The sequence below is a fragment of the Procambarus clarkii genome, chromosome 1 (assembly GCF_040958095.1).
Source record: "Procambarus clarkii isolate CNS0578487 chromosome 1, FALCON_Pclarkii_2.0, whole genome shotgun sequence".
NCBI lineage: Eukaryota > Metazoa > Arthropoda > Malacostraca > Decapoda > Cambaridae > Procambarus > Procambarus clarkii.
In genome coordinates, this window is record NC_091150.1 from 20,235,646 (window position 1) to 20,307,734 (window position 72,089).

Below are 72,089 nucleotides of genomic sequence, written 5' to 3' on the forward strand. Positions count from 1 at the left end.
AGGGACACCATCCAAGTGGCCGGCTCCAACAGAAGCCGGACCTGGGACAGAGTAGTCATCCGAAAGGAGGGGCAAGAAACCCAGGGGTTCAGATGGGACACGTCCAGAATGAACCGCAGGTCCGCACAGTCCTGTTTCGGGACTGGGAACAGGCGGGAAACCCACCTGAGAGATATTGCACGAGAAGTGGCCTGCCCCGTCAGCCCCAAACCCCCTCGGAAGAGGAGGGGCCACCCAATGCAACCGCAGGCCATCGGAAACGACCCGAGCCCACAAATTGTGAGACCAGGTGTGAGCGAACAGAGCAAGTCACCCCCCCCCCCCATCACCTCACCTCGTCAATGGGACGAACCACAAAGGGCCGACGCCCCTTACGAGAACCCAGCCTGCACACAGGGCGATCACTGCGCTGACCAGATGCAGACAGTTCCAAAGGCAGCGCCGGCTCCGAAACTGGCACCTATGACCTACCACGGCACAGGGAACCCCGAGCCCTGGCACGACCCTTCCGGGAGGAACCCGACCAGGACCCCGGAAGGACCAACAAGTCCGACATCGTACAACTAGCCAAGGGGGCCTGCAGAAACTGCCCAATTGCAGACTCTGCAAACAGCAAAGGACAAAAAGGTGAAGAAACTCTAAGAGCCAGGACCCAAGCAGATTCCAACGAGGAAGTGAGCACAATCTACTGACATGTGAGTCATGTCGGCAGGGATGTCATGGGATGGATGGCATGTCATGGGATGCGGTTTCACGAAAAACCGCAACACCGCATCCCGCAGGATAAGTGCAAACAGCCTCAGCAGCGCAGATGATGCACGTGCCGCCCAGACCCAGGAACGGCCCCAAACACCTCTACATCCTACGTATGCCAGTCCGAAGACAGCTCCAGGAGGGAAAAGAAACGCAAGACCAAAGCCAGCAAGCTACGAGCGCACAAATCCTCAGATACAAGCGCAGCAGACAGGGAGGAAACCTGCACGTGAAGCTGAATCATGCCAACATCCCGCAGAAGGGCATGGCAAACAAACACGCATTGAGGTGCTCGAAGTCGCCCCCCAGGTAAACCTGGACCACCGCCAATGCCTCGCACCACTCAAGCGTGCGGGTACAACAGAAAGTATTCCAAGCATCCAACGACGACAACAACAGCCAGTTTGCAAGCCAGGACGACTCCACAATCTCATAACGAACCCAGTATGGAGACGAAGACCCAAACATGAAGGATAACGGATTCATTAGAGGCAAAATCCGGGTCGCGCAGGAGGGAAGCCGCAATGGCCTCCCACATCTAAGTAGGCGAGACACGGGAAGCTGAAAACCTCCGGAAGGATGGAACCGAAGGATTTGAAGTGATACGGAACCGAACCCGGGGAGTTCGGTTCTGTATCCCAAATCCAACTCGTACATAGAGGGGGGGGAGGAAAACCCCACTCCTTGTAGAAAGGCCCTATCTGAAGGTTGGAAAACCCAGGCAGGGTCCAACGGGGCCCAAGGCCCCTAAGTCAGCCCCTCCCCACCCCTGGGAACCTCCATATCAGGCCCCGGGAATGAGTCATCCTCCAAAGCCCCAGCCTCACCAGAAAAAAAGCCGAGGCCGCCGAAAAGGCAGAAAGGAAAGGAGCCCACTGGTCAGACCCCATCGCCTCGGCTGAAGGAACCGACTCGAATGCCCCCCGTCGCCACCCGGAAGGGGCAACCCCCGAAATTGCCCAAGTCTCAGAATCCTCTTAACCCCGCCCCCGACCCCGAAGCCCACAGACGCTTCAGAGCCGGAAACAAGGGGATGGGGGAGGGGACCAGAATGAACCACAGCAGGGGAAGAACGAGGGGGTGCAAACTGAACCAAGGCCGAAGCGACCAACACCTCCCCAAGTCCGGGTCCCTATAAGCAAAGCAGGGCAGCCGCGGGGCTCTTGGGGAAGCAACCAGCCTAGCACGTTGCAGCAACCTAAACCTAGCATGCAACGCCTGAGCCGCCTGCACCCGAATAATGTCATCAGTTGATTGGGTGAATTGAGTTACAAACAAGCAACAATGCTCGCAGGACTCTGGGTCGAAACTGTCACCGACCCAACAGGCAGCATGCCAGAGGCAAAAAGCACGAGCGTCGCCCTGAGACAAGGGGACAGAACAACCCTCAAACTCGCACAAGGTGAGAGGGGACCCAGGGGTCGCATCCATTGGACCCCTTGCACCCCTGTGGGGTTTCTCAGGAGCCTTAGACTGTTATTGCCAAGGGTAAGCCCAGGCAGGGTACTACTAACTGGCGCCCAAGTCTACCAAGCAAATTCCTAAAACTGAACCCCCGGAACATGTCCACTCATGGAGGCCAAGCAGGGGGTACCACCGAACACAGGAGGTCAAGACCTTATAATAACGGGGGGCAGAGGAACAAAAGCAGACTACCCCACCAGGCAGAAACAAAAATGAAAAGAAAAACCCCACAAGAAGATAACGTACCCAGGAGGAACAGAGCCGGCCGCTGAAATAGGTGAAAACTAACTGTGCAGCACCCTGCTTCCCTACCAGTGTAAAACTTCCATTTACCCCAAGATAAACAAGGGAGGCAGAAACCCCCCAACACTCCCAGGGCAGTCAATTACCAAGCAGCAAAAGACCAACAGAGGTAGACCCCAAGGTGACCTGTGGAAGATAACCCCAAGCCCCAAGGGCAGTACTTACAGGGAAGGGAACCCTAAGCTCACCAGCCCGAGTACCTGTGAATATTACTCCCAGCTCGCACGCCACCTCAAGAGCAGTACTTGACACAAGGTACAGCACAACACACAGAATCAGGAGCTGGAACCACATGACCGAGCCTCAACACAAGGGGGTGCCTGGTGGCCTGGTGGATAGCGCGCAGGACTCGTAATTCTGTGGCACGGGTTCGATTCCCGCACCAGGCAGAAACAAATGGGCAAAGTTTCTTTAACCCTGAATGCCCCTGTTGTAACAAGAGAGCAGTACATAGTACAACACGAACATCATAACAGCACGAACAAGCCACGTGGAGGATGAACAAACCTCAGGCGGCGGCAGACAATGTAAAAGTTACACCTCTGTACAAGTTAGCCATAGAGTCAGGTCAACGGTCATCGAATCACGAAGAGGTCAGAGTTGATGCTGTCATGATAATCTTCAGGGATTAACCCCTAAACATCAAATGCAAAACCCTCATGTTCAGCTGAGGAGCAGCAGATCATGGAAGAGACAGTAGAGTGGGCGCAGCCCAGGAGGACGGTGTGTGTGGACTCTGGGAAGGAACATCATCTCCAGGAAAACTGTGGAACAACATACGAGTAAGTACGGCTCTCTTGTACTAAAGCACCTCATTCAGTACTCATGGCCTTTAGTAGGGAATATAGTTAGGGAGTGTCTTTTTAATTATTTCAAATAAAGTCATATATTGTTAAGTGTTATTATATGTGTATTAATGGTTCCTTGTCTTAGTGATATTGGGCCTACCGTCCCCCTTTGCCCTAGTGACCTAGTGCTCTTAATTATTCAGTACTCCTCCCCCCGTTCGTCTTCCGTATTGAGGTGTTAGTATTGGGTGTGTCCCGCCTTATTTTTGTGTACTCTATAGTTCCCAAGTGGTCAGGATTATTCGAGTGTCAGGCCAGGATCCTTGTACCGTTCAATTGTCCCCTACACCTGTCCTGGTAGGTTATTCCATCTGCAAGACCTACGAATCTCACTCCGGTCCCCTGTCCAGTAACTCAGGGTGGTGGCAGCGTCACTCGGTAACTCATACGATAGGCTGTGACTACGATTATCTCTATCTTTCTGTCTCACTCTCCTTCACTAGTGTCTCACTCTTCCTCTCTCTCTCTCTCTCCTGTGTACTGGTTTACGTCTTCGTATGACGGCCCGAGTGTTAACATCTTACATGATCGATATAGCATCTGTTATTACCATAGAAAGAGCGGAGATTGCACGGTTAGCTCAGTGGTAGTAGCAGGGTGCGCGGTAGATAATACAAGGCGAGTTATTACACTGTTACCTAGAAGTAAATAGGTACCTAGGAGTTAGTCAGCTGTCATGGGCTGCTTCCTGGGATGTGTGTGTGTGTGTGTGTGGTGTGGAGAGAAAAAAAAAGTAGTTAGTAAACAGTTGTGAGGCGGGCCGAAAGAGCAAAGTTCAAACCCCGCAAAACACAACTAGGTGAATCCATCAGCCAAGAACTGGGGTGTGGATAGCTGGCACGAGGGGTCGGGGCTTCCCCTCCCCCTCCCGGGGTGTGGAGAGCTGTGCAGACAAGCGGCGCAGCATGTGTGACGTCATGCTCATTTGCTCGTTTTCGTTTGGAGAGTTCTGTCCACTCGTTAGTCTTCTGTAGTAGTTTTAACCAGAATAGGTGTTTGTTTTGAAGTGTTTACCTTTGTGGGTGCCTGGCCCGGTCACTGGCAGACATAGAATGCTCTAAGTCACATGTGCACTTGTATAGGCCATTGCTCCTCGTGCCTCTGTGAGGGGGCCAGGTTCTGGCTCGTGGTCCCTGGTCACAAAGTCAATATTTTCAATTTATTTTTTCTGAGAAGATTTGTAGCAATGTAACTTGATGTTAAAATACTTAATGGAACAAAGAATGGCAGTGTAGAAATTACTATAAATTGGTAAATGAAGTGTGTTACAAAGTATTATTCAGTACTATGCATATTGTATACATGTACACATGTTTGAATATTTAAACATTTAGACAATTTATGAAAATAAAATTAATAATAAATAGTATTATTGGATAAAAAGACTATAAATGCAGTTATAATTAATTATAATAGTCTTTTATAACTATACAAGTAAAAAGACATTTGAGGAATGACCAATGAGATGAGAACAGCTTTCAGAATATGACCATGTTATGTTATAAATATAAAATCTATTAATGATCTTTGAGAAGTTTTGTGATTTTCAATGTAAAAAGTATTAGATGATATTATCTCTACATTATATGCAATGTTTCCTGCAGTCACTCTCCACCACAAGAGGGACACTTACTTGCCATGTCTCGCCCACACATATAAGGCTATTAAAACACTAGGAACACTCTTATTGTCAAATCACATGATTTGCTGCTCTGGCACTTAATTACTTGTCACTCAAGACATTAATACTAAATCAATTTAAATTTGTTTCCTACATTTTGACTGAGGTACCTAACATCCAAATATTTTCATGTCTAAGCAATAGTAAGTACAGTAGGTGCTTGGTAATTTGAAATATGATAACCCAAGAATGTGTAATCGACATGATTTCCCGTTAATGAGTTTTTTACCATATCTTAGTCTTTTTAACCCGAATGGTGTTTCGGGTTACCACGATTTCTGCCGGACGAGAAACCCAAATATATTCCAGTTTGAGAATAAGTACAACTCGGGTTACAGAGATTTTTCTGCCGGACAATAAACTCGAATAAATTTTATTCTGCGTGTTTTACTGCATAACCCAAAGCCAACTCGGGTTACCGTAATTTTGTCATCAGGCTACTGAACTAAATGTGGCAACGTACGCTCATAACACAAATTACATTAAAACAATACATCAATAAAATAAAATAATCATTAGGACAAATACTAATCCATTGTTAAAATTGTCTATACAGGCTGTAAAGTATATTTCCCAGCTAAAATAGAGGATTTTTCCATGTAGTGGCCTACCTAATACATTAATGACACTATGTAAAAAGTCACCTCGAACACTGTTCATGTAGGACACACGTAAATCTGTGTATTTATGTTTGTAGGTTAGCTTAGCATTTTAACAGCACTACAATCACCTTCTGTGGTTGATTGTTCAATAAATCACTGAATTATACGTTTATCTAATTTCTAACCCTGTCCATGGAGGACAGAAGAAAATGTATTGGTTAGCATTGTAAATGTGTGGCCACGTCTGTGGTAGAAAATAATAAAAAAAAATATATAAAATACCCCAAGTAGACCTGTCTAGGCCCAGTCCCCAAACCCAGCCCTGTGCCTTCTTCCCCTCATGTTACTCCACAGTGCCGCTCAATTACACAAACATTTTGTTTCCTAACTTTTTTGCTTTAATAGTAACCTTGATAATTTTTTGCTATGACAATGTCTGGTAGCAGCAGCAATTTGTGTTTTGGTGTTAGGAGGAAGCAAGTTATGCTATCAATTAAAGATAAGTTATGAGAGTGATCTTTATGAAGTAAGTAATTATCAAAAGAAGGCACCAAGCCAGGAAGGCTATGTAGCACCATCAAATGTGCGGGATGTTCAAAAGGCGTTAAGGATACCAATAAGAGAATAAAAGCGCACAAGGCGAACAATATCAAAGGTATCTTATTTACCAAGGATTATATCGAGGGACAAGTAACAGCGAGGGACAATCGGGAACCAAGACACATGTCCTGAAAATCCGGACATTCAACAAGGATATGCATGACCGTAAGAGGCACAATGCAGTTTGGACAACAAGGAGCAGGGCGGCACTCCCTTAAGTGACCGTGAGTTAAACGTGACCGTGAGTTAAACGTGTACCTGTATGGCCAATACTTAACCACACCAGAGCCATTTCCCCACCGCCGATTACAGTGGTAGGAGGAAGGCCAGTGGGACATGCTACCCTTAACAGCATTCAATTTGCTACCAGAAACAGAAGACTAACGGGCAAGGATTGTGGAAGGAATAACTGGGTAAAAGCCGGAATAAGGAACACCTTTACGGGAGACGGGACAAGTGCGAATAGTCTCCTTAGCGGCAGCGTCTGCACAATTATTTAAGGACACCAATATGGCTGGGAACCCAGCAAAACTCCACTGTCTTAAATCTGCTGGAGACAGATCTTTGTGAAAACGACCGGTCTGCTGTGTTACCAAGGATTTTGGTATATGCACAAGTATCATCATTGATATAAGGAAACAAAGATAAATATGTGAAATACATAACTATTAGTTTGCGTGAGAAAGCAAATACTAGTAGAGGGTGTAATAGAAAAATCTTGAAGCCTGTACACAATCCACAGTTGGATGACAATTCACTGTGAAGAAATAGGGAATGCAGCAAGCAGGTTTGCAACCAGCCTTGGACTATCAGATTTCAAGGCAAGTCATGGTTGGATTGCCAGATTTAAAGTAAGGCACATAGTCAAGAGGATAATTATCAGTGAAAAATTGAGTGCAGATATGAACCAAGAGCCTTCAATGAGTGAGACCTCAGCAGTTGGCAGTCAAAACTGGCCTTGCTAAGCTCATGTTGATTAATTTTAGTGTTGTGTAAGGTTAGGTATTGGAACAATATTGAAGACCTTCATCAAGCAAGCTGATGAACTCAAAGATACATTGAAATTTCTGTTGTAAACAGTAAATTATCTGCATATACATTACGTATATAATGATCCTCCCCTAACCATACAAATTTATATTTATTACACATGGTAATATAAATTATGTTTGTGGTAAAAAAAACTTGCTCGTATGTCAATTTTGGAGATTCCTGTTAAAAAATTGACTAATTTCAAAAGTGTGGTTAACTAGCAAGGGGCGAGCTCCATATGATTAAGACTATCAAGCGGAGACACTAAAATTAATCCCCCATTCATCACTTCCAGCTACTACATGTTCTTTACTATAGTGCTCGATGCCATTTATCATATTTCAAGGCGTGACATTTTCATACAACAATAAAATAAAAATGTTTATTTTCTTCGCTGTGTCACCACCCCCTTCACCTGGAGGGTGATCAACTTAACACTGCTTCCATGGATACAAACCATCATTCACCCATCTGAAATTTTTTGAACTTATTTTGTTAAGATACGCAGAAACAGAAAATAAACGTATACACTTGAGAATAAAGAGAATACAGACACAGGGTCAGGTAAATACATAAGAGTGATGTACTGTACTGAGAGAGCCATACAGGATTACTCAGTGTACAGTTAACTATCTCCACTATGAGAGCCTCTCACACATAATAAACAACTTAGACTCCTAACACTACGCTAAACTGGATTACATTCAACAACACTTCAACACTCAAGACACTATTGGCAATACTGTATATATATATATCAATAGCCAGAGATATGCCAACATTGCAACAAAGAATTGTCTTTATTACAAAGCTCCATTTACAAATTATGTCTTTTTAAAGTAAATCATAAAATTTAAAAAAATTTACATAAGGAACTATGTACTATGAATAATAAAAATAAAAATATACAAAAAATATTTATTTAGTTTATAAACAAGTATTAAATACTTTATTTCTGTAAGATACGGCATTATGATGAAGACAAGATAATTACAGGGTCAGCAATAACTTATTAATGTTGTAATGTGCATGACAGGGAGCTCCAGGGTCAGCAATAACTTATTAATGTTGTAATGTGCATGACAGGGAGCTCCAGGGTCAGCAATAACTTATTAATGTTGTAATGTGCATGACAGGGAGCTCCAGGGTCAGCAATAACTTATTAATGTTGTAATGTGCATGACAGGGAGCTCCAGGGTCAGCAATAACTTATTAATGTTGTAATGTGCATGACAGGGAGCTCCAGGGTCAGCAATAACTTATTAATGTTGTAATGTGCATGACAGGGAGCTCCAGGGTCAGCAATAACTTATTAATGTTGTAATGTGCATGACAGGGAGCTCCAGGGTCAGCAATAACTTATTAATGTTGTAATGTGCATGACAGGGAGCTCCAGGGTCAGCAATAACTTATTAATGTTGTAATGTGCATGACAGGGAGCTCCAGGGTCAGCAATAACTTATTAATGTTGTAATGTGCATGACAGGGAGCTCCAGGGTCAGCAATAGCTTATTAATGTTGTAATGTGCATGACAGGGAGCTCCAGGGTCAGCAATAACTTATTAATGTTGTAATGTGCATGACAGGGAGCTCAACATTAAATAGCTGAAAAATTGATCACTTGTAGATATATAAACACATTTAATTTAATGAACTGATCATTTTATTTTGAATTTGAACCAAAACTAACTTAGCAAACAAACCTAACCTAAATATGCTATTCCTCAATAATGCCTAACATAGCCATAACTAGGCTAAGTTAGTAATTCATGTAGTCAACATTATTAGTAAGTGTAAACTAATTTTTGACAAAATAATTGAAAATGTACAAAATATGCTGTAGCAGTTAGGGAAAATGTTGAATGGTCACTCGATCAAGTGATGTGGTTATAGCTATCACAGATAAAAAAGTGGGTAAAATAACCCCAGTATTAATTTTAGCAACAAATTCAAATGCTCTCTGTCATCGTGCAGCCCTCCATCTTCTGAAGTATTAAGTAAACCAGCCTCTTAAAGCATTAACTATAAACGTGGGACAAAAACTTCAGTTCTCACATTAATATTGGCCAACCTGTAGAGGCCTTAACTGGTCAAAGACTATGTCTTAGTACACCTCTGACCAATGTAACAAGATCAAACAAATTTGACATCCATTAACATACAGTTCTCCGAACCCCATATGGTCATAAGGTTAAGGAATATACTAACATCCATTAACATACAGTTCTCCAAGTCCCATATGGTTATGGAATATGCTAACATCCATTAACATACAGTTCTCCAAGTTCCATATTGTCATATGGTTATGGAATATGCTAACTCATTACAATTACGCTTAAAGCATCTGTGATTAACATGGTATATATATATATATATAGGGTACACAATTTATTAAATAGTCAAAAATAAGTATAAGAGCAGCAGGTTACTTTCTGCAATGTAGGAAAGTAAAAATACCAACTTCAAACATGAACAAATAAAACTTTGAAAGGTAAATGTCACAAGATATTGCCCTTCTCATAACTGTACAAAACCCTGTGATATATCTGGTACCTTAAGAATGAATTGTAATTTCATACCGCTCTTTTCCAAACTGTACAATATTGTTATAGTGTACAACAGTTCAGCAGCTGCCAAGGTTTATCACCAATGAGTACCCAAGAGATTTTGATCAGGCAGAGACGAATGCAAAATATTGTGACATTGTTAATGAAATGTGCATAAAACTCTGCTAGAGCTACAGTTGGACATCAGACCACCTATGGTCCGTCCAGGCCGTGGTGATAGCATAGTGACTGAACAGCTGCTGAAGGAGCTCCTGTTCATCCAGCAGCTCAATCCCAGTTACTCTGGCAATTTCTTCAGGTGGCAATCGAGCCCATATTCCCAACATGTCGCAGGAGTCTGCCCCAGCCCAGCCGGCATCCAGAAATCTGGCGTAGAGTAGCATATAGTAGGATGTATGTTGCTATAAGAGGGGTTCAGTATTTAATTTCAGCTGTGATATTTAATGTCAACACCTGATGATATATACAAGTGAAGCAGACATGCAATATACAGTAGATCTCATTTGCAACATGTCAAACAGTTATGAAATTATTGAAAACAACAGAGTGAAGAATAGACAAAAAACCAGCGTTGAATGTAATGAAACGCCATTTTCTGGGTGAGCCCCGGAGGCTCCCTGGAGCTTATCGGGCTAATGTGTGTTATGTTAGACCGGGACATTAGCTAAGGAGTTCAGACCTACCAGGGACCAGCGCCAGAACCTGGCCCCTTCAGAGAGGTTTCAGGGAGCAATGGCCCTGGAAAACCCCATATGGTTGGGGGTTTTCCTTATCTGCCATCGACCGGGGTTAGGCACCCAGAAAGGTAGGCGTAACAAAACTAACCCCACATGGTAAGAAACTACAACAAAAACCGAACAGAGAGGTAGAAAACTCCCTACAATCCCAAGGAAACAAGCAAACAAGCAAACATCACACTTTACTGCCGCGCCGATCGTCCGCGCAGCCCTCCCCACCCCGGGAGGGGGAGGGGGGAGCCCCGGACCTACCGCGCCGGCTGCCAAGCTCCAGTTCGGAAGCTAAGCCTCAACCAACGCGAAAAAACCGCCGACCGGTGGGAGGGAGGGTTTCCAGGGAGCCTCCGGGGCTCACCCAGAAAATGGCGTTTCATTACATTCAACGCTGGTTTTCTGTGGGGAGCCCCTACGGCTCCCTGGAGCTTCATACCCAAAGAGAAGGAAAAGAAAGGGCTAACCCGGGAGGCGGCCGCCACAAACTCTGCAACGCAAAGCCAAGACAACCGGTCGCAAACCTGCGACCCAAGGCAACAAGAACGCCCAAGAACAGACGCACATATGGATGGGCGGCCAAAAACCTGTGCGACCCACAATTCCCTGCGCCCGAAATGAGCCCGAGACGTCACCAACACAGCAGCAATTGCTGCAAACGTCTGAACAGCACGGGCGCAAAGACAGACCGCAGTAAGAAGGAAAACACTGCGGACGACCCGGGAGACCCGAGCCCTGAAAACAGGGAACGAAGGAACCGGATCAACCACAGCGCATCCCCAGGCACGGTATGCCGGCAACAGCAAAAAGCACAACTGGACAACACAGGACGCACCCCCCGGCCAAACCAAACAAGTACCAATACCCCAAGAACCCCTCCGGAAAGCAGCCGTCTCGACCGTCGCCAGGACAGAGAAAGGCTGCACACCAATAAGGCTACCACCAGTACCAAAGAGGAGGAAACAAACCGAAGGGGCTACCACAAACTGAGGGGCAGAGAAGAAGGCACCCTGAACAAGGACCAGGATGGCTCAGGCGACTCATGAGCAGGCCGGAGGGGAAACAAAACGCGAGAAAACATAAGAAACGTCATACTGTCTCCAAGACGAAGCTCGCAGGTGGGACACCGTCAACAAAGCCACCTGAACACCATAGAGATGGTGATACCTGCGTCAAAATACCAGACGCGAAGTGCCAAAGAGAAGGCCGAACCAGTCACGGACAGGACCGATTCGGCCTGCTGAAAGAGGCGAAGCCTCAGGAAAAACGCCCCGGGAACAGACACCTATCAAGCAGCGTCGGAAAAGAAGGCCGGGCCGGCCACCATGGAACCATAAGGACTGTTCTCGTGGGAATGGGCTGCAACCGAGCCAGAACCCGAAGCAACAGCTGGACCGGGAGAAGAGGGACAGGTACCCCCCACCTCGACCAGGCCTGCCGAAAGCCTCCACCGTGAAGTCCTCGCAGGTGGGAAGGGCGCCACAAAACGGGCGACGCCTAGACCACGCCGACCCGAAGACGTCCATGGCCAGGAGTCCATAAGCCCAACAGAGCCAACAAAACGAATCGGCGACGACTGGCCAACCCACGAAGAGGAATGAACCGAGACAGCTGTCCACCAGGACGCAGGACACACCCTGGACACGAACCACACGGTTAACCAAACCCCCTGCGGTTCCGGCAAGAACCACCAGAGAACAGTCCAAACAGAGCTGAATGGTAGAGTACCTAGTGACCCAAATCCTCCGAAGCGCAAACCAGACAGCCATGAACACCTGAACCGGGCTGTGAGCCCGACGGACAGACAGACTCCATCAACCTCGGCCGACCTGGTGAGCACTGGTCACAAAGCCCCAGCCGAGAGACGACCCGTCCGTGAACACATCGAGCGAAGGCTCGGGGAGGTGCCAAGGCACGGAACCCCGAAAACCCCAAAGAGGAAGCTGGTGACGCAGCACCAACACCAGATCCCCAGAGGAACCCAAGGAATGCAAGAGGCGGAAGGGGAGTCTCCGTAGGAACCAACCGACGCCGGAGCCAAACCCGACTCCGTGGGCAGACAAGCACGCCGAAGTGCAGACTCCCGCACAACCGCCCAAGCAACCGCTGAGCAACCCGGGACCCCCTCCTGAACAGCCAAAGGCGGGACCACAGCCGCAGTAACACTTCTGGAGGGAAGACAATGAGGGGCCCAAGAGCCTGAAACAAGGCCCAGGTCCGAACCCGGGACGGAAACAGAAGGTAAAACCTCCAGATCACCAGGAAACCAAACCCAGCGATCTGGAAAGAACCATCCCCTGGCGAGCAGACAAGCGGACTGACTGGGAGCCCACTCCAGCCAGTCGTCGAGGTAGGCCAGACACCGAATCTCAGACGCAGACAGGGCACTAAGATCCGGTAAAGATGCAAAGAGTATACAAAGTGCCCTTTACAAAATAGGGAAGGCAATAAAAACAGCAAACCTGAAGCCCCACCACCAAAGCATTATATGACAATCATATGAAGACATATTATGACATATGACAATCATTATATGACAATATGACAATTATAATCAAAGCATTATATGACAAAGTGCTGGGAAGACGGGACACCACGAGAGTAGCTCACATCCTGTAACTACACTTAGGTAAGTACACATAGGTGATTACCAACCGTGCTAGCCCCAGAAAAACTGGAGAGGAACGTGCCAAGAAGTGACCTGGAGGTCCAGGTCCACCATCCATGCACCAGGCCCTAACAGAATCCGAACAGGAGACAACAGTCCTCCGAGGAGGGCAGAGGATCCAGGGCGCAGACTGAAGTAGTCCAGAAGAACTGCAGACTGGAAAAGCTCATGACTGCAAAGAGCAGACGGGAAGCCCAGAAGGATGGGGCGGATCGACCACGCCCCACGCACCCACGAAGAGGAAATGACGAAGCGCAGGGGAAGAAGCCCACCCCGCCAGCTCTGAACCCCCCCCAAGGGGGAGAAGCCGTCCTCCGACGCCAGCAGAGGCCGGAAGACAACCCAAAGCGCCCACCAACAGCGGGACCAAGCGAGAGGCAACAGAGCAAGCTGCTCCCCCAGCGCCCAGTCAACAGAGAAGGGAACAGAACCCCTTCAGAAAGAAAAAGTACACTACCGAAGTCATGAGGAGACAACGGGAATGAAACCACACTTCGCTGGAAGATGAAGTGAGGGGAGACCTGATCACCACATTCAAGACACCCAAGGGAATCGACAGGGGTGATAAGGACAGGCTATGTAACACAAGGGACACACGCACTAGGGGACACAGGTGGAAACTGAGTACCCAAAAGAGCCACAGATTTTTTTTTTTTTTTTTTTTTTTTTTTGGTGTGTGTGTGTCAGAATGGGAACGGGAAAGCACTAGGAAGTAATGTGGCGACTCCTCACACAAGTAACGAGGCTGACCCCCCATACAATGTCACATGTAGACATGACAGAGCCCAAGAGGCACAGGATCCGATACACCTGTTGATGGACGGTTGAGAGGCAGGACCAAGGAGCCAGAGCTCAACCCCCACAAGCACAACTAGGTGAGGACATATATTGTAAAAGCACAAGCCGCCGACTAGTGGCAGAGAGCACTACACCGGCCAGGCAAAAGGCACAAAACTGCATCAAAAGGCCCACCTCGACAGCAAAACCACAAAGTCCCAGCACAACCACAACATGTGCCAAGACCCAAAAAGCTCAGTCTGCAAGCCAGGAAGACCCCGGAACCCCAAAAGGCAGAACCGGGTCACACGAGGAAACAAAGTCCCCTGAACCCACAAAAGGGGGCCCAAGAGGAAGAAACCTCCAGAACGAAACCAAGGAACCCAAAGGAACCCAGAATCGAACCAGGGGGAGCCCAAACCACCACATTTGCCGGCGGAGAACACCACTAAAAGGCAAAGCACAGACCCCAGCAGAACGCCCTGGGAAAACGGTCCCAACAGACCGAAAACCGAGGGGCAAGGTGTGGGAGCAAGCATAGCAGCCAGGGGCACTGAGCCTAAACCCATAGGCTCAGACCCAAAATCAACACCCAAACGTTCCCAGAGGAACAGGCAACGGCAAGAAAACACCAGAAAAACAAAGAAACGACAACAGGAGAACAAAAACCCTGAAAAATTTTTGAAAACTCACCAGAGACGCTCGCTCGCACACCCAGACGCATGTAAACAAACCGCAACGCCGCCCTGGTGGCCACGCCGTGAAACCGGCAGACGAAAATGGCCGCCAGCAGGGGCTGTGACTGATGCTAAATACACAAAAACACGCCAGCAAATGTGGGAAGCTAGCAGACTGGAAGGGCGAAAAACGCCGCCCAACAGCAGAAAAACCCCTGAAGGGGCAAAACCGCCCCAGAACTGCTAGCAGGCAACCCCCACAGCCCCGGGAACCAACAACAGAGGCCCCGGGGCAGAGCCGTCCTCCAAGCCCTCCGCCCTTAAAGAAAAGCAAGAGCCCATGGGAAAGGCAACAAGAAAGGGCCGCTGGTAAGACCCAGAAGCCTTGGCAGGAGGCACAGGCTCAAACCTCCGTCCCCAACCCGAACGGGGCATCCCCCGAAAACCGCCCGAGTCTCTGCCGCAACTGAACCCCGCCCCGACCCAGAAACACGCAGACGGTCCGGAGCCGGGAACATGGAGAGAAAGGGGCGAGCAGCACCTAACCAAACGGGGCGGCCACGGGGCATTCGAGTGGGAAACCAACCTAGCATGTTGCAGCAACCTAACCTAGCTTGCAACACGGATGCCGCCTGTACTCTGAACAGTAATAACATCAGGAGAGTACTGGAGAACAAGCAGAGAATCACTCGCAAGACTCCGGGTCAAGGTGTCAGTGACCCAACAGGCAGCATGACGGAGGTAAAAATGGCGACTGTCACCCGGAGACAAGGGAACAGCAACCAACGATCCCGTACAAGACGGGTTGGAACCCGGAAGACACATTCAATGGTCCCCCGAGCCCAGACAGGGGTTTCCAGGGCCCGTAGGGTAACAACTACGGGAAGCCCGGGCAAGGTGTTGCTAACCGGTTAAGAAACCCAAACATAACAAGAGGGTAGATTATAGCACTGAAAACCCCTGAGACGTGTACAAGCACGGGGGCCTAGCAGAGGGCCGCCAAACACTACCAGTGGAACTATAACCACCTTAGGCAGACCCCCACCAGGCAAGAAAATGAAAAACAAAAGAAAAACCCCGCAAAAATACACCGTCCCCAGAGGCAACAGAAACCGGCCGCCGCTTAGGTGGCAGGCTGCGCAACACCTTGACGCCCTAACCAGCACAATACCAATCCCTACCCAGGGCCAAACAAGGGCCCCAAGCCCCAGCTGGCCCCAAGGGCGAGGCAAATGCCGAGCAGCAAGAACCTCTACGGGAATGGTTCCCGAACGCCCCAGGGAAGATAACCCTGTAACGCAAGGGCAGTACTCACAGGGCGCTTAGGGAAGTCAGCCACTAAGCACATGCAGCCCCGGCACTGATGAAGTACTCCTGGCCACCGCACACCACAACACACGGCAGTGAATGCCACACAAGGCAAACACCGCCTAGGAAACTGAGGCCAGAGAAGCGTCAATCCCGGTTGACATTAGCGAACGAACTGTAGCTTGGCAGCCGGCGCGGTAGGTCCGGGGCTCCCCCCTCCCCCTCCCGGGGTGGGGAGGGCTGCGCGGACGATCGGCGCGGCAGTAAAGTGTGATGTTTGCTTGTTTGCTTGTTTCCTTGGGATTGTAGGGAGTTTTCTACCTCTCTGTTCGGTTTTTGTTGTAGTTTCTTACCATGTGGGGTTTGTTTTGTTACGCCTACCTTTCTGGGTGCCTAACCCCGGTCGATGGCAGATAAGGAAAACCCCCAACCATATGGGGTTTTCCAGGGCCATTGCTCCCTGAAACCTCTCTGAAGGGGCCAGGTTCTGGCGCTGGTCCCTGGTAGGTCTGAACTCCTTAGCTAATGTCCCGGTCTAACATAACACACATTAGCCCGATAAGCTCCAGGGAGCCGTAGGGGCTCCCCACAGAAAACTATTTTTTAACAAAAATCTAAGACAATGTAAAATTATTATTGAGAGTGCAAGACAAATGTCGATAACAGAGATAGATATCATTTGGCTGCCTGAAGGCATTTAACAAATATTTTAATTTTGGACACTCATTATCACAAAATTATTTATATCTTTCCAGTGTTCTGACATAAATTTTTGTGTTACATCTTTCATTTAGGTATCAAATTATTCGCAATGTAAAGGCGCACATTTTAAAACTAACCCCATAATAATAGCACAATAAATGGAATTTTATACAAATATTTTTTTATAGGAGGCACATCATGTCCGATGCTCGGACTCGAGAGAAAAAATTGAACGCAAGTTGCGTTCGACGAGTGCTATAGTGTTAAAAATGAAATCTCAAGTCTTTTATGCTGGCATGTCTCATGACATCATGAAATACAAAATATATACAAGTACAGTATTGTACAATTGCTCAATGAAGTCACAATAATGTGATACATATAAAAAGAATATGAAACATCTTCAGAATTACATTATGAAGGAAGGGCAAATTGAAAAAGATCGTTACCAACCGTTTCCTCTGTGTCTCTGTGTTCTGACACGCCTCTGCACCGGTTAGGTCACATCCTCGTAAACGCAGATTATGCAGCATCACTTCACCAAATCTATCACCTAAATTTACCTGAAAAAGTAAGTAAAAAATAATTATAATATCTCTCTCACACACACACACACACACACTTTATCAGGGTTGATAAAGACAGGCTATTTAACACAAGAGGAACACGCACTAGGGGACACAGGTGAAAACTGAGTGCCCAAATGAGCCAGAGAGATATTAGAAAGAACTTTTTTAGTGTCAGAGTGGTTGACAAATGGAATGCAATAGGAAGTGATGTGGTGGAGGCTGACTCCATACACAGTTTCAAGTGTAGATATGATAGAGCCCAGTAGGCTCAGGAACCTGTACACCAGAATGGTGTACAGGTTCGAAACGGTACAGTACGGAATGGAGAAATGTCACAAGTGGAGTACCACAGGGCTCAGTTCTTGCACCAGTGATGTTTATTGTGTACATAAATGATCTACCAGTTGGTATACAGAATTATATGAACATGTTTGCTGATGATGCTAAGATAATAGGAAGGATAAGAAATTTAGATGATTGTCATGCCCTTCAAGAAGACCTGGACAAAATAAGTATATGGAGCACCACCTGGCAAATGGAATTTAATGTTAATAAATGTCATGTGATGGAATGTGGAACAGGAGAACATAGACCTCATACAACCTATATATTATGTGAGAAATCTTTAAAGAATTCTGATAAAGAAAGAGATCTAGGGGTGGTTCTAGATAGAAAACTATCACCTGAGGACCACATAAAGAATATTGTGCAAGGAGCCTATGCAATGCTTTCTAACTTCAGAATTGCATTTAAATACATGGATGGCGATATACTAAAGAAATTGTTCATGACTTTTGTTAGGCCAAAGCTAGAATATGCAGTTGTTGTGTGGTGCCCATATCTTAAGAAGCACATCAACAAACTGGAAAAGGTGCAAAGACATGCTACGAAGTGGCTCCCAGAACTGAAGGACAAGAGCTACGAGGAGAGGTTGGAAGCATTAAACATGCCAAAACTAGAAGACAGAAGAAAAAGAGGTGATATGATCACTACATACAAAATAGTAACAGGAATTGATAAAATCGACAGGGAAGATTTCCTGAGACCTGGCACTTCAAGAACAAGAGGTCATAGATTTAAACTAGCTAAACACAGATGCCGAAGAAATATAAGAAAATTCACCTTCGCAAATAGAGTGGTAGACGGTTGGAACAAGTTAAGTGAGAAGGTGGTGGAGGCCAAGACCGTCAGTTGTTTCAAAGCATTATATGACAAAGAGTGCTGGGAAGACGGGACACCACGAGCGTAGCTCTCATCCTGTAACTACACTTAGGTAATTACTTAGGTAATTACCAGTTGATTGACGGTTGAGAGGCGGGACGAAAGAGCCAGAGCTCAACCCCTGCAAGCACAACTAGGGGAGTACCAGGAGGCAGGAGTCACATTGCAGCAGGCTTCAGGAATATCAAAATTGAGAACATTATATTGTAACCAACTGCTGAGTATTGGAAACAGGTTGAGGGCTGTAAGTGGTGTCCCAGCATGCATGAAGGTATAAGGAAGTTGAAAAGTAAATAAGATACAAGAAATAAGTGTGAGTGAGTGAAAATTCTGTGTTGGAAAAGTTTATATTCCAAAACAAAAGAATGCCAATAACAAAGATGGCTGCCACCACAAGGGCGGTAAACACACCAACAGATGATTGTTTCAAAGGATTCTCACCACAAGATATAAGGAAAGGAGGTTTTGTTTGCATGTTAGAGATTATTGAGGATATGCTGAAGAAGTATGAAGAAAAAGTACTTGAATTAGAACAAGAAGATGGAGCTCCCAGGAGCTAGTCTCACACTTTAAAATGAAGTATTCTTCAGTAAGGTAAGAATATTACTGCCGTAATAGACAAGGTAAAGAGACAGGAAGAACAAATCAAGGAACTAGTAAAAGATAATGAGGCATGGAAAGTGAAGAGTGGTGAATTTGAAGAAATAAACAAGTAGATAGACTCATATGATGAACAACTCCAAGGGAGCCTGAGGGCTAACATGGAATTAGGCAAGGAGATGCAATGAGAAATTTCATTGACAACTCACATAGAGGAGGTTAATAAAGAACTAGAAAAGTATAAAGAAGAAATAAAGAGAGACGTATGCCCAAGTTGTAAAAGAGAGACGATTAAAGGAAGTGTGTTTGGAAGTCAAAACCAGAAATGACAAACAAGAAGTATAAATTAGACAAGCAATTAGGAAAGAACTGGTTACCAATGGTAAATTAGTACAAAACACTGCAGATAGAACTAAGTCCATAATAATTTTTGGGTGTTTAGAAAAGGAAATATCATTTAGGGTGGACAATGCAGCAGAAGAGATGAAAATCATTGAGAAAATAAAAGGTTTAGGAGGCCTCACATCAAAGGAAAATGTCAGTGATTTTAGGATAGGAAAATATGAGAAAACAAGAATCACCCCTTAAGAGTGACATTTAATGGAGTGAAACAAATAACAGAAGTGCTTAGAAAATGAAAAGAGTGATGAGGATGGGAAACTTTGGTCAATAAGACAAGACCTATCAAAGAAAAACAGAGAGAAGCTAAAACTAAACCTTAATGAAACAAAACATCTAAATGGGAATACAAACGAAGATTTTTTTTTTATACAAAGTGTTAAGAGACTGGAAAGCTAGTGAAATGGTACATGAAAACAAAGCAACAAAATCATTTGAGGAAGGGGGAGTAAATGACAAAGGGAAAATGCTCCTGAAAATTGTATATACAGTACTGTACTAGTACTGTACTGTACCTGTACATGTACCAACACAGATGAAGCGAGATAAAAAAAAATACTGGAGCTGAAAGATATAATTTAGCTTGAGGTCCCAGATATTTTCGCACTAACAGAGACAAAACTTGAATAAAGTATTTTAAATGAGGTCGTATTTCCAAGGTGCTACTCAGTTTAGAGACGTGACGAGAAACTAGGAAGGGGGGAGCAGGAGTGGCTGTGTTGGTGAAAAAACACCTGAAGGAAAGAGTTATTAAAAAAACAGCCTTGAATGTAATGAAACACCATTTTCTGGACGAGCCCTGGAGGCTCCCTGGAGCTATCGGACTGATATTCGCTATATTAGTCTGGGGGCATCAGTCAATGGAGTCCTGCCTACTGGGGACAACGAGCCAGAACCTGGCCCCCTTAGAGAGGCACAGGAAGCAATGGCCTATGAAAACTACCGTGCGTTTGGGGGCATTCCATGTCTGCCATTGACCTGGGTTAGGTACCCTGAAAGATAGAAATACCAAAACAGACCCCACTTGGTAAGAAATTGCAACTGAAGACCGAACAGAGAGGAAGAACTCCCCCAAACCTAAACCAGCAAACAAGCAAACGTCATACACCGCCACCACACCGCTTGTCCGCATAGCTCCCCCCCCCAAAATCCCCGCGCCCAAATATTAGCCCAAGACATGTTCCCGAACATGTCAACCAAAGCAGCAAACTTACGAATGTCATGGGCACAAGGATAGACTGCAGGCTGGGTAGAATTTATAACTTGTGGACGACCTTGGCGACCCAAGCCCTGAAACAGAGAATGAGGGAAAACCTGATCAACCCAAAGAGCATCTTTAGCCGAGAATGTAGAGGCGACAGTATTGGGCACCAAATGATGGTCCTAAAAAAGCCAAAAAAGGAAGGACAAAACAACCCGATCGCAAATAGAAGTGAACATATGAAAAGAGAGAAAATGGTCAAAAAGACAGGAAACTTCATACTGTCAGCACGACGAAGCTTGTAGGTGGGACACCATCAATGAAGCCATCTGATCTCCATATAAGTGGCGATACGCCCACACCAAAGTACCAGACAGGAAGAGCCAAGGAGTAGACCCGGCTGGTCTGATCTGTTGAAAGAGAGAGAGCCCCAGAAAAATGTCCCGGGTTTAGACACCGAGCATGCAGTGCAAGGCACTGCTTGCTCGGTTATCTTCTTGAAAAAGATAACCTCCCTCACCAAAATAGCTCCTCTCAACATACTCCTGTTGCTGTTATTACACTATATACACACACGGTATATACCCATGTACATATGTGTTCCCAATAGTGAACCACTAAGCTAGTATGGTGAGCAAAACACCAAGTGAGGGAGGGAGGGAGGTGACGTCGTAATCATAGCGTCATCTGCTATCTGCTGTGTGATTTCTCATACAGTGTATGATGACCACTGTACTGTTTGGACACAATACCGGCTTACTTGCGTAGTTCTGGTGAATAAAACATGTAGATAGGTATACATAACATATGTAAATAGTGTAATATAAACAGTAAGAGTATGGTGGGAGGGGTGATGGTGAGTACGATGTTGGAGGAGAGAGGGAGGACTGGCTGGCTGGATGTGGCTGCTCACACTCGAGGAGTTTGTGTGTGTGGATGGTGAATGTATATAGTGTGTGACAGTGTATAGTGTGTAAATAGATTGTATATATACATAAATTAGCATGATACATGGTAAATATGTGCAACATATGTGTACACAAGTGTCATGCACATAACACAGTGTCTTCGGACAGTACGGATGTTTTACTGCCATAATATAGTGTACATGTTCATTATACATAGGATTAGCACATAAAAACAAATGAAATGTATTTGGAACTGTGCACAAAAAATGAACAAAAATATATTCGCGGCAGTTCGCGCGCCCCGCCCCGGGTGCCCTACTGGCACTGGGAGCGTACGTCACGGGCGAATGGGGAATGATGACGTCATGCCCCAACTTACGGACCCCATAGCAGCCAAAGTACGTACAATGTCGAAATTTTTTTGACATACCCATACTGAGGGAAGGGTTTTTGACACTTAAAAAACAAAAGAATTTTTTCCAGAGTATTTATTTCCTGCGCACTGGGGGGGGGGGGGGGGAGGTCATATTTGGAAGCCGAGCAGTTAAGGGGTTAAGTTGGAGCTGCAACCAAACTAAGATGAAAGGTGGTATGCCAGACTTGGTGGGCATATGTTTACTAATACCCAGAAAGGAATATACAGTACTGTACTTACTATGTTATTCCAATATTGTGACTAAAAAGTTAGACATTTATATGCCTCTGGATTTAACAGAGTAATAGACTTAACACCTCACATAGGCTAAACAGAGTGGATACTGTACACAGTATGTAAATAACTACACAAAACAATATTTCTGACCATTTGTGTGTATTAAAACATTATCAAAGAATACAACAGAAGCAAGAGGGTCAAAGAGGAGAATACTGTATATATACACTCACAGACTCTGACCTGAGTATATAAAAGCTATATTATATGGAGGTGAAGTGATGCAATTTAAAAACCTAGCTACATGATACATAAAGCAAATAATACCATCTCCTTGAAAAGAACAGTACAAGAGCACTGGATCACAGAGGATTTGGGACTGCATAACTGGGAATTAATTACTTGTAAGCAAGTACAGTACTCCGAAGTACTCACCATCTCGTAGTTAATAAAAAATGCAGATTTGAAGTTTTGTGCAATCCACTTAACAAGTTGTGAGGACTTGTGTATGCTCATGTACACCAGGACACACTCGGCCAGAAACAGTGTTGGCAAAGAATATTCCAGGTCAGATTCCTTAATCTTGGCCTCCACCTCTGTGATGTTTCTCAAGTCAACTCCAGCCAGCTTGTAGGTGTGGCCATGGAGATTATTTCTGTTCAGCTTAACATCATAATCTGAAGTAATAATAAACATTATATAATAATAATAATAATAATAATAATATTAATCGCACACAAGTCACATTAAAGTGATATATATCAGTGAGAAAATCTACCAGGGCTGTGAGGTGGCACGAGCCTCCGACCCCGACATTGTCAGCCTCGTACTCTACCACTGGACCACTGGTGGTAGAGTAATAATAATAATAATAATAATAATAATTCATTGTGTCTAAGGACAGGCAGCCAGTGTATATAAAGATGTCATAAGCATTTTCCTAAAGCATTTCTGCCCTGCCTAGAATTCTGAATTGTGTGTTGAGAATGAACCAAGCACTACTACCAGGAACCTCAATATTATTATTTATTCAAAATTTGATACAATATGGAAAGCCTAAAATCTATTACAATGGGCACCTAAGAAACAATAACTAGAAAAGAAAATGGGTTACTAAGGGACACACTACATATAGCTTATGACAAAAATCATGAATTGAATAATGGAAAGCACATCCTGAGCATATTATTCAGCTGCTACTTATACTGAACAATATGGATGATATTGATCTGAACAATTTCTTCAAAAGGTCACATGTAACACGAACGAGGAGCAACGGTTTCAAGCTCAACAAGCCACAGTGTGGGATAGAAAACAGGAGATGCTTTTTCACACATAAGGTTGCAAAACCATGGAACCACCTACCCGTCGATGCTATAAATGCCAAAACTTAGCTGGGTTTTAGAAAACAGCTGGAAAAGATCATCAAATAAGAGGCAAGTATAAACTTAAGATTTTTTAAACACCTTCATCACTGACTGCCTGAAGAAGTTGCTTTGATCGTTGGATGTAGTGACATTTTCGAGAAGTCACACCAGGGAAGTCCAACTCCAAGAACCCCTTCACTGATTTCCCTTCATCAACTAGTCTCCAGTAGAGGGTGTCGAAGCCAGCTCCAATATTTACAATTTGACAGTTACCATTAGTCACCTGTCAAAAAAAAAAAATTATTATTCTGTGTAAGGAAGATTCCATGTTATAGTTTCAAGGGAGTGAAAGGGCCCTCCCCTCGTAAAAAAAAAAATTGTGATCTACATTGCCTATTTAAATAAAGTGGCTGAAAGGTTTCAAGATGTCAACTCATTACTAGGAAATAAATATTTTCATGTGTGTATGTAAAAATTATGTTGACATTCTTTGCTTTCTTTTATGCCCAAGTTGAATCATTACTTACTGTAGTACTTCAAACTGTGTATCATCTAAAATATTAAGTCTTTAAATCTCGGTTATATTTCATCCTCTTCACATGAAGTGACACAACTTTACTTAAAATGAAGATTTAGTGCACAAGAATAAATATAATATAAGAATCAAGCACTGAATGTAATGAAACACCCTTTCAATGGTGAGCCGGCTGGTTGCAACTGAAGCTAAGTGCAGGAATTGCTAACCCTTTAAAAATTAGTCTGATTCTCACCCTGGCTTATTGGAAACCAGTACATCAGAATCAGATACAGTACTCCAAGTGAAAAATACTCAAAATCAAATACTCCAGAATAGATACTCCAAATGGAATCAGATAGATATCCAAAATCAGAGATAAAACTCGCCAGAAAAGTTAGGAGCATCAAAACTAATGAGTGCTTGAAAGAACTAGTACCCCCGAGGTACACAAAGCAAATGATTATCATGGAAAAACTACCCTTACTGTGAAACGCCCGATCCCCATCAGATGGCGGCCCAGGTCACCTGGGGTCCCAGTCGGCCACACACCTCGCATGCAAACCAAAAGTATATATCCTCAAAACCCCAACAGAAAAGGAGAAACCAGGCAGGGAATGGGGAGCTACTGATAAGTCCACCAGAAAAGGGCATTTTATTATATTCAATGTTTGGTTTCTGGGAAGGCCCCTTCAGTAACTCTCCAAGCTACAGTATCTCCCAAAGGTGCCTCAGCAGAAGACCACAACTTTCCAGAAAGGTAACAAAGGAATACAAGTAATAGGAAAGATTTATGCTTTGACAATCTACAGATTTATGCTTTGACATTATGCCTGGAACATAGGCCCATCACTGTGTTTAATTCCCTGATGTCCCTGTCCCTAGCCCTTTTGCTCTACGCAAGGTTTCTGTCCATGCTGAGCTGGCCTTAGGACACCTGCGCTATCATTTGACAGATGTACCGCCCCAGTCAAACTCCCCACCTGATAATGTCCTCGGAGCAGATCGTGGCGGGTGCGAACGCCCGGGCTTGGGGCAGTAGGCTCACATGCCTACTTGCTTACCACATGCACCCTGCAATTCACCTCTATCATCTCTAGATGAACAACTTTCTATAATGTTTATACAGTAGTGTCTTCAGCAGGAAGGAATGTTCTGCACTATATTGGAATCTGACCCAACTGTCAGTTGGGTTAAACCATGTATAGGATTCCAAAAATGTGCAAACATGTTTGAACATTACGAGCTTCCAAAGAAAATTAATGAAAACATCTTAAGTTAATAAAAATTAGTTATTTGTCACAATACTGTAAATGCTCCATCCACCCATATACTTTATATACAAAAAGTCGCCAAATGAACCTAAACGTAACCAATGCCTAAATACACATAGAATTTAATGAATAACAATGTTAATTTATATACAAGAACAAACCTATTTTGAATATACAGTACATTAAAATTGATAAATGCGTCTTGGGGGACGGCCATTGCATCAACGAGACTGGCCTGAAGATGGGTTGCTCTCAGTTTGGGCGCTCATATGGTTCAACATGGTTGCACATTTTTTTTAACTCTATACATGGGTTAACCCAACTGGGTCAGATTCCAGTATGGTGCAGAACAAGTCATAAGTCAAAACTGGGACTCCTGGTTCAAGGTTCAAGGAGCCAATGTGCAGACAATGATAACAATGAGCAGATATCCAGACACCTACTCTTCCTGAGGACGTCCAGATAACAAAACATGATTATTGCCTGTTGGGTCATGATAGTGTACAACCATCTGGCATTCCTCTACTGAAGCCTGCTTTTCGAAGCTTGGCACCATTATCTTCTGGGGTCACAGTAATGTTGATAGATTTTTTCCACAGTTTTTCAGTTGGTTCTTCACATGAGGAAGTGTCCGATGCCGGTTGGCTTAGAGGTGCTGGGAGTTGGCGGGCCTTGGTGGCCTCCAAATGTGCCTTCAGGGTGTGGTGGCAGCTGGCTCCTGTTCTGAATTTTGTCCGATTGGGTTTTGAGTATGGGATGGGCCTTTGTTATTTAGTCGTTTGACTTCGATTTTTGGCTACCCAGATTTACAGGATGCCTAACTCAATATTGTCTGGGGTCACCGAGTGTTGATAGTTTTCCATTGCACTGTGCCATTGTATGGTACCGTGCACGTGCTATACAATGTCTTTATCTGCGATATGCACAGCACTTTTTCTGCCATGCAACTTATAGTCTTTGGGCTTAGAACTTTTTCCCAGCATGCGGAAACAATGGGGGTACGTACGATCTGGAGCCGTCATTGCTCCAAATTTAAAAACAACAAAATGTCAAAACAGCCACTTCCTTCACTAAGGAGGGAAGGAAGGCGAGGGTGGTGCCCCACTCGATCCTGGACAAAACACCTCCATTAATGTACTCTAGTTTAAGCTGTCTTAAACTATTTGAAACTAAAGAAAATCATGAACAAATATTTTTGTAAACAATGATAATGATTTATTTGGATTAGGAGTTGCTTATTGGCACAGTACCTCAATGGGGTATGGTCGTTTCTGACAAGAGACAACTCAACGAAGCTCGTTTTCCGTTTGTTAAAACCGTGTATACTGCCGTGCTAGGATGTGTTAGCTTAGGTTAGACAGTATTTTGCTCGGTTGGGTTAGATTAGGTTGAGTTGGGGAGGGTTAGGTTAGGTTGAGTTGGGGAGGGTTAGGTTAGGTTGAGTTGGGGAGGGTTAGGTTAGGTTGAGTTGGGGAGGGTTAGGTTAGGTTGAGTTGGGGAGGGTTAGGTTAGGTTGAGTTGGGGAGGGTTAGGTTAGGTTGAGTTGGGGAAGGTTAGGTTAGGTTAAGAAAGGTTAGGTATCTTCCAAATCTATTGGCGAATCGTCTTGTGTACGATGTGACTTGTATCCATCTGAATGGACCTATCTACGAGTAAGAGTACCCTGACAGTCCAGGACAGTACCGATCAATCCGACCAAGAGGCTGGGAGTACCTCAATGAACTAGTAACCGAGTAAGAGTACTCTGACAGTCCAGGACAGTACCCAAGTACCCGAGCAAGAGGCAACGAGTACCTCAATGAACCTGTCTACGAGTAAGAGTATCCTGACAGCCCAGAACAATACCCAAGTACCCGAGCAAGAGGCGACGAGTATCTCAATGAACCATTAACCGAGTAAGAGGTGGCCCCTGACAGTCCAGACCAGTACTGGAGCAAGAGGTGACGAGTATCTCAATGAACCAATAACCGAGTAAGAGGTGGACCCTGACAGTCCAGACCAGTACTGGAGCAAGAGGTGGACCCTGACAGTCCAGACCAGTACTGGAGCAAGAGGTGGACCCTGACAGACCAGTACTGGAGCAAGAGGTGGACCCTGACAGACCAGTACTGGAGCAAGAGGTGGACCCTGACAGACCAGCACTGGAGCAAGAGGTGGACCCTGACAGACCAGCACTGGAGCAAGAGGTGGACCCTGACAGACCAGACCAGTACTGGAGCAAGAGGTGGACCCTGACAGTCCAGACCAGTACTGGAGGAAGAGGTGGACCCTGACAGACCAGTACTGGAGCAAGAAGTGGACCCTGACAGTCCAGACCAGTACTGGAGCAAGAGGTGGACCCTGACAGACCAGCACTGGAGCAAGAGGTGGACCCTGACAGACCAGCACTGGAGCAAGAGGTGGACCCTGACAGACCAGCACTGGAGCAAGAGGTGGACCCTGACAGACCAGACCAGTACTGGAGCAAGAGGTGGACCCTGACAGACCAGTACTGGAGCAAGAGGTGGACCCTGACAGACCAGCACTGGAGCAAGAGGTGGACCCTGACAGACCAGCACTGGAGCAAGAGGTGGACCCTGACAGACCAGACCAGTACTGGAGCAAGAGGTGGACCCTGACAGACCAGACCAGTACTGGAGCAAGAGGTGGACCCTGACAGACCAGTACTGGAGCAAGAGGTGGACCCTGACAGACCAGCACTGGAGCAAGAGGTGGACCCTGACAGACCAGTACTGGAGCAAGAGGTGGACCCTGACAGTCCAGTACTGGAGCAAGAGGTGGACCCCTGACAGACCAGTACTGGAGCAAGAGGTGGACCCAGACCAGACCAGTACTGGAGCAAGAGGTGGACCCAGACCAGACCAGTACTGGAGCAAGAGGTGGACCCTGACAGACCAGTACTGGAGCAAGAGGTGGACCCTGACAGTCCAGTACTGGAGCAAGAGGTGGACCCTGACAGACCAGTACTGGAGCAAGAGGTGGACCCAGACCAGACCAGTACTGGAGCAAGAGGTGGACCCTGACAGACCAGTACTGGAGCAAGAGGTGGACCCTGACAGACCAGTACTGGAGCAAGAGGTGGACCCAGACCAGACCAGTACTGGAGCAAGAGGTGGACCCTGACAGACCAGTACTGGAGCAAGAGGTGGACCCTGACAGACCAGTACTGGAGCAAGAGGTGGACCCTGACAGTCCAGCACTGGAGCAAGAGGTGGACCCTGACATACCAGTACTGGAGCAAGAGGTGGACCCTGACAGACCAGTACTGGAGCAAGAGGTGGACCCTGACAGACCAGTACTGGAGCAAGAGGTGGACCCTGACAGACCAGCACTGGAGCAAGAGGTGGACCCTGACAGACCAGCACTGGAGCAAGAGGTGGACCCTGACAGTCCAGCACTGGAGCAAGAGGTGGACCCTGACAGACCAGTACTGGAGCAAGAGGTGGACCCTGACAGTCCAGCACTGGAGCAAGAGGTGGACCCTGACAGACCAGTACTGGAGCAAGAGGTGGACCCTGACAGTCCAGCACTGGAGCAAGAGGTGGACCCTGACAGTCCAGCACTGGAGCAAGAGGTGGACCCTGACAGACCAGTACTGGAGCAAGAGGTGGACCCTGACAGACCAGTACTGGAGCAAGAGGTGGACCCTGACAGACCAGTACTGGTGCAAGAGGTGGACCCTGACAGACCAGCACTGGAGCAAGAGGTGGACCCTGACAGACCAGCACTGGAGCAAGAGGTGGACCCTGACAGACCAGCACTGGAGCAAGAGGTGGACCCTGACAGACCAGTACTGGAGCAAGAGGTGGACCCTGACAGACCAGTACTGGAGCAAGAGGTGGACCCTGACAGACCAGTACTGGAGCAAGAGGTGGACCCTGACAGACCAGTACTGGAGCAAGAGGTGGACCCTGACAGACCAGTACTGGAGCAAGAGGTGGACCCTGACAGACCAGTACTGGAGCAAGAGGTGGACCCTGACAGACCAGTACTGGAGCAAGAGGTGGACCCTGACAGTCCAGTACTGGAGCAAGAGGTGGACCCTGACAGACCAGTACTGGAGCAAGAGGTGGACCCAGACCAGACCAGTACTGGAGCAGGAGCGTGGCAGTACCTCTATGAACCTGTCAACGAGGGTCTTGACAGCAAGGGTCCTGGCGAAGTAGCCACGGTTGATCTCTGGGGCCTTGCGGTGTGTGGCCCTGACGAAGTGGGTGATGAAGGGGTCGGTCCAGTAGCCCAGGGCCACGGCGCACCTCTTGCACCCGCTGGCGTCCTCGTTGGTCCCCATCACCGCCTCCTCGTTCCCCGTCTCCAACACCTGCTGCTGCTGCATCATCCTGGCACGCTGCTGAGGGCCAGCCCTCACACTCCTGCTGCTGCTCCTACTGCTGGTGCTGGTGGACGACTAGTGTGCCAGCCTCGCCACCGCCGCTGCCACCCTCACACTGCAGCAGACGACGCCGCCTCACACCTCACACTACTGACACTCACACTCACCAAGTACCTTGTGGCTGTTAATATTGTGGTGGTGGTCATTATATCCTCCACGTCACCGGCATACTCATGATGCAGGTAAATATCTATTGTCTCTCCCCATGTATTGTCTCTCCCCCATGTATCTCCATTTATTCTGTCTCCATGTATCATGTATTCTCAGTCCCATGTATCTCTATGTATTATCAGTCCCCATGTATTAACCGCTAGCTGTGGCTACTGGAGCTCTGGGTCCTACAGTTACAATATATATATGTCGCACACCCTACACATAGTGCATTTTAGTCACAGTGGTCTACGTCCCTGACTTACACCCGATGACCCCGGGCTCAATCCCCGGGCAGGTCAGAAACGCTTGGGCAAGTTTCTTTTGACCTCATGCTTCTTTTTTTTCACATAATAGTCAAAATTAGGTACACAGGAGTTTGATAGGTGTTTACTTCTCCGTTGTGTAGGTGATTAACTAGCTTAGGGTTGGGAGGAGGGTACCTCAGTGGGCCTCACTACAGGGCTTGTACCCCCTAACAACCAGAGAGTGTTATAAGAGGTTGTGTTCAGTAAGTGGGCACATCTTTGGGGCCATGTGCATGAAGCTTTAGGGGTCATGAACCACAGGGGAGAGTCAGGACCGCCCCTACGAGCTCCGTCTAATTACCACAAGCTTCACATAGCTTCATGACAATACGTTAGTAATGAATAAATATGATATATTTACTCATTATAATGTTGGTGCTGAATGTACAACACGAAAAAAACAATTTTAATCTGAAAAAGTATCTTTTTATAAAGAAATTAGACGAAAATAAAGAGCTCGTGATGCCAAATCAAGTCGATGATCGAAGCGTCGGTTAGGTTAGGTTTGGTTAGGTTAGGTTAGGTTAGGTTACATTACATTAGATTAGGTTAGGTTAGGATTAGGTCAACCCAACGTAACATATTATATTTATTCATTACTAACGTATTGCCAGGAAGCTTTGTGAAGCTTGAGTAGCTTGTGGTAATTAGACGAACCTCCTACAAGGATAGTGGCAGGGGTACGGGTCTCTTGATCACTACAAACACAAGTAAAATACGAATGCAAATGTTTATTCCAAAGAATGTGTGTACAAAGAACGTAAGAGTAATGTACAGTTGTAGGGAGAGGAGTCACACAATCTGTGAAGCCAGTATTACGCAGAGCGTTTTGGGCCAAAAGCATTCCAGCTGCTCCTCAGTGCATGGAACCTGCTATAATTTACACGCCCGACCACATTCCTTGACGTTACAACACTGCGGACAACCTGATGACGGGTGTAGCGATGAAATGTTGTCCAGACGTACCGCAGGTCCTTTTTTTTTTTTTTTTTTTTTTTTTGAGATATATACAAGAGTTGTTACATTCTTGTACAGCCACTAGTACGCGTAGCGTTTCGGGCAAGTCCTTAATCCTACTGGTCCCTGGAATACGATCCCTAGCCGCGAAGAATCGTTTTTTCATCCAAGTACACATTTTACTGTTGCGTTAAACAGAGGCTACAGTTAAGGAATTGCGCCCAGTAAATCCTCCCCGGCCAGGATACGAACCCATGACATAGCGCTCACGGAACGCCAGGCGAGTGTCTTACCACTACACCACGGAGACTTGAACCAGACGAGACTTTTTAGTTAACAGTTTTATCTAACAGTAAAGAAACTAAAAGTTTTTTAGCGTGTAGGTGGTTGGCAACCGCTCGATAACTAGCATGTAAAGTTCCCTAATAAAGTTTACCCAAAGTTCCCAAGGACTGTTGACCTAAACCAACAGTATGTTAAACTCTTCACCAATATTGACCACTCGGCAATAAACACCCTTCACTTCCTTCAGACTACTAGTATTTAAAAGCGAAACAAATAAGTACTTTATGTACTTGGCATGTAGTCATATATGTGTGTGTCCACCACATCAAATACTGGACATGGGGGGCCTCGTAGCCTGGTGGATAGCGCGCAGGACTCGTAATTCTGTGGCCCGAGTTCGATTCCCGCACGAGGCAGAAACAAATGGGCAAAGTTTCTTTCACCCTGAATGCCCCTGTTACCTAGCAGTAAATAGGTACCTGGGAGTTAGTCAGCTGTCACAGGCTGCTTCCTGGGGTGTGTGTGTGTGTGTGGTGTGAAAAAAAAAAAAGTAGTTAGTAAACAGTTGATTAACAGTTGAGAGGCGGGCCGAAAGAGCAAAGCTCAACCCCCAAAAACACAACTAGGTGAATACATGTAGTCATATATATCTGTCTGAGATGCCATGTGTGTTACTGGCTTTGCAAGAATATAAAAATATCACTTATGTAATCTCACATATCCATTGTACCTTCTTGTAAATAATAATTTATTATTATTATTATTATTATTATTATTATTATTATTATTATTATTATTATTATTATTATTATTATTATTATTATTATACTGTATGTCCACCGCACCAAATACCATAAATCTCCCATATGACCATCATCCTAAATTGACAATGCTTCATCCTAAATATGGATCATCCTTAGGATGATATGACCTTCATCCCAAATTGACACAATGAATTAAATATGTCAGTAATGTTTAGCGTTACAATACTCTGTACTATTATTGTAACAATTCTCTCTGTTTAACACAGGTTTATTAGTAATAACATTATTTTGAATTGTTATACTTTAACACTTAAGTTGTCTGAAACCTTCCTATATTAACTAGTAATACAGTACTGTACTATGTCATTAACACAATTTTTATTGCATAACCATATTGTTAGTTTAATATACAGTATGTCGACAGTACTCACCAGTGTTATATAACCAGTGTATGGTACAGTGGTACCTCGGGTTATGAACGTTCCTGTTTATGAACTTTTTGGGTTACGAGCTCGATTTGTTCAGAAAATTTGAATCGGGATACGAACTTTGCATCGGGATACGAGTTTGTTGATACACGTACGGCCGCCCTAGCACGTGGTGGCATGGTGATCGCGCCTCAGTTTACCAGTGCCTCACGCTCAGGGACTATCCCGCCTGAATTCTTCACAAGAATTTACAGTATTTTGTCGGATTTTTGGCCATTTGAGCATAAAAAGTTGTTATTGTATATCTCGCCATGGATCCCAAGAAAGCCAGTGGTAAGGTTCAAGCAAGATATCACATGTGAGAATGACCATAGAGAAAAAACAAGAGATCATTTGTAAGCATGAAAATGGTACTTGTGTTGTTGAACTAGCTAGGCAGTACAACAGATCTTCAGGGGAGGAAGAGCAGGCAGTAGAGAATGTCCCTTCCTCATTAATTAAGAAAATGTGTGCAGTATGGGAAGGACTGCAAAGTTTTTCTAAAAAGAATCACCCAGATAAAGCTGTAGTAGGCCGTTGCATTAATCTTTTTAATGACAATGTGATGCCTCACTATAGACAAGTGTTGCAAAGAAGGGAAAAACAATCTTCAATGGAATGTTTCCTTGTGAGAAAAGTGACAAAATCAAGCAGTGAGCCACAAGCAGGTCCTAGTGGTATGCAGGCAAAATGTGCCAGAGAGTGTACCCCAGAGAAATCCTCACTGCCTGATGTTATAATGGAAGGGGACTCCTTTTCCAAACAGTAACACCTCTCCTCCTTCCCCCTCCTCCTCACCATCTTCCATATGCCAACAGGAGTCATCAGCAAGGGTAAGTAATAATTTGAACATACTTTTGTAGTGAAGATTTGGATGAATTAGGTATAAAATTTACTTTGAAGTTAAGTTTTTGGGGAGTCAGGAACAGATTAAATCATTTCCCATTATTTCTTATGGGGAAATTCGCTTCGGTTTACGAATTTTCGGGTTACGAACTGTCTCCCGGAACGGATTAAATTCTTAAACCGAGGTACCCCTGTACATATTTTTATTAATAAACAGTATTATTATTAGTAATGGTAATGTCTTCTCACGGACATAATAAGGTAAGATAAAAACCCACACACTTGTGTATTTGTGAAACTTATGTAAGGAATTTACACCAAGTCCTTTGCACTTTCCTGAGTGCTTTATGAAGGTCTGAGTGTGTGATTAGGACAAGACTTAGATTTCAATGTCTAAATCAAGGCAGATTTAGACATTGACAGAGCACTCAGGAGAGTACGAAAGACTTGGTGTAAATTCCTTACATAAACTTCACAAATACACAAGTACAGTATGGGTTTTTATCCAGTATTATTATTCTTGTGGTTACTGTATTATTACTACCATAACATAAGAACATAAGAACAAAGGTAACTGCAAAAGGCCTATTGGCCCATACGAGGCAGCTCGTATGATACTGTATATTCCACAAAAAAGGCCTAAATTTGTTTTGGAGCATTTTCTCAGACATGTGGCAGAAAATTCAATATAGTAGTGTACTGCTTCTTTTATTTTTAATCTCATTAGAAAAACACGAGTAATTCATGACTTTGTGTACGTTATACAGTGTACCTGATATGAAAGTACTGTAATATTAATGATAATTATTTTAACATTCCATAAATTATAGACAATTTCCATATCTCCTTTAGGTTACATAATTTCTTTAACCTTAACAAAACCTGAAAGCTAATTAATGTTGCAGAGGGAAGAAAGAGCTCTGGATATTGCTCTAGATGCTATCCTGCAGCGTGTTATTGATATCAAGAATTCCTTACAAGAGCTTCTGGTCAAAGTCGAGCGAGAAGGAGAGCAAGCCGACTGGCCATCGTACCTTAATTCTTTCTCTGTCATATCTGCACAGGTCAGTATTTTTTCATCTTCCAATTGGTCTCTTTGTTTTAACAAGGAAAGTTAATTTGGAATTTAAAATAATAGTTAAGCATCTCATTTAATTTTTATTTTACATATCAGAGTTAACAATTTTGATAAACAAAATCAGTGAATTCATACTCGATTATTTTTCTGGGCTAGACCACTTAGTTGCTTCATTAGACAAAGCTAAGAATATTGGAGGGAACTGTTGACAAGCCACCAGCATCCTGTCCCTATTGAGGCCACTAGAGATAGTAAATTCACGTAAAACCAAAAACAACCTGGCTGTCCAACATTTCACTCTGGCACAGCGAGGAAGGGGGGAGGGGGGGGGATCTTTTGAAATGTGTCCACCAGATCATACAAGAGAGAAACTCGAGAAGACTTTATCAAATCAGGAATGACTTTCAGAAAGGTCATTCATCTACGCTAAAAAATATCCAAGTGTAACTTGCAATTGCTACTAGATGTTTACACATATTTATTTATTTATTTATGTATACAAAAGTTCTTACATTCTGGTAAAGCCACTAGCATGCATAGCATTTCGGGCAGGCCTAATTTTCCCCGGAATACGACCCATCAAATTGTTTAACAACCAGGTACCCATTCACTGCTGGGTGAACAGAGGCAACAGTTAAGGACTGGCACCCAGTTACTCCTCCCCCCCCCCCTCTCTCCCATAATACAAGCCCAGGCCAAAGCTCAGGGCGAGTGTTTTACCACTGCGCCACGGGGATGGGCACGGGATATGGCAACAGAGTAGGTGTTGGGCCTAATTGAATAGCTCTTAGTTGTCTATCAGTCAATGCTTCTTGAATTTTTTACCCCTGCACTGCACCCTGGTATACAAGAAAAAAGTTTTCTTAAATTTGTTTATTTCTAATATTGTTAAAATGCATTCCCTAATCACAAGAAAATAATAAAATTAAATATAACTTAACATGTCTGTGAATGAGCAAAACAATTGTCACAAATATGCAAACCAAATTGTTTTATTTCACTGTAAATTTCTTATCTGTTCCTGAGTTTTATCATTATATACACTCAATCTATACATGCTTATGCTCTATTATAACACACTCAGAAGTTGTAAAAAGTGTGATATTCACTGAAGCAGTTCACGTAACACAAGATGGCACTGCATTCTTTGTGTTATGTGTGAAGAGTGTGGTGCTTTCTTTCCATGCCTTTGGCCTCCTTTGTGTGTTCTTACTCTCACGTTGGTCTTATGCATGCATTCTAGTAGCTGGTATATTCAATTTTGTGAGATGGAAAGCCCACTTTGAAAGCCAGTCTGTCTGGAACAGTGCGGAACAATGTTGAGCTGAGAATACCTCTGGTTATGGCACGAATGGCTGTGCCGCACCTTGTTAGTAATTTTGTCAAAACGGCAAGACTGAACACATGCATAGTTGGAATTTGGTATGGTTTTACCATATACATATTGTAACTATTTAGCATGGTTATGTTAACAAGATGGAAAAACAATTTCTTGATTCACTTGACAGTTTTATGGTCACACTCCACAGTGGCAACCATCACACTACGCTTACCAACCATGCTCATGTTTATGTTACAGTCAATGACACAGTCTGGTTTATATACTGGTTCTTTGGTTGCTTTGCTCACCTTGCTACTGGTCACCATGCTACCAATGGCAATGGTTGTCAACATATTCACTCCTCGTCTCTCTTTCCAACGCACTACAAGTATTTTGCCACTTATTTTTTAGCTGACATTCACCTATTGCAATATTTTTGTCAACCACCAGCATTTTCCTTCTTTGTGACTACTGTGCCACACACTCCTGTATTATGTTAGAGCAGGAAATTCCTTAGCAAGGGACTGGTATAATAATAATTGTATATACAATGGGGCCCTTGTTCAGCAGTGGAACCATGAGTGTCTTTACTACACTGCCTGAAAAACCATGAGGATTGTTATTGGGAATGTCTACATCAGTGCCACAGTGTAGTATCATGTCTATCACCATTCCTGTCTCACAAATACACAGAAGAAAGAATTTGAGTCCAGATCTGTTCGCATTTGGAGAAGATACACTGCTTGAGGGCAACATGTCTTTTGAAAAGCACAAGTACAGTAATTTGTCAGTCACCAGCTTCTGACCTGGTACATAGAAGTCTTTGTACTTGCCATTCAGTTCACCAGAGCTGCACCTGGTAATAACATGTACATTACTACCACTAGCCATGCACTGCTAAAACTACAATCAGTTTCATGATCGCTGAATCTGGAAAATGAGTTATCTTCCACATGTTCATGACCTAAAGGAACAGTATGTTGCACAGACCCACATGACCTGTCTACGACTTTTACAGGCTCACTGTAGGCCCGTGCTACATGGACATTTTGTTCTGAGTTACTATATCTAAAACAACAAGAAGTGTATCGGTTGGAGTGGGGCCATGACGGGACTGGTGACAGTGTAGTCCTCGGCCTCGGGGCAGACACACATGCGTCAGTACTTTGTACTTTAAAACATCCCTGATTGTGTCGTGCAGTTTATGAATATTTACTGAGAACATCCTTTGTTGTGTCGCGCAATGGAAGGGTTTGTTGTTCAGTCAAATGTATAGAGGCAGGTGACAGATATTCTTCTTTTTCATCTGCAAGAGTCTTTAAAACAATAATATGATGTGGTATGGAAATCTTTTTGGCTCCTTCTACCTCTTGTCAGTTGTCATATGGTGAATATCGTTCTTATATCAGTTGGCGTTGGTGAGGCGTTGGTGAAGCATCTTTTCTGTAGGTTTAGTTTGGACTAAGATGTGCTTCCTTCATGAAACCGGCTGGAATATTCTTTCATTTACTAGAGTTAACCATTCACTGTTCTGTAGCTGTGACTGAGGGCTACGAGGGAATCTGGCTCTCATACCCTCTTCCTGAATCTCTACATTATCGTTCCTTATATGAAAGCCCAGCCATCCCAGATCATTTGTCAGTTGTTTAAAACTTCATCTCGCCAGAAAGTTCTTCTCATTTTGCCATTTTTGAAACTACATATTTGTATACATTTGCTGGGCTTTCTTCTTCAGATATTCCTTTAATACATATCACAGCATCTTCTTCAGGTTATCTTGAGATTATTTTTGGGGCTTAGCATCCCCCGCGGCCCAGTCCTCAACCAGGCCTCCTTTTTGTTACACATCCCGAGGATGCAGCCCGTAGCAGCTGTCTAACTCCCCGGTACCTATTTACTGCTAGATAATGGAGGCATCAGGGTGAAAGAAACTCTCCCCATTTGTCTCCGCCACCACCGGGGATCGAACCCAGAACCTTAGGACTACAAATCCGAAGTGCTGTCCACTCAGCTGTCAGGCCCTAATCTTGCTTTAAGATCACTATCAACTCTTCTTTAGTGTTCATTGACTGTCAATCTCTCTCTCTCTCTAAACTTCTCAACTTGTTTTATTTAACCTCTTGTATCTTTCTGAGGTACAATCAGTGTTTTACAACAGTCTTATCTTACACACTGTCATGTGATTAGAGAAACCTCCAAGTATTCCTTCTGTTGTGTTTGTACCACTGATATACTTCAAGGTGCCTCTCTCCACAAGTTCACTACCCTTACATCATCACAGTGTGCCGTGTATGCTTATGATACCATTACTGTATACTTAAAATATATGTAAGTAATATTACATTGATGACTTTGTTCTACAGCCATGATCATTTAAGGTATTCCTGAGACATAATATGTACTCATATGTCACTTCTAGAACCTATTCCCACTTTACCGTTCATATCACCTCTTGCAACTGTCCTCCAACTCCTTGCTATAATTTCTTGAAATTGTAACATTTTTAATTTGTAAGTATGTGACTATACATTTGAGTTAGAATATTATGTGTACTGTATGTGTTTTGTGCATCACATCTGCAAGTTTGTCAGTCATATATAATTTTTGTGTCGGCCATACATGGTAATAGTTTAGTCCCGAGAGTGTAAGCAGGTTTCAGAAATATCGTCCACAATGGTGTGAAGATTTTTGAAGCATGGGAAGCCCATATTGGCCAGTGTAATATCTCCCTTTGTTGGTGTTTCCATTTGCAACATGCTGTGAACCTTGGTAAAGATTGCATTGTAACATCTTACAAATAGGAAATATTCATATACTGTACCTGGTTGATGGGGTTTTGGGAGTTCTTCTACTCCCCAAGCCTGGCACGAGGGTAGGCTTGATATGTATTTGTTTTAAAAACTGACAAAGAATAAGAAGTTGTTTTAAAAAGATTGCATTGTCATATTTATGTTTTTAGTGTTAAGCATGTTTTATAAATAAGGTGAATTGAAGAATAAATGCCTGTTTTCAATTAACAGATATACACTCTTATGAAACTATTGAAAAATGATAAGACGCCCATTCTGCGGAACTACCTCACTCTTCCGCTGCAGTTGAATGCCGAGTCTGATGAAAAGTTGATCATGGCCACTGAAGGTAGAGTGCCATCCTTCAGTCATGACTTTGTGCCTAATATGCTACGAACAAAACCAGAGCCAGATGTGGAACAAAGGCATTTAGCACTGGAGGCCAAAATGGCACAAGTCAATGCGGATACTGCACAGGTATGCTGAAATACTAATCTTTTTAATCTGCAGTGACAGTTTTGTGTATGACTTAATTGTGTTGAATGTCCAGTGAAAAAGAGAGTATAGTATGTTAGTTGAAGTGAAGTAAGATGACTACACACAGTGTCCTGCATAGTGAAATACTATCTGAGTAGTATATGTAGCTAAAGTAACAGGTGCCTGTAGTAACGTTACTCTATTAATAGACTTTATTAATTTATTAAGAAAGTTACAAGCTAATTGCCTGTGTGTGGAATGACACGATGAATGGGATAATTGTGAAAATAGAAGATTAGCCCACATGCATGATAAATGTATTTTATATGTTTGTAATATCTTGTCACACAGAGAAGAAATAGGATAACATAAAAGGCAGCAGCTTAAACAAACCCATAAGTAGGTATAAAATAATTTGACAATTTTTGAATAACATTTATTTGTATGAAGACTTCTTAAAAAATTGCAATTCTTTTTTCCAACCATCTTTAGAAACAAATCAATGTCCACAATAAAGTAGTGAAGCACGTAATGGATTTAGTGAATACAGCTAGAGAGGAATGGGAAACGGAAACGGCTTCACGCACCAGCCAACCTCAGACGTGTTCCATCAATGAGACACAAGCCTTAATTGCAGCCTTAGGTACGGGCAAAGGCTTCAAAATACGAACTCAACCACCAGGACCATCACCCACTATGCCACAACAACCCCCTCCTCAAAGTAAGTCATTTTAGTGTATTTTATAAGACATAAATTACAGTACAGTATCCATACAATATGTGTAAATTTATGCCTAAGGTGTCTAAGGTTGGAGTGTGGGAAAGATTAGAGAAGGAGAGAATATGGGATACTATTAAGAAAGCAAGAAATAAGAAGAAATTAACAAGGAAAGGCAGGACGTAAAAGATTAAAAAGGAAGAGAATAACGTAATGTAGACTTGGCACAACAATTACAATAGGAATGTAAAATTCATGTTAGAAAAGGTTATGTCTAGGACCCTGTTTATTAAGTTACATCATAGAGAGTAGTGCAGTAATTCAGCTTTATGGAAATGATAACATAAGCTGCTCGATATATTACAAGTTTTGTGAATCATGACATCTGGTTGATATATATTTCTGAGCTAGTACTGTACTGTACTTTCAAACTGTTGATGTCATCATATTGTTTCAAGAGAGAGACTGCATAATATCCAAAATTTTTCTTGATAGTCAAGGTTTGGTCAAGTCACAACCCCTGATGGCTATTAGGTGACAGCATCAACATCACAATAAAGCCCTTCAATTGAACAAATCCACAAGGGCCATGACGAGGATTCGAACCTACGTCTGAGAGCATCCCAGACACTGAATTAATCAAGTCTATGCCAGAGAGCATCAAGTCTGGGATGCTCTCGGACGTAGGTTCAAATCCTTATCACGGCCCTTGTGGATTTGTTCATTTGATGCATCACGCTATTGTGATTTCTGTGTGTAAAGTCCTTCAGTTCAGACTCACATTCTATACTGACAGCTCAGCTGCAGGTTGTTTGGGCAAGTATATACTAGAACTTTCAGTTAAATGGCATATCCTAATATACCGTTTCATTTATGCAGCGTGTAATACTACAGTATGGAACACATTTTGTTTCTTCACTTTAACTGACCATTTGTCAGAATTATCTTCTCTGTGCTTGTCTGCTTTGAAATTGGGGTCGTAACTAAAAAAATTCGTAAGTAGGGGCAGTCGTAAGTCGAAATGACGCTGTATAATACGTATATTAAAATATTATGCGAAAATGATATATACCTTGCCTTACCTTGAGGTAATTCTGGGGCTCAGCGACCCCGCGGCCCGGTCGTCAACCAGGCCTCCTCGCTGCTGGACTTTTCAACCAGGCTGTTGGATGCAGCAGCTCGCAGCCTGACGTATGAGTCACAGCCTGGTTGATCAGGTATCCTTTGGAGATGTTTGTCAAGTTCTTTCTTGAACACTGTGAGGGGTCGGCCAGTTATGTCCCTTATGTGTACCGGAAGCGTGTTGAACAGTCTCGGGCCTCTGATGTTGATAGAGTTCACTCTCAGAGTACCTGTTGCACCTCTGCTCTTCAACGGGGGTATTCTGCACATCCTGCCATGCCTTCTGGTCTCATGTGCTGTTTTTTTCTGTGTGCAGGTTTGGAACCAGCCCCTCTATTATTTTCCATGTGTAAATTATTATGTATCTCTCCCTCCTGCGCTCAAGAGAATACAGGTTTAGGCTCTTTAGTTGGTCCCAATAGTTTAGAAGGTTTACTGAGAGTTAACCAGACCACACACTAAAAGTTGAAGGGACGACGACGTTTCGGTCCGTCCTGGACCGTTCTCAAGTCGATTAAATGATCCCCATTTTACTGAGAGGATTCTAGCAGTAAAGGATCTCTGCACGCTCTCCAGGTCAGTAATTTCTCCAGCTTTGAAATGGGCTGTCATTGTGCAGCAGTACTCCACTCTAGAGAGCACAAGCGTCTTGAAAAGTATCATCATCGGTATAGCATCTCTAGTGTGAAAGGTTCTTGATATCCAACCTGTCATTTTTCTTGCAGTTGTGACGGCTACTTTATTGTGTTCTTTAAATGTAAGGTCTTCCGACATGAGTACACCCAGATCCTTTACATTGCCTTTCCGTTCAATGTTATGATTTGACTGAGTTTTGTACGTGGTTTCCATTTTTTATATTTTAATTTTTTCCGTAGCGCATGAGCTGAAACTTATCTTCATTAAACACCAGGTTATTTTCTGTAGCCCATAGAAAGACCTGATTTACATCTGATTGAAGGTTTGCCGTGTCCTCTATGTTGCCTACTCTCATGAAGATCCTAGTGTCATCTGCAAAGGATGATACAGTACTATAGGTAATGTCTTTGTCTATGTCCGATATGAGGATGAGAAAAAGTACTGGAGCAAGCACAGTACCCTGGGGGACTGTACTGGAGCAAGCACAGTACCCTGGGGGACTGAGCTCTTCACGGTTGATGGACCGGATTTTATTTTGTTGACTATTACACATTGGGTTCTATTTGTCGGGAAATTGTAGATCCATCTGCCTATTTTTCCGGTAATTCCTTTTGAACGCATTTTATGTGCAATAAAACCATGGTCACATTTGTCAAAGGCTTTTGCGAAATCTGTGTAAATTACATCAGTGTTTTGTTTGTCTTCCATGGCATCTAGTGCCATGTCATAGTGGTCCAGCAACTGTGATAGGCAAGAGCGCCCTGTTCTGAAACCATGTTGTCCGGGGTTATGGAGATGCTGTGATTCCATGTACAGTATTTTGTGATCTTACTTCTTAGCACTCTCTCAAAGATTTTTATGATGTGTGATGTTAGTGCTATTGGTCTGTAATTTTTTGCCTCTGCCTTATTTCCTCCTTTATGGAGCGGTGCTATCTCTGCTGTTTTTAATATGTCAGGGATAATGCCAGTATCTAGGCTTTGTCTCCAAAGAATGTGAAAGGCCTGCGATAGCAGTTTTTTACAGTTATTGATGAATATATAGAGTTCTGAATATATTATTACAATACTGTATTAATATTATGATGGTGGTGATGATTTTATTATTACAATATTTGAGTTGTGTGTTGTAGTGTGTGGTTGTCCCCCGGAGTAAGGGGATAGTAAGACCATAGTAAGGTACCATAGTAACCATAGTAAGGTACTGTGCACAATGGTCCTTGTTACCCAGATGCTTTGCAGAGTGGTCCAGCACTGACAGCCTCGTGCTTGGGGGGACCCCACATCTTCTGCAGGCATTCTTCTCTGCATTATCCTATGCTGACTTGACTGCTTGGGGGGTTTTGGATGTTCACACACATGTTTGCCTCTCGGCCCCATTCTAATGTTTGCCACCTGCTCGCTAGTTTGTAGCCCTGGTCAGATTTCCTTCATGGTAGCCCTCTACTCCTCTGGTGGTGTGATGTGCCAGTGGGTGTGGCTGTGGATCTTTATGACAGTTCTTATCCACAGCCTCTCTTCATACTACTCTACAATCTTGTGAGCCTTGCATTTATACTTATGGTACCTCTACTGACATTGTATTAGGGAGCACTCTAGTACAATAGCTCACAGATCAAGCCTCGAGTGTATAAGCAAAACACTTTGCTGAGCAATGCAGTCACTTTTTCCCATTTCCAGTCTTATATGTACTTGTTTTTGTTTCGTTACCTTGGAGTTCATGTATATTGTTGAAAGGGTAGTTTAGATGACTGTTGTAGTGTTAGTGCTGCCATCTGGTGCCAACTAGAAATAGTGAGTTTACAGAATGCACTTTTCTGTTTTTTATCATTATCTCCTTGGCATGAGGATGAGCCAGCGGGGCAGTTTGAGACGATCCCTGCTGTGCTAGTGCCAAATGTCCGCTTGTTCTCACTTGTTCCCGCTTGTTGGTCGACACAAAGCTAAAAGCACATAAATAAATATTGAGATTTTAGTTCCTTTGGTTCCTTTTGGTTTTCATTCAAAGTATGTTTTTTGTATTTTATTATTGTGCAAAATTGAGCTTATTACATTGCCATATTCAGCAAGTTTCTACCATCCATGAAATTGCATCTCTTGCTGAAAAATGTTGGGCTTTGATTTAGCTACAGCCTGAGATAATTGTGCCCATGGGAATGTAGGGTTTTATGGGGTTATTGGGAATGATTTTTGGAAGTTGCTTGCTGGAATTGGGCAGATTTGGTATATTCCTAGATTTCTTACACAATTCCAGTTTATCCATTTCCAGCTGTCATTATAGTGTAGGTTCCTGCATGTCTGGTCTTTTGCAATGCTGAGACCTACACAATGGACTTACTGGCAATTGTGTATAGCTGAACATTGGTTAAAGAAAGAAATATTTTGTGGAGTAAAACATAATCTAAATATAAAACTGTTTTTATTTTGTTCTTTGACAGTAACAACAACAAACAAGGCAGTGAGTGCCGTCAAAACCAACATCAAGGCAGCAACTGCAATACACCCATACAGTCGATAGCTCCGACAACTGTAGCACTCTTTAAGAAGAAAGATATTTTATTTCGTGTCAGGTTTTTGCAGTAAATTTTTTTTTAAGTGTTTTAAATTGATTTATATTTCTTAGTATTATGAGTCATGCATAAATGTGATCTGAGCTTCCATAACATTGTACTGTACTGTAATAAATAATCAATTTGTGATGTTATTTTCTTACCCAAAGACATGGCTGTAGTAGAAATAAATGTAAGGAAGTATATTTTATTGTAATTTTCAGCACAGACCTTGCTATGCATGAGGGGAAATCTTGTTACGTGCGGCTTTGTAGAAAATAAACTTTGGGTTATACAGTATTGGCAAAAATGGGACTACATCCCATACCTGGAAATTACCACATATTTCATATGCAATTGTTGACGGTTGTGCAATATTAGTCGCTAATGGAGCTATCCATCTATTGGTCTATCCATCTATTGGTCTATCCACTTATATATCCATCCATATATTTGGTATCTGTCTATGACCTTGTCTCTCACTGTCTCTCTGTCTCTGTCTCATATAATTGTGTAATGTGTGGGAGGTGGGCAGTGAGAGAAGCTCACTTGTGTGAAATACTAAAAAAGAATAATTACCCCTTACTGTGATAAAGGTCCAGGGCTGGAGAGACCTGTTGCCCCCTTACTGTGATAAAGGTCCAGGGCTGGAGAGACCTGTTGCCCCCTTACTGTGATAAAGGTCCAGGGCTGGAGAGACCTGTTGCCCCCTTACTGTGATAAAGGTCCAGGGCTGGAGAGACCTGTTGCCCCCTTACTGTGATAAAGGTCCAGGGCTGGAGAGACCTGTTGCCCCCTTACTGTGATAAAGGTCCAGGGCTGGAGAGACCTGTTGCCCCCTTACTGTGATAAAGGTCCAGGGCTGGAGAGACCTGTTGCCCCCTTACTGTGATAAAGGTCCAGGGCTGGAGAGACCTGTTGCCCCCTTACTGTGATAAAGGTCTGGGGCTGGAGAGACCTGTTGCCCCCTTACTGTGATAAAGGTCCAGGGCTGGAGAGACCTGTTGCCCCCTTACTGTGATAAAGGTCCAGGGCTGGAGAGACCTGTTGCCCCCTTACTGTGATAAAGGTCCAGGGCTGGAGAGACCTGTTGCCCCCTTACTGTGATAAAGGTCCAGGGCTGGAGAGACCTGTTGCCCCCTTACTGTGATAAAGGTCCAGGGCTGGAGAGACCTGTTGCCCCCTTACTGTGATAAAGGTCCAGGGCTGGAGAGACCTGTTACCCCCTTACTGTGATAAAGGTCCAGGGCTGGAGAGACCTGTTGCCCCCTTACTGTGATAAAGGTCCAGGGCTGGAGAGACCTGTTGCCCCCTTACTGTGATAAAGGTCCAGGGCTGGAGAGACCTGTTGCCCCCTTACTGTGATAAAGGTCCAGGGCTGGAGAGACCTGTTGCCCCCTTACTGTGATAAAGGTCCAGGGCTGGAGAGACCTGTTGCCCCCTTACTGTGATAAAGGTCTGGGGCTGGAGAGACCTGTTGCCCCCTTACTGTGATAAAGGTCCAGGGCTGGAGAGACCTGTTGCCCCCTTACTGTGATAAAGGTCCAGGGCTGGAGAGACCTGTTACCCCCTTACTGTGATAAAGGTCTGGGGCTGGAGAGACCTGTTGCCCCCTTACTGTGATAAAGGTCCAGGGCTGGAGAGACCTGTTACCCCCTTACTGTGATAAAGGTCCAGGGCTGGAGAGACCTGTTACCCCCTTACTGTGATAAAGGTCCAGGGCTGGAGAGACCTGTTGCCCCCTTACTGTGATAAAGGTCCAGGGCTGGAGAGACCTGTTACCCCCTTACTGTGATAAAGGTCTGGGGCTGGAGAGACCTGTTACCCCCTTACTGTGATAAAGGTCTGGGGCTGGAGAGACCTGTTGCCCCCTTACTGTGATAAAGGTCTGGGGCTGGAGAGACCTGTTACCCCCTTACTGTGATAAAGGTCTGGGGCTGGAGAGACCTGTTACCCCCTTACTGTGATAAAGGTCTGGGGCTGGAGAGACCTGTTGCCCCCTTACTGTGATAAAGGTCTGGGGCTGGAGAGACCTGTTACCCCCTTACTGTGATAAAGGTCTGGGGCTGGAGAGACCTGTTACCCCCTTACTGTGATAAAGGTCCAGGGCTGGAGAGACCTGTTACCCCCTTACTGTGATAAAGGTCCAGGGCTGGAGAGACCTGTTGCCCCCTTACTGTGATAAAGGTCCAGGGCTGGAGAGACCTGTTACCCCCTTACTGTGATAAAGGTCTGGGGCTGGAGAGACCTGTTACCCCCTTACTGTGATAAAGGTCCAGGGCTGGAGAGACCTGTTGCCCCCTTACTGTGATAAAGGTCCAGGGCTGGAGAGACCTGTTGCCCCCTTACTGTGATAAAGGTCCAGGGCTGGAGAGACCTGTTACCCCCTTACTGTGATAAAGGTCCAGGGCTGGAGAGACCTGTTGCCCCCTTACTGTGATAAAGGTCCAGGGCTGGAGAGACCTGTTACCCCCTTACTGTGATAAAGGTCTGGGGCTGGAGAGACCTGTTGCCCCCTTACTGTGATAAAGGTCCAGGGCTGGAGAGACCTGTTGCCCCCTTACTGTGATAAAGGTCCAGGGCTGGAGAGACCTGTTACCCCCTTACTGTGATAAAGGTCTGGGGCTGGAGAGACCTGTTGCCCCCTTACTGTGATAAAGGTCCAGGGCTGGAGAGACCTGTTGCCCCCTTACTGTGATAAAGGTCCAGGGCTGGAGAGACCTGTTGCCCCCTTACTGTGATAAAGGTCTGGGGCTGGAGAGACCTGTTGCCCCCTTACTGTGATAAAGGTCCAGGGCTGGAGAGACCTGTTGCCCCCTTACTGTGATAAAGGTCCAGGGCTGGAGAGACCTGTTGCCCCCTTACTGTGATAAAGGTCCAGGGCTGGAGAGACCTGTTGCCCCCTTACTGTGATAAAGGTCCAGGGCTGGAGAGACCTGTTGCCCCCTTACTGTGATAAAGGTCCAGGGCTGGAGAGACCTGTTGCCCCCTTACTGTGATAAAGGTCCAGGGCTGGAGAGACCTGTTACCCCCTTACTGTGATAAAGGTCCAGGGCTGGAGAGACCTGTTACCCCCTTACTGTGATAAAGGTCCAGGGCTGGAGAGACCTGTTACCCCCTTACTGTGATAAAGGTCCAGGGCTGGAGAGACCTGTTACCCCCTTACTGTGATAAAGGTCCAGGGCTGGAGAGACCTGTTACCCCCTTACTGTGATAAAGGTCCAGGGCTGGAGAGACCTGTTACCCCCTTACTGTGATAAAGGTCCAGGGCTGGAGAGACCTGTTGCCCCCTTACTGTGATAAAGGTCTGGGGCTGGAGAGACCTGTTACCCCCTTACTGTGATAAAGGTCCAGGGCTGGAGAGACCTGTTACCCCCTTACTGTGATAAAGGTCTGGGGCTGGAGAGACCTGTTGCCCCCTTACTGTGATAAAGGTCTGGGGCTGGAGAGACCTGTTACCTGCTTACTGTGATAAAGGTCCAGGGCTGGAGAGACCTGTTACCCGCTTACTGTGATAAAGGTCTGGGGCTGGAGAGACCTGTTGCCCCCTTACTGTGATAAAGGTCTGGGGCTGGAGAGACCTGTTACCCGCTTACTGTGATAAAGGTCTGGGGCTTGAGAGACTGTTACCCGCTTACTGTGATAAAGGTCCAGGGCTGGAGAGACCTATTACCCCCTTACTGTGATAAAGGTCTGGGGCTGGAGAGACCTGTTGCCCCCTTACTGTGATAAAGGTCTGGGGCTGGAGAGACCTGTTACCCGCTTACTGTGATAAAGGTCCAGGGCTGGAGAGACCTATTACCCACTTACTGTGATAAAGGTCCAGGGCTTGAGTGACTGTTACCCCCTTACTGTGATAAAGGTCTGGGGCTGGAGAGACCTGTTGCCCCCTTACTGTGATAAAGGTCTGGGGCTGGAGAGACCTGTTACCCGCTTACTGTGATAAAGGTCCAGGGCTGGAGAGACCTATTACCCCCTTACTGTGATAAAGGTCCAGGGCTGGAGAGACTGTTACCCACTTACTGTGATAAAGGTCCAGGGCTTGAGAGACTGTTACCCGCTTACTGTGATAAAGGTCTGGGGCTTGAGTGACTGTTACCCCCTTACTGTGATAAAGGTCTGGGGCTTGAGTGGCTGTTACCCCCCTAATGACAATGGTCTTGGGGGCAGAGTGTGACCCTGGCACGTTGTTCCCTTTTGAATTGTGGCGACGCCGACCAGCCTATGTTCATCCCCCACCCCACACCACTCACAAGTTGGGTCAGCCTCGCCCCAGGCGGATGACCGTCAACATGGAATAGAAAAACAGACATTCTTATAGTATAGATATATACTATTTAATAATTTAAGTATTAATTGGTCTATTATTTCATTAAAATATGTTGAGAATTTGGTATGGCTCGAATAGTAGGGATGCTTTCGTGGGAAGTGTGGTAAGTGTGGAGGCCAAACTTTCCAATATTGGCAGGTATAGTGGTGTAAGTGTGGAGGCCAAACTGACCAATATTGGCAGGTATAGTGGTGTAAGTGTGGAGGCCAAACTTACCAATATTGGCAGGTAGAGTGGTGTAAGTGTGGAGGCCAAACTTACCAATATTGGCAGGTATAGTGGTGTAAGTGTGGAGGCCAAACTGACCAATATTGGCAGGTATAGTGGTGTAAGTGTGGAGGCCAAACTGACCAACATTGGCAAGTATAGTGGTGTAAGTGTGGAGGCCAAACTTACTAATATTGGCAGGTATAGTGGTGTAAGTGTGGAGGCCAAACTGACCAACATTGGCAGGTATAGTACTGTAAGTGTGGAGGCCAAACTGACCAACATTGGCAGGTATATTGGTGTAAGTGTGGGGTCCAAACTTACCAACACACACCCGTGCGAGTGTGGTCCAACACAGAGAAACTGGAGCATTAGGAACAATTAGCAAGAACAGAAGTTAATTGCCAACAACTTTCTCGATCATTTGTCACAAGTGGGCCACGGTGGCCGGCACACACTTGCCCCACCACACACCTGCCCCACCAACCTGGCTTTAGCTCACTGCTTCTATAAACCCACAAGATCACTATAGAGACACCGAGTGTGATGGGGTGTTGAGCCGTGAGACACACACACACATCTGGTTGGATGCTATAGCTAAATAAGCTACAATAAACATACATATAGCAGGGGCTGAGAACAGTTTAGAACCTGATGTTCCCTTAATGTGTCCCTCACCTTAGTGTGTCCACTACCTGTGGGCGGTGGTGGACACCCATACCCATCCTGTGGGTGGTGGTGGACCCCATACCCATCCTGTGGGTGGTGGTGGACCCCATACCCATCCTGTGGGTGGTGGTGGACCCCATACCCATCCTGTGGGTGGTGGTGAACCCCATACCCATCCTGTGGGTGGTGGTGGACCCCATACCCATCCTGTGGGTGGTGGTGGACCCCATACCCATCCTGTGGGTGGTGGTGGACCCCCATACCCATGCTGTGGGTGGAGGTGGACCCCCATACCCATCCTGTGGGTGGTGGTGGACCCCATACCCATCCTGTGGGTGGTGGTGGACCCCCATACCCATCCTGTGGGTGGTGGTGGACCCCATACCCATCCTGTGGGTGGTGGTGGACCCCATACCCATCCTGTGGGTGGTGGTGGACCCCATACCCATCCTGTGGGTGGAGGTGGACCCCCATACCCATCCTGTGGGTGGTGGTGGACCCCATACCCATCCTGTGGGTGGTGGTGGACCCCCATACCCATCCTGTGGGCGGTGGTGGACCCCATACCCATCCTGTGGGTGGTGGTGGACCCCCATACCCATCCTGTGGGTGGTGGTGGACCCCCATACCCATCCTGTGGGTGGTGATGGACCCCATACCCATCCTGTGGGTGGTGGTGGACCCCCATACCCATCCTGTGGGTGGTGGTGGACCCCATACCCATCCTGTGGGTGGTGGTGGACCCCCATACCCATCCTGTGGGTGGTGGTGGACCCCCATACCCATCCTGTGGGTGGTGGTGGACCCCCATACCCATCCTGTGGGTGGTGGTGGACCCCATACCCATCCTGTGGGTGGTGGTGGACCCCATACCCATCCTGTGGGTGGTGGTGGACCCCATACCCATCCTGTGGGTGGTGGTGGACCCCATACCCATCCTGTGGGTGGTGGTGGACCCCCAAACCCATCCTGTGGGCGGTGGTGGACCCCATACCCATCCTGTGGGTGGTGGTGGACCCCCATACCCATCCTGTGGGTGGTGGTGGACCCCCATACCCATCCTGTGGGTGGTGGTGGACCCCATACCCATCCTGTGGGTGGTGGTGGACCCCATACCCATCCTGTGGGTGGTGGTGGACCCCATACCCATCCTGTGGGTGGTGGTGGACCCCATACCCATCCTGTGGGTGGTGGTGGACCCCATACCCATCGTGTGGGTGGTGGTGGACCCCATACCCATCGTGTGGGTGGTGGTGGACCCCATACCCATCCTGTGGGTGGTGGTGGACCCCATACCCATCCTGTGGGTGGTGGTGGACCCCATACCCATCCTGTGGGTGGTGGTGGACCCCATACCCATCCTGTGGGTGGTGGTGGACCCCATACCCATCCTGTGGGTGGTGGTGGACCCCATACCCATCGTGTGGGTGGTGGTGGACCCCATACCCATCCTGTGGGTGGTGGTGGACCCCATACCCATCCTGTGGGTGGTGGTGGACCCCATACCCATCCTGTGGGTGGTGGTGGACCCCATACCCATCGTGTGGGCGGTGGTGGACCCCATACCCATCCTGTGGGCGGTGTATACATTCACATACATTTGTCTCATTTACTCTTACAGAGTGAGATAGCTGATAAAGAAACTAGTGTGCAATTAAGCACTTAATCACTGAAGGTGATGAAGGTGCTTTTACAAGCTCAGGTTATATAGTTACATCACATACATACATTGTATAATTGATATATTACATGGTCAATCTTGGGTACAAGTCCAATATATCATCAAGTGTTCCAGTACTCATATAGACTGCTACATATGTAGCAGTCCCCGTGGCGCAGTGGTAAGACACTCGCTTGGCGTTTCGCAAGCGCCTTGCCTTGGGTTCGAATCCTGGCCGGGGAGGATTGACCGGGCGCCAATCCTTAACTGTTGCCTCTGTTCACCCAGCAGTGAATGGGAACCTGGTTGTTAAACGATTCGGCGGGGTCGTATTCCGGGGAAATTAGGGTTAAGGACCTGCCCGAAACGCTACGCGTACTAGTGGCTTTACAAGAATGTAAAACTCTTGTATATAGTAACTACAGAGTTCAGCATACCTCAGCCCAGGAGGGCGAAAGTCAGTCAGTATGGGACATTCTACAATATAATGTTCAAGAGAGTGCATGTTTTCTCTTTCACAAAGTTGACACATTGTGTACTCGACATTTGGGTTTTGAGAAAGCTGCCAGATACATGTATCTGGCAGCTTTCTGTATCTTTTTTTGTCACGGCTGGTCAGTAGCATCACCTCACCATAATCAGTGTTCAGTAGGACATAATGAAACATGTGACAGTAGAAGTAATGTTATTATACATCACAGCCATCTGGGAGTGACGGAAGACGTCTTTGTTTACAGTTGGTGGAGTTGTGAGCGGGTGACCACCAGAGGGCCGCTGGCCGCCCTCATCCACACAAGAAAGTGCTGCGAATTAGGGTGGCGGGGGTGTGGGTGACGGGGGTGTGGGTGGTAGACGTGTGGGTGACGGGGGTGTGGGTGGTAGACGTGTGGGTGACGGGGGTGTGGGTGGTAGACGTGTGGGTGACGGGGGTGTGGGTGGTAGACGTGTGGGGTGGCGGGGGTGTGGGTGGTAGACGTGTGGGGTGGCGGGGGTGTGGGTGGTAGACGTGTGGGTGACGGGGGTGTGGGTGGTAGACGTGTGGGGTGGCGGGGGTGTGGGTGGTAGACGTGTGGGGTGGCGGGGGTGTGGGTGGTAGACGTGTGGGGTGGCGGGGGTGTGGGTGGTAGACGTGTGGGGTGGCGGGGGTGTGGGTGGTAGACGTGTGGGGTGGCGGGGGTGTGGGTGGTAGACGTGTGGGGTGGCGGGGGTGTGGGTGGTAGACGTGTGGGCGGCGGGGGTGTGGGGTGGCGGGGGTGTGGGTGGCGGACGTGTGGGTGGCGGGGGTGTGGGCGGCGGACGTGTGGCCAATCCGTGACTTTCTCCCTCATAATCTCGCAGATTACGGCCGGTCGCCTCGGAGCCTCTATAACAATTAACCGTAAAACCCCCGCGGTAACCACCACTTTCTCAACCATTATGGTGGGAGAGGCACCTCCCGCGCACAAAAACCATTGATACAAAATTAATTATTTTCAATATATAGGGGTATACCAGCGTTTGTAGGGACCCTCGACCTCTAAGAAGACGATATGCAGCATCCTGGGGAGCCTTGTGGGGCACCTGCGTACACTTACATATTGTCTTCTCCTACCACTCCCTATATTTTTTTGTATTTTGTCATTTTATTTTATTTAAAATGTCATTACACAAAAAGGGTTACAACATTGGTTACATGCAAGGTACAAGGCTACTTGTCACAGGCTGCAGAGCTCCTCCAGCTCCTCGGAGGCGGCCAGGAACCATGGATGCAGTGAGCATTTCCTCTCTGGATCGCCACACTAAGGCACTGAAAGAGGAAATTGGCCGCTCTAGGGTCTCTAGTTGTTTCAATTAGCTTTAATCCCAGCTCCTTAAAAAATATAGCAGCACTTTTACCCCCAGGCCTTGGTGCCTACTTTGATAATCACTTACTTACTTTTATCCCAGGCACCAAGTGTCTCTGAGGCAATGGGGACAAAATATGTAGTGGTGATCAAGATCTCTGTATTTACATGACTTGGCTGCTTCATGGTGATTGGCAGCACTTCCTGCCTGTGCAGCACTGAAGTCGACGTTGGTATTGGCTAAAGTTGAAACGCAAGTGTAGTCCCACACCACCTGTCCACCATTCTTCCAGGGATTCACCGTGATCCCGTCTGAGTGACCGACAGGCTCATCAGAGTTGCGGGGCATTAGGTATGAGGTTCTCTGCTGGACTACCGGCTGTGGTAAGGCTCCTCTTAATAATGTCATTAACCTCGCCGTGTCTTGCATGCCATCCTCCCGTCCTTTGGCAAAGAAGGCCATGCCGTCCGTACCTATCGGCCTCTGCCTCGCCGCAAATACACCTGTATTAGGTGTGGATTAGGGCGAGGCGGAGAGCCACAGCAATTAGGAGGGCCTGCGGTGTGAGACGGGTGCCGGTTGCTGACATTGGGGTTGCTAATAGGAAATCACCTGCATATGGAGCTGCTGCAGCTCTAAGTCGGGCAGTGTCATGTGGTGTTGTCGTAGCTTCTAGTAATGTCGTAGCTTCTTGGTCAACAATGATGCCATCCCAGCTGGATGGGATGAGTATCAAAAGATGGTGGTTAGGGTGCTGGTCCGGCATGAGATCCATTTGATGGTGCAGACTGTATAGTTGGAATCTTGTACCCCTGCCTGTTGACCTAGGTAATCGGGTAGTATTTCCTTCACCAGGTTGTCAGATGCCGCTGAAGAGGACAGGAACGCTGATATAGCAATTTGTGTTGCTGTGCCCACGCCAAGGCCCCCGAGTCTGACAGGAAGGGAGGCCTGTTTCCACTGTGAGTCGCTGAGAGAAAGGTTGAGAGCTTTTTCTAGCATTGATTTCAGCAATCTGTCGTACTCTTCTAATTTAATATTATTAAAAGATGGCGAACATCTAAGAAAGTAGGTCAGCCTGGGGAGGGACAAGCATCTGGTGATGAGGTAAAGTGCATCATGAGCATCGATGTCTTCAATCCTCTCGTTCATCCTCTTCAAGTCAGTGATCTTCTTACCAAGGACCTCGTCGATGGCATTCCTTCCAAGAGGAGCACCTAGGTGTGTGCTGTCCTCAGGGTTGGTTGTATGGAGGTTATTTCGCACTTGGAAGAGTTCAGGGTGAGGCCTAGACTTTCTCCTTGCTCCTGAATTATTGAGTTCACTGGACAGGTTGTCAGTGACTTCCTTGATGACTAAGGAGAAAAGAGAAGGAGCAAGGGGGTCACCCTGTTGGACACCTTGTGATTCAGTTTCATGTTCCCCGGATAACAGAGTTAAGTCCAAACTGTAACAAGAGTGTACAAACGGGTAGGGGAAAGGAAAACAGCGATGACCCGCACTCAGTACTGCATCCCTTCTCACTAGATTGAAAGCACTTGTGAAATCCAGTTTTATCAGGGCTTTTTCTGTTGTAGTGTTGGCAATGTAGGCTGTAGCTGCATGAGCCGCTGCCTCACACCCTTGGGGAATGCCCCCCAAAAAAGCTGTTTTGGCTTGAGCATGTCGCCTGCTGCCTGGCTAACTGTTCTAGCAGCAGCCATAGGGACGAGGCGCCGGAGTGAATGGCCCACAGCTATTGCTCTGATTCCTCCGTCATTTTTCCTCAGGGCACGGAGGGTAGCGCTAGAAAAGAGAGACCGTATGGTCTCTGGTGTGTTGCCAGCTAGACATGTGCTGGAGACTTAGTTGCACCAGGAGGCCCTGTGCAATGTCTCCCAACATGATAGTCTATCAGAGAATATGTGTGACCAAGGTTCGTGGCGAGTAGACTGCGGTTAGCGTCACATTATTCAAAAATTCAAAATTGAAAATTCAAAATTTTTTATTCAGGAAAAGTACATACATAGTTGATTTACAAACATAATGTTGGATTTATAGAGTTAGTACATACAACACCTAAAGCCACTAATGCGCATAGCGTTTCGGGCAAAGGTGACTTTGCATTGATTCAACGCCGATAGCTTTGATTCAACGCCGATAACATTGATTCAACGCCTATAACATTGATTCAACGCCGATAACATTGATTCAACGCCGATAACATTGATTCAACGCCGATAACATTGATTCAACGCCGATAACATTGATTCAACGCCGATATCATTGATTCAACTCCGATAACATTGATTCAACGCCGATAACATTGATTCAACGCCGATATCATTGATTCAACGCCGATAACATTGATTCAACGCCGATATCATTGATTCAACGCCGATATTATTGATTCAACGCCGATAACATTGATTCAACGCCGATAACATTGATTCAACGCCGATAACATTGATTCAACGCCGATAACATTGATTCAATGCCGATATCATTGATTCAACGCCGATATCATTGATTCAACGCTGATATCATTGATTCAACGCCGATAACATTGATTCAAAGCCGATATCATTGATTCAACGCCGATATCATTGATTCAACGCCGATAACATTGATTCAACGCCGATAACATTGATTCAACACCGATAACATTGATTCAACGCCGATAACATTGATTCAACGCCGATAACATTGATTCAATGCCGATATCATTGATTCAACGCCGATATCATTGATTCAACGCTGATATCATTGATTCAACCCCGATAACATTGATTCAACGCCGATAACATTGATTCAACGCCGATAACATTGATTCAACGCCGATAACATTGATTCAACGCCGATATCATTGATTCAACGCCGATAGCGTTGGTACCAATAAACTACCACACACAGGAGTATGGGGTGCACAATAAGCTACCACACACAGGAGTATGGGGTGCACAATAAACTACCACACACAGGAGTATGGGGTGCACAATAAGCTACCACACACAGGAGTATGGGGTGCACAATAAACTACCAGGAGGAGTATGGGGTGCACAATAAGCTACCACACACAGGAGTATGGGGTGCACAATAAACTACCACACACAGGAGTATGGGGTGCACAATAAGCTACCACACACAGGAGTATGGGGTGCACAATAAGCTACCACACACAGGAGTATGGGGTGCACAATAAACTACCACACACAGGAGTATGGGGTGCACAATAAGCTACCACACACAGGAGTATGGGGTGCACAATAAGCTACCACACACAGGAGTATGGGGTGCACAATAAGCTACCACACACAGGAGTATGGGGTGCACAATAAGCTACCACACACAGGAGTATGGGGTGCACAATAAGCTACCACACACAGGAGTATGGGGTGCACAATAAGCTACCACACACAGGATTATGGGGTGCACAATAAGCTACCACACACAGGAGTATGGGGTGCACAATAAGCTACCACACACAGGAGTATGGGGTGCACAATAAGCTACCACACACAGGAGTATGGGGTGCACAATAAGCTACCACACACAGGATTATGGGGTGCACAATAAGCTACCACACACAGGAGTATGGGGTGCACAATAAACTAGGAGGAGGAGTATGGGGTGCACAATAAACTAGGAGGAGGAGTATGGGGTGCACAATAAGCTACCCCACACAGGAGTATGGGGTGCACAATAAACTACCACACACAGGAGTATGGGGTGCACAATAAACTACCACACACAGGAGTATGGGGTGCACAATAAACTACCACACACAGGAGTATGGGGTGCACAATAAACTACCACACACAGGAGTATGGGGTGCACAATAAACTACCACACACAGGAGTATGGGGTGCACAATAAACTACCACACACAGGAGTATGGGGTGCACAATAAGCTACCACACACAGGAGTATGGGGTGCACAATAAACTAGGAGGAGGAGTATGGGGTGCACAATAAGCTACCCCACACAGGAGTATGGGGTGCACAATAAACTACCACACACAGGAGTATGGGGTGCACAATGAGCTACCACACACAGGAGTATGGGGTGCACAATAAACTACCACACACAGGAGTATGGGGTGCACAATAAACTACCACACACAGGAGTATGGGGTGCACAATAAACTACCACACACAGGAGTATGGGGTGCACAATAAACTACCACACACAGGAGTATGGGGTGCACAATAAGCTACCACACACAGGAGTATGGGGTGCACAATAAGCTACCACACACAGGAGTATGGGGTGCACAATAAGCTACCACACACAGGAGTATGGGGTGCACAATAAACTACCACACACAGGAGTATGGGGTGCACAATAAACTAGGAGGAGGAGTATGGGGTGCACAATAAGCTACCCCACACAGGAGTATGGGGTGCACAATAAACTACCACACACAGGAGTATGGGGTGCACAATAAACTAGGAGGAGGAGTATGGGGTGCACAATAAGCTACCCCACACAGGAGTATGGGGTGCACAATAAACTACCACACACAGGAGTATGGGGTGCACAATAAGCTACCACACACAGGAGTATGGGGTGCACAATAAACTAGGAGGAGGAGTATGGGGTGCACAATAAGCTACCCCACACAGGAGTATGGGGTGCACAATAAGCTACCACACACAGGAGTATGGGGTGCACAATAAGCTACCACACACAGGAGTATGGGGTGCACAACAAACTAGGAGGAGGAGTATGGGGTGCACAATAAGCTACCCCACACAGGAGTATGGGGTGCACAATAAACTACCACACACAGGAGTATGGGGTGCACAATAAGCTACCACACACAGAAGTATGGGGTGCACAATAAACTACCAGGAGGAGTATGGGGTGCACAATAAACTACCACACACAGGAGTATGGGGTGCACAATAAACTACCACACACAGGAGTATGGGGTGCACAATAAACTACCACACAGGAGTATGGGGTGCACAATAAACTACCACACACAGGAGTATGGGGTGCACAACAAACTACCACACACAGGAGTATGGGGTGCACAATAAACTACCACACACAGGAGTATGGGGTGCACAATAAACTACCACACACAGGAGTATGGGGTGCACAATAAGCTACCACACACAGGAGTATGGGGTGCACAATAAACTAGGAGGAGGAGTATGGGGTGCACAATAAGCTACCCCACACAGGAGTATGGGGTGCACAATAAACTACCACACACAGGAGTATGGGGTGCACAATAAGCTACCACACACAGGAGTATGGGGTGCACAATAAACTACCAGGAGGAGTATGGGGTGCACAATAAACTACCACACACAGGAGTATGGGGTGCACAATAAACTACCACACACAGGAGTATGGGGTGCACAATAAACTACCACACACAGGAGTATGGGGTGCACAATAAGCTACCACACACAGGAGTATGGGGTGCACAATAAACTACCCCACACAGGAGTATGGGGTGCACAATAAACTACCAGGAGGAGTATGGGGTGCACAATAAACTACCACACACAGGAGTATGGGGTGCACAATAAACTACCACACACAGGAGTATGGGGTGCACAATAAACTACCACACACAGGAGTATGGGGTGCACAATAAACTACCACACACAGGAGTATGGGGTGCACAATAAACTACCACACACAAGAGTATGGGGTGCACAATAAACTACCACACACAGGAGTATGGGGTGCACAATAAACTACCACACACAGGAGTATGGGGTGCACAATAAACTACCACACACAGGAGTATGGGGTGCACAATAAACTACCACACACAGGAGTATGGGGTGCACAATAAGCTACCACACACTGGAGTATGGGGTGCACAATAAGCTACCACACACAGGAGTATGGGGTGCACAATAAACTACCACACACAGGAGTATGGGGTGCACAATAAGCTACCACACACAGGAGTATGGGGTGCACAATAAACTACCAGGAGGAGTATGGGGTGCACAATAAGCTACCCCACACAGGAGTATGGGGTGCACAATAAGCTACCACACACAGGAGTATGGGGTGCACAATAAGCTACCCCACACAGGAGTATGGGGTGCACAATAAGCTACCACACACAGGATTATGGGGTGCACAATAAGCTACCACACACAGGAGTATGGGGTGCACAATAAACTACCAGGAGGAGTATGGGGTGCACAATAAGCTACCACACACAGGAGTATGGGGTGCACAATAAACTACCACACACAGGAGTATGGGGTGCACAATAAGCTACCACACACAGGAGTATGGGGTGCACAATAAACTACCACACACAGGAGTATGGGGTGCACAATAAGCTACCACACACAGGATTATGGGGTGCACAATAAGCTACCACACACAGGAGTATGGGGTGCACAATAAACTACCAGGAGGAGTATGGGGTGCACAATAAGCTACCCCACACAGGAGTATGGGGTGCACAATAAGCTACCACACACAGGATTATGGGGTGCACAATAAGCTACCACACACAGGAGTATGGGGTGCACAATAAACTACCAGGAGGAGTATGGGGTGCACAATAAGCTACCACACACAGGAGTATGGGGTGCACAATAAACTACCACACACAGGAGTATGGGGTGCACAATAAGCAACCACACACAGGATTATGGGGTGCACAATAAGCTACTACACACAGGAGTATGGGGTGCACAATAAACTACCAGGAGGAGTATGGGGTGCACAATAAACTACCACACACAGGAGTATGGGGTGCACAATAAACTACCACACACAGGAGTATGGGGTGCACAATAAACTACCACACACAGGAGTATGGGGTGCACAATAAGCTACCCCACACAGGAGTATGGGGTGCACAATAAGCTACCACACACAGGAGTATGGGGTGCACAATAAGCTACCACACACAGGAGTATGGGGTGCACAATAAGCTACCACACACAGGAGTATGGGGTGCACAATAAGCTACCACACACAGGAGTATGGGGTGCACAATAAACTAGGAGGAGGAGTATGGGGTGCACAATAAGCTACCCCACACAGGAGTATGGGGTGCACAATAAACTACCACACACAGGAGTATGGGGTGCACAATAAGCTACCACACACAGGAGTATGGGGTGCACAATAAGCTACCACACACAGGATTATGGGGTGCACAATAAGCTACCACACACAGGAGTATGGGGTGCACAATAAGCTACCACACACAGGAGTATGGGGTGCACAATAAGCTACCACACACATTAGTATGGGGTGCACAATAAGCTACCACACACAGGAGTATGGGGTGCACAATAAACTACCACACACAGGAGTATGGGGTGCACAATAAACTACCACACACAGGAGTATGGGGTGCACAATAAGCTACCACACACTGGAGTATGGGGTGCACAATAAGCTACCACACACAGGAGTATGGGGTGCACAATAAGCTACCACACACAGGAGTATGGGGTGCACAATAAGCTACCACACACAGGAGTATGGGGTGCACAATAAACTACCACACACAGGAGTATGGGGTGCACAATAAACTACCACACACAGGAGTATGGGGTGCACAATAAACTACCACACACAGGAGTATGGGGTGCACAATAAACTACCACACACAGGAGTATGGGGTGCACAATAAACTACCAGGAGGAGTATGGGGTGCACAATAAACTACCACACACAGGAGTATGGGGTGCACAATAAGCTACCACACACAGGAGTATGGGGTGCACAATAAGCTACCACACACAGGAGTATGGGGTGCACAATAAGCTACCCCACACAGGAGTATGGGGTGCACAATAAACTACCACACACAGGAGTATGGGGTGCACAATAAGCTACCACACACAGGAGTATGGGGTGCACAATAAACTACCACACACAGGAGTATGGGGTGCACAATAAACTACCACACACAGGAGTATGGGGTGCACAATAAACTACCACACACAGGAGTATGGGGTGCACAATAAACTACCACACACAGGAGTATGGGGTGCACAATAAGCTACCACACACAGGAGTATGGGGTGCACAATAAGCTACCACACACAGGAGTATGGGGTGCACAATAAGCTACCACACACAGGAGTATGGGGTGCACAATAAACTACCACACACAGGAGTATGGGGTGCACAATAAACTAGGAGGAGGAGTATGGGGTGCACAATAAGCTACCCCACACAGGAGTATGGGGTGCACAATAAACTACCACACACAGGAGTATGGGGTGCACAATAAACTAGGAGGAGGAGTATGGGGTGCACAATAAGCTACCCCACACAGGAGTATGGGGTGCACAATAAACTACCACACACAGGAGTATGGGGTGCACAATAAGCTACCACACACAGGAGTATGGGGTGCACAATAAACTAGGAGGAGGAGTATGGGGTGCACAATAAGCTACCCCACACAGGAGTATGGGGTGCACAATAAGCTACCACACACAGGAGTATGGGGTGCACAATAAGCTGCCACACACAGGAGTATGGGGTGCACAATAAACTAGGAGGAGGAGTATGGGGTGCACAATAAGCTACCCCACACAGGAGTATGGGGTGCACAATAAACTACCACACACAGGAGTATGGGGTGCACAATAAGCTACCACACACAGGAGTATGGGGTGCACAATAAACTACCACACACAGGAGTATGGGGTGCACAATAAACTACCACACACAGGAGTATGGGGTGCACAATAAACTACCACACACAGGAGTATGGGGTGCACAATAAACTACCACACACAGGAGTATGGGGTGCACAATAAACTACCACACACAGGAGTATGGGGTGCACAATAAACTACCACACACAGGAGTATGGGGTGCACAATAAACTACCACACACAGGAGTATGGGGTGCACAATAAGCTACCACACACAGGAGTATGGGGTGCACAATAAGCTACCACACACAGGAGTATGGGGTGCACAATAAACTAGGAGGAGGAGTATGGGGTGCACAATAAGCTACCCCACACAGGAGTATGGGGTGCACAATAAACTACCACACACAGGAGTATGGGGTGCACAATAAGCTACCACACACAGGAGTATGGGGTGCACAATAAACTACCAGGAGGAGTATGGGGTGCACAATAAACTACCACACACAGGAGTATGGGGTGCACAATAAACTACCACACACAGGAGTATGGGGTGCACAATAAACTACCACACACAGGAGTATGGGGTGCACAATAAGCTACCACACACAGGAGTATGGGGTGCACAATAAACTACCCCACACAGGAGTATGGGGTGCACAATAAACTACCAGGAGGAGTATGGGGTGCACAATAAACTACCACACACAGGAGTATGGGGTGCACAATAAACTACCACACACAGGAGTATGGGGTGCACAATAAACTACCACACACAGGAGTATGGGGTGCACAATAAACTACCACACACAGGAGTATGGGGTGCACAATAAACTACCACACACAAGAGTATGGGGTGCACAATAAACTACCACACACAGGAGTATGGGGTGCACAATAAACTACCACACACAGGAGTATGGGGTGCACAATAAACTACCACACACAGGAGTATGGGGTGCACAATAAACTACCACACACAGGAGTATGGGGTGCACAATAAGCTACCACACACTGGAGTATGGGGTGCACAATAAGCTACCACACACAGGAGTATGGGGTGCACAATAAACTACCACACACAGGAGTATGGGGTGCACAATAAGCTACCACACACAGGAGTATGGGGTGCACAATAAACTACCAGGAGGAGTATGGGGTGCACAATAAGCTACCCCACACAGGAGTATGGGGTGCACAATAAGCTACCACACACAGGAGTATGGGGTGCACAATAAGCTACCCCACACAGGAGTATGGGGTGCACAATAAGCTACCACACACAGGATTATGGGGTGCACAATAAGCTACCACACACAGGAGTATGGGGTGCACAATAAACTACCAGGAGGAGTATGGGGTGCACAATAAGCTACCACACACAGGAGTATGGGGTGCACAATAAACTACCACACACAGGAGTATGGGGTGCACAATAAGCTACCACACACAGGAGTATGGGGTGCACAATAAACTACCACACACAGGAGTATGGGGTGCACAATAAGCTACCACACACAGGATTATGGGGTGCACAATAAGCTACCACACACAGGAGTATGGGGTGCACAATAAACTACCACACACAGGAGTATGGGGTGCACAATAAGCTACCACACACAGGAGTATGGGGTGCACAATAAACTACCAGGAGGAGTATGGGGTGCACAATAAGCTACCCCACACAGGAGTATGGGGTGCACAATAAGCTACCACACACAGGAGTATGGGGTGCACAATAAGCTACCCCACACAGGAGTATGGGGTGCACAATAAGCTACCACACACAGGATTATGGGGTGCACAATAAGCTACCACACACAGGAGTATGGGGTGCACAATAAACTACCAGGAGGAGTATGGGGTGCACAATAAGCTACCACACACAGGAGTATGGGGTGCACAATAAACTACCACACACAGGAGTATGGGGTGCACAATAAGCTACCACACACAGGAGTATGGGGTGCACAATAAACTACCACACACAGGAGTATGGGGTGCACAATAAGCTACCACACACAGGATTATGGGGTGCACAATAAGCTACCACACACAGGAGTATGGGGTGCACAATAAACTACCAGGAGGAGTATGGGGTGCACAATAAGCTACCCCACACAGGAGTATGGGGTGCACAATAAGCTACCACACACAGGATTACGGGGTGCACAATAAGCTACCACACACAGGAGTATGGGGTGCACAATAAACTACCAGGAGGAGTATGGGGTGCACAATAAGCTACCACACACAGGAGTATGGGGTGCACAATAAACTACCACACACAGGAGTATGGGGTGCACAATAAGCTACCACACACAGGATTATGGGGTGCACAATAAGCTACCACACACAGGAGTATGGGGTGCACAATAAACTACCAGGAGGAGTATGGGGTGCACAATAAACTACCACACACAGGAGTATGGGGTGCACAATAAACTACCACACACAGGAGTATGGGGTGCACAATAAACTACCACACACAGGAGTATGGGATGCACAATAAGCTACCCCACACAGGAGTATGGGGTGCACAATAAGCTACCACACACAGGAGTATGGGGTGCACAATAAGCTACCACACACAGGAGTATGGGGTGCACAATAAGCTACCACACACAGGAGTATGGGGTGCACAATAAGCTACCACACACAGGAGTATGGGGTGCACAATAAACTAGGAGGAGGAGTATGGGGTGCACAATAAGCTACCCCACACAGGAGTATGGGGTGCACAATAAACTACCACACACAGGAGTATGGGGTGCACAATAAGCTACCACACACAGGAGTATGGGGTGCACAATAAGCTACCACACACAGGATTATGGGGTGCACAATAAGCTACCACACACAGGAGCATGGGGTGCACAATAAGCTACCACACACAGGAGTATGGGGTGCACAATAAGCTACCACACACAGGAGTATGGGGTGCACAATAAGCTACCACACACAGGAGTATGGGGTGCACAATAAACTACCACACACAGGAGTATGGGGTGCACAATAAACTACTACACACAGGAGTATGGGGTGCACAATAAGCTACCACACACTGGAGTATGGGGTGCACAATAAGCTACCACACACAGGAGTATGGGGTGCACAATAAGCTACCACACACAGGAGTATGGGGTGCACAATAAGCTACCACACACAGGAGTATGGGGTGCACAATAAACTACCACACACAGGAGTATGGGGTGCACAATAAACTACCACACACAGGAGTATGGGGTGCACAATAAACTACCACACACAGGAGTATGGGGTGCACAATAAACTACCACACACAGGAGTATGGGGTGCACAATAAACTACCAGGAGGAGTATGGGGTGCACAATAAACTACCACACACAGGAGTATGGGGTGCACAATAAGCTACCACACACAGGAGTATGGGGTGCACAATAAGCTACCACTCACAGGAGTATGGGGTGCACAATAAGCTACCACACACAGGAGTATGGGGTGCACAATAAACTACCACACACAGGAGTATGGGGTGCACAATAAGCTACCACACACAGGAGTATGGGGTGCACAATAAACTACCACACACAGGAGTATGGGGTGCACAATAAACTACCACACACAGGAGTATGGGGTGCACAATAAACTAGGAGGAGGAGTATGGGGTGCACAATAAGCTACCACACACAGGAGTATGGGGTGCACAATAAACTACCACACACAGGAGTATGGGGTGCACAATAAACTACCACACACAGGAGTATGGGGTGCACAATAAACTAGGAGGAGGAGTATGGGGTGCACAATAAGCTACCACACACAGGAGTATGGGGTGCACAATAAACTACCACACACAGGAGTATGGGGTGCACAATAAACTAGGAGGAGGAGTATGGGGTGCACAATAAGCTACCACACACAGGAGTATGGGGTGCACAATAAGCTACCACACACAGGAGTATGGGGTGCACAATAAACTACCACACACAGGAGTATGGGGTGCACAATAAACTACCAGGAGGAGTATGGGGTGCACAATAAACTACCAGGAGGAGTATGGGGTGCACAATAAGCTACCACACACAGGAGTATGGGGTGCACAATAAGCTACCACACACAGGAGTATGGGGTGCATAATAAACTACCACACACAGGAGTATGGGGTGCACAATAAACTACCAGGAGGAGTATGGGGTGCACAATAAACTACCAGGAGGAGTATGGGGTGCACAATAAGCTACCACACACAGGAGTATGGGGTGCACAATAAGCTACCACACACAGGAGTATGGGGTGCATAATAAGCGACCCCAAGATAACATAGTGTACCATGCCAATAAAGAGAGCACGGACCAGGACGTAATACTTGTAGGGACAACTCAAGCTTTCTCCGCCCGGGGACACTATGATAAATGTCGTCCCCCGCACGGTACTCCTCTTGGTCTCTCCTCCCCAGGCTGCTCCTCACACAACACAATATTCTCCTCCTCAACATTGACCGCCATCTTTGATTATGTACATCATATATATATACCTCACGGAGTGTATATATATACGCCCCCCCCTCTCATGTTTTTTCCCTTCCCTAAGGTGTGGACTATGGCCGAGATCCCTAACTTCCACACTCCATTGAAGACCAACGAAATAAAAAGTGAAACTTCATTTCATTAGTGTAGAGTAGATGCGGCGTGAGCACCAGGCGTGAGTACCTGGCCTGAGCACCAGGCGTGAGTACCTGGCCTGAGCACCAGGCGTGAGTACCTGGCCTGAGCACCAGGCGTGAGTACCTGGCCTGAGCACCAGGCGTGAGTACCTGGCCTGAGCACCAGGCGTGAGTACCTGGCCTGAGCACCAGGCGTGAGTACCTGGCCTGAGCACCAGGCGTGAGTACCTGGCCTGAGCACCAGGCGTGAGTACCTGGCCTGAGCACCAGGCGTGAGTACCTGGCCTGAGCACCAGGCGTGAGTACCTGGCCTGAGCACCAGGCGTGAGTACCTGGCCTGAGCACTGCGGCGCCTGACAATAGAAAACCAGCCCCCAAGGTGGAGGGCAGACAGGCGTGACGGAAAACTTTCTATTTACGTGCAGACGCCGCCGCCAGCGGGCACTACCTTACACTTGTGGTGTATGCTGTCTGCTCCGCCTCAACACCCACCTCTTGCGCTCTCACGCTTTATACAGTACACGAGGGTGGTTGTGGTTAATGGTTGTTAACAGTTTAGTCATTTATTGTGCCTCCCATACCATCAAGTGGGCGGTGGTAGACCCTATACCCATCCCGTGGGTGGTGGTGGTGGACCCTATACCCATCCCGTGGGTGGTGGTGGACCCCATACCATCATGTGGGTGGTGGTGGACCCTATACCCATCCCGTGGGTGGTGGTGGACCCTATACCCATCCCGTGGGTGGTGGTGGACCCCATACCATCATGTGGGTGGTGGTGGACCCCATGCCATCATGTGGGCGGTGGTGGACCCCATGCCATCAAGTGGGCGGTGGTGGACCCCATGCCATCATGTGGGTGGTGGTGGACCCTATACCCATCCCGTGGGTGGTGGTGGACCCTATACCCATCCCGTGGGTGGTGGTGGTGGACCCTATACCCACCCCGTGGGTGGTGGTGGACCCTATACCCACCCCGTGGGTGGTGGTGGACCCTATACCCATCCCGTGGGCGGTGGTGGACCCCATACCCATCCCGTGGGTGGTGGTGGACCCCATACCCACCCCGTGGGTGGTGGTGGACCCCATACCCATCCCGTGGGTGGTGGTGGACCCCATACCCATCCCGTGGGTGGTGGTGGACCCCATACCCATCCTGTGGGTGGTGGTGGACCCCATACCCATCCCGTGGGTGGTGGTGGACCCTATACCCATCCCGTGGGTGGTGGTGGTGGACCCTATACCCATCCCGTGGGTGGTGGTGGTGGACCCTATACCCACCCCGTGGGTGGTGGTGGACCCTATACCCATCCCGTGGGCGGTGGTGGACCCCATACCCATCCCGTGGGTGGTGGTGGACCCCATACCCACCCCGTGGGTGGTGGTGGACCCCATACCCATCCCGTGGGTGGTGGTGGACCCCATACCCATCCCGTGGGTGGTGGTGGACCCCATACCCATCCTGTGGGTGGTGGTGGATCCTATACCCTCTCCGTGGGTGGTGGGAGAAAGAGTTACAGAAGCATATAAAGGTTCAGGATATAAACCCTACAGTTCATTTACTAAGCAAGTGACAATTTTGTGAAGCCAGTTACACAATTAATTTTGCTAAAACACACACACACACACACACACTCTGGAGGCACAATATGGGGCCTGGTAGCCTGGTGGATAGCGCGCAGGACTCGTAATTCTGTGGCGCGGGTTCGATTCCCGCACCAGGCAGAAACAAATGGGCAAAGTTTCTTTCACCCTGAATGCCCCTGTTACCTAGCAGTAAATAGGTACCTGGGAGTTAGTCAGCTGTCACGGGCTGCTTCTTGGTGTGTGTGTGTGTGTGTGGTGTGGGGAAAAAGAAAGTAGTAAACAGTTGATTGACAGTTGAGAGGCGGGCCGAAAGAGCAAAGCTCAACCCCCGCAAACACAACTAGGTGAATACACTCAAACACACTCCCCCCCCCTCTCTCTCTCTCTCACACACACACACACACACACACACACACACACACACACACACACACACACACACACACACACACACACACACACACACACACACTGCCCAGTTGCTGGAAGAAGGCAAATGTACCGATTTTCAAGAAAGGTGATAGGGAGGAGGCACTTAACTACAGACCTGTATCACTGACAAGCAACCAGTGCAAATTACTTTGAACAAATTACAAAATAGAACAGGTTGGGCAGACTGCATATTTCTTGACTGCCAGAAGGCCTTTGATACAGTACCGCACATGAGACTGCTATATAAACTTGAGAGGCAGGCAGGAGTAAGAGGAAAGGCCCTAGTATGGGTGAGGAACTACCTAACAGGAAGGAGCCAGAGAGTAATGGTAAGGGGCGAGAAGTCGGACTGGCGAACAGTAACAAGTGGAGTACCTCAAGGATCGGTGCTGGGACCAATCCTCTTTCTAATTTACGTAAATGATATGTTTACAGGAGTGGAATCATACATGTTAATGTTTGCGGATGACGCAAAATTAATGAGAAGAGTTGTGACAGATGAGGATTGTAGGATCCTCCAAGAGGACTTAAACAGGTTGCAGAGATGGTCAGAGAAATGGCTACTGGAGTTCAACACGAGCAAATGTAAAGTATGGAAATGGGATCAGGTGATAGGCGACCAAAGGGACAGTACACAATGAAGGGGGAACTACCTACCTGTGACGTCGCGAGAAAGAGACCTGGGCATGGACGTAACACCTAATCTAACTCCTGAGGCACATATAAATAGGATAACGACAGCAGCGTACTCTACACTGGCAAAAGTTAGAACATCATTCAGAAGCCTAAGTAAGGAGGCTTTCAGGGTGTTTTGCACTGCCTACGTGAGACCAGTCTTAGAGTATGCCGCGCCATCATGGAGCCCTCGCCTGAAGAAACACATAAGAAAACTGGAAAAGGTTCAGAAGTTTGCGACGAGGCTTGTCCCAGAGTTACGAGGGATGGGATATGAAGAGCGTCTGAAGGAACTGTGCTTTACGACACTAGAAAAAAGGAGGGAGAGGGGGGGGATATGATAGGAACGTATAAAATACTCAGGGGGTTTGACAGAGTGGACATAGACGAAATGTTCACACGGAATAATACCAGAACGAGGGGACATGGGTGGAAGCTGGAAACTCAGATGAGTCACAGAGATGTTAGGAAGTTTTCTTTTAGCGTGAGAGTAGTGGAAAAATAGAATGCACTTAAGGAACAGGTTGTGGAAGCAAACTCTATTCATAATTTGAAAAACTAGATGTGATAGGGAAATGGAACAGGAGTTATTGCTGTAAACAACCGATGGCTAGAAAGGCGGGATCCAAGAGTCGGTGCTCGATCCTGCAAGCACAAATAGGTGAGTACACACATACACACACACACATGCACACACACGCACACACACACGCACACACACACGCACACACACGCACACATCAGGCCCAGCTACAGGGCCTGACAGAGTATCACCATGGGTGTTAAAAGAAGCAGCACAGGCCCTCAGCATACCTCTAGCACTAATCTTTAATGACTGCCAGATGTATGAGGCAGCACAGCGAGAAATTGAAATTCTGCCAAAATTCACTCTAAAACGACTGACAGCGCAGCGATGAATTTTTCCAAAACCCAAATTCGTGCCTACGTTGTCTTCCCTCCTACTACGTCAGTTGGTCAGACCTGCTACTGCAGGCGTCTGGCGACCCTCCTGGAGGTTTATGAGTAGGTAACGCAAATAAGGCAGGATAGAGAAGGATGGGCAGATTGCGTATTTCTGGACTGTCAAAAAGCATTTGATACAGTACCACACAGAAGGTGACTATACATACTTGAGAGGCAGGCGGGAGTAGACGGAAACAGATTAACATGGGTAAGGAATTACCTGACAGACAGGTGCCAGAGAGTGACAGTGAGGGGCGAGGAGTGGGACTGGCGTAGAGTGCAACCCGTCCTCTTAAAAATAACGTCACTTTTGGCTCGTATGCACGCTATGGCCAAATTTGGACGTAATTTGAAATGAAATCGACTCACAAAAGTGACGTACTGTTCCGTTTTCTGTTTGAGTCGTCCGGCTTACTCGGACAGCTTAGAAGAGGAAACTTTCCATTAACGTTTTTCATAACGTTTTGAAACTTTATGAGAATTTCCTGCCCACCTAACCTATCAGAGGACCCTTAACTTACTGTTGTTGAAAAAAAAAATCCAAAATTTATATTCATTTTTTTTTCCTTTTCAAATTACGTCCATATTCGGCCATACGGGCAAACGGCCAAAAGCGACGTTCTTTTTAAGAGGACAGGTTCCTGGGGTGCCTCAAGGATCACCCCTGGCTCCCATACTATTCCTCATTCATGGAAACGACTTGACTGCAGGAATTGAGTCTTATATTTCGATGTTGGCAGATGATGGAAAACTATTGAGGAGGGTTGAGACAGATGACGAGTGTAAGATTTTCCAGGATGACTTGAACAGGTTGCAGAGCTGGTCCGATAAATGGCTGCTAGAGTTCAACACCAGCAAGTGTAAGGTGGTGGAAATGGTGTCAAGAGCCAGGAGACCGAAAGCCCGATACAGGATGAAGGGGGAACAACCTCCCTATAACGACTAGAGAACAAGACCTGGGAGTGGACGTAACACCAGACCTAACTCCAGAGGCTCATATAAACAGAATAACATCAGCCGCATACTCTACCCTGGCACAAGTCAGGACATCCTTCAGGAACTTGAATAAGAAGGCTTTTAGATCATTGTATACCGCCTGTGTGAGGCCAGTCTTAGAGTATGCCGCACCATCCTGGAACCCCATCTTTAAAAACACATAAGGAAGCTGGAAAAGGTGCAGAAGTTTGCAACAAGACTCGTCCCAGAGTTGCGAGGGTTGAGGTATGAAGAAAGACTGAAGGAACTAAACCTGACGACGTTAGAAAGGAGTGAGAGGGGGGGACATGATACAGATGTATAAAATACTAGAGGAATTGTTTACAATTAATATCAACGGAATAAGGGGACATATATGGAAACTTGAGACTCAGATGTATCATAAAGAAACGGACAAGTTAAAGTGCCCTCTCCTAACCTGCCAGAGGACCCAAAACAGAAAACGGGAAAGTACGTCACTTTCGTCAGCCGCTTCCATTTTCTAGTACGACGATTTTTGGCCTTATGTGACGCATACGATATTTCTTCGTAGGAGGACAGGTTGTAGGAGGACAGGCTGTAGGAGGACAGGCTGTAGGAGGAGAGGCTGTAGGAGGACAGGTTGTAGGAGAACAGGTTGTAGGAGGACAGGTTGTAGGACAGGTTGTAGGAGGACAGGCTGTAGGAGGACAGGCTGTAGGAGGACAGGTTGTAGGAGGACAGGTTGTAGGAGGACAGGCTGTAGGAGGACAGGCTGTAGGAGGCCAGGTTGTAGGAGGACAGGCTGTAGGAGGACAGGCTGTAGGAGGCCAGGTTGTAGGAGGACAGGTTGTAGGAGGACAGGTTGTAGGAGGACAGGTTGCAGGAGGACAGGTTGTAGGAGGACAGGTTGTAGGAGGACAGGTTGTAGGAGGACAGGTTGTAGGAGTACAGGTTGTAGGAGGACAGGTTGTAGGAGGACAGGCTGTAGGAGGACAGGCTGTAGGAGGACAGGTTGTAGGAGGACAGGCTGTAGGAGGACAGGCTGTAGGAGGACAGGTTGTAGGAGGACAGGTTGTAGGAGGACAGGTTGTAGGAGGACAGGTTGTAGGAGGACAGGTTGCAGGAGGACAGGCAGTAGGAGGACAGGTTGTGGGAGGACAGGTTGTAGGAGGACAGGTTGTAGGAGGACAGGTTGTAAGAGGACAGGTTGTAGGTGGACAGGTTGTAGGAGGACAGATTGTAGGAGGACAGGTTGTGGGAGGACAGGTTG

General features: G+C 46.5%; 2 protein-coding genes across 4 annotated transcripts; one reads left to right on the forward strand and one right to left on the reverse strand.

The window, feature by feature from the left end:
- Positions 1-7,651: 7,651 nt before the first annotated feature.
- LOC123754111 (leucine carboxyl methyltransferase 1) lies at positions 7,652-29,754 on the reverse strand. Its single transcript, XM_045736306.2, has 5 exons — positions 29,530-29,754; positions 23,727-23,910; positions 22,696-22,937; positions 17,164-17,273; positions 7,652-10,216 (listed from the first exon to the last, which is right to left on the reverse strand). Exons 1-5 carry the CDS (start codon positions 29,752-29,754, stop codon positions 10,021-10,023), a joined length of 957 nt encoding a protein of 318 aa, XP_045592262.1. The 3' UTR covers positions 7,652-10,020.
- Positions 29,755-29,850: 96 nt separating this feature from the next.
- Positions 29,851-44,422, forward strand: MED8 (mediator complex subunit 8). 3 transcript variants are annotated; one of them, XM_045736325.1, is made up of 5 exons: positions 29,851-29,990; positions 34,491-34,649; positions 39,005-39,250; positions 39,743-39,971; positions 44,164-44,422. In XM_045736325.1, exons 1-5 carry the CDS (start codon positions 29,982-29,984, stop codon positions 44,241-44,243), a joined length of 723 nt encoding a protein of 240 aa, XP_045592281.1. In that variant the 5' UTR covers positions 29,851-29,981; the 3' UTR covers positions 44,244-44,422. The 3 variants fall into 3 exon arrangements, with proteins under 3 accessions (XP_045592281.1, XP_045592274.2, XP_069159956.1); XM_045736318.2 differs by lacking the exon at positions 29,851-29,990 and adding an exon at positions 30,119-30,256; XM_069303855.1 differs by lacking the exon at positions 29,851-29,990 and adding an exon at positions 30,125-30,271.
- Positions 44,423-72,089: the final 27,667 nt, after the last annotated feature.

Excerpts from the sequence above, each read along its gene's own strand:
- LOC123754111 (XM_045736306.2), bottom strand. The coding sequence starts at position 29,754 with ATGATGCAGCAGCAGCAGGTGTTGGAGACGGGGAACGAGGAGGCGGTG. Across the intron at positions 23,911-29,529 it reads TCGTTGACAGGTTCATAGAG|GTGACTAATGGTAACTGTCA; the intron begins GTACTGCCACGC and ends TTTTTTTGACAG. Across the intron at positions 10,217-17,163 it reads ACAGAGACACAGAGGAAACG|ATTTCTGGATGCCGGCTGGG; the intron begins GTTGGTAACGAT and ends ACTCTACGCCAG.
- MED8 (XM_069303855.1), top strand. The coding sequence starts at position 30,230 with ATGACCCCGGGCTCAATCCCCGGGCAGGTCAGAAACGCTTGG. Across the intron at positions 30,272-34,490 it reads GGCAGGTCAGAAACGCTTGG|AGGGAAGAAAGAGCTCTGGA; the intron begins GCAAGTTTCTTT and ends TTAATGTTGCAG. Across the intron at positions 34,650-39,004 it reads TCTCTGTCATATCTGCACAG|ATATACACTCTTATGAAACT; the intron begins GTCAGTATTTTT and ends TTCAATTAACAG.